Genomic DNA, 72,089 nt, shown 5'->3' on the forward strand with positions numbered 1-72,089 from the left:
TAAGAACATAAGGAGAGCCTTCTGGATGAGGCCAGTGGCCCATCTAGTCCAGCATCCTGTTCTCACAGTGGCCAACCTGATGTCAAAGGAAACCGGCAAGTGAGATCTGAGCACAACAGAACCCTCACCTCTTGCTGTCTCATAGCCTCCATTGTTGCTAATAACCATTGATAGTGTGCTGGGCCTGGGGGTAACCCATGGAACATGATCCAGGACCAGACCAGAATCCAAAGGTTCTGCTAGGAGTCAGTCCGACAGGGCCAAGGCAGGACATGAGGCAGGAAACCAGGCAAGGACAGGTACAGGATCTCAGGCAGGATCTAGCATACAGCAATGTTGCTCCCACAACCTAGGGCAGGGTCCAACAGCCTTTTATCTTTGTCAGGGTAACGGCTGATCCTGATCTCCCGGCGACTCACCTCCCTGTCTTGCCCGAAGGTGAGCACTCCTCCTGCGAGTACTCAGGTATCTCCTCCTCTCAGACCTTAGTCTCTGCAGCTCGGGAGGCGTCGGTGTGTGACTAGACCCAGAAGCTGCCTCAGCCTCCCAACCGGTAGTGGAGCAGCTGTAAGTGATGGCCCAACTGGAGGCAACGAGGTAATCCCCACATCTGGAGACAGGGCAGGCTCAGGCCCCTGAATTGGCCCAACTGGTGTTTGTTGTAGGGGAACCTGTGCAGACTGGAACTCTTCAGGGTCAGGCCCCAGACTTGGTTCAGATGATGCCTGAGGCAAAGGATCCGGTGCAGACTGAGACTCCTCTGGTTCCGAGTCCGAGCCCCAGTCCCAGGCCATCACAGATAGGCAGGAATAACTAGCTGCAGAAATACAACATGGGGGACACCTGGCTTGCTGAATCTGAAAGGGTCTAGGGGTCTTAATAGACCACGAGCTTAACATGACTCAACAGTGTGATGCAGCAGCAAAGAAAGAAAGAAATACTAATGCTATTCTAAATTGCATCAACAGCAGTATAGTGTCCAGGTCAAGGGAAGCAATAGTACTACTCTTGGAGTACTGTGTCCAGTTCTGGGTGTCGCAATTTAAGAAGGATATTGAGAAGCTGGAATGTGGGCAGAGGAGGGCTTTTAACTCCCATCAGCTCCTGCCAGCATATTCAGTCGTTAGAGGTGATGGAAGCTGTAGTCCCAACAACATCTGGAAGACTCCAGAACATCTGTTGCTCCAGAAAATGTTTTGCAACTAAATAACAGGAAGACATGCACAGAAGAGGGGCAACCAAGACAGTCAAGGGTCTGGAAACCAAGCCTTATGAAGAACGTTTGAGGGGGTTGGGTAGGTTTATCCTGGAGAAGAGACTGAAAGGAGATATGATAACCATCTTCAAATATTTTAAGAGCTTTGATTTTAGTAAATAATGGAGAGGAGGGGTACCCTTTTACATCAGAGTAAAAATTAAATTCTGGATGTAATGAATGGTGGTGATGTCAATGAGCATCAAAGACCACCAGAAAGGGTAGTATAAATGCCATTTCATAGAATAATAGAATTGTGGAGTTGAAAGGTACCCTGAACATCATATGTGAAGGGGGAGATGATAGAACTCTGTGGTTGTCATCCCCCTGCCCAAATTTGGGCAGCTGGTCTATAAGGCTACAATCCTATCCACGCTTACCTGGGAGTAAGTACTTCCAAGAAGGCATACCAGGAGTGCACTGTAAATCACACAATAAAAATGCTGCACTTTGCGGCTATATACAAAATAAATGCACATTATTAACACTGTTAATCTATTAAGATGGAGGGGAAGGAAATGGAAGCCTGTAGAGAAAGAGAGAGAGAAAATCGATAAGCTTCTCCGGTGCTCAAATTGCACGGTGCCCCCCATATATCTAGCAGCTTGCCTTTCTCTCCTAGTTAATCATTTGGAAAGAGCCGAGACCCTGAACAAGCTTTCCTGTAAATCAAGGTAAGACTTGCAAACTACGTCACCAGCGTTCTGTGGAACCTCTGTTACAAGAGAGATGACCCAAGCCTCTTCTTTGTCACATGTACCACAGCTTGAAGTTATGTGTTTAAAAGGAGAGCATCTTTTCCAGCTCTCACTGCAGGCCCAGTGCGGACCATGAAGACTTTCACATGAGGAACATGAAGTCATCACAACAGGAAATAACATAGCTTCCCCCCAAAAAACATGGGGATAATAGCTTGCTAAGAGTGCTGGGAGTTGTAACTATGTGAGGGGGGCACTATTTTTACCACACAGTAAAAGGTAAAGGTAAAGGGACCCCTGACCATTAGGTCCAGTCGTGGCCGACTCTGGGTTTGCGGCGCTCATCTCGCTTTATTGGCCGAGGGAGCCAGCGTACAGCTTCCGGGTCATGTGGCCAGCATGACTAAGCCACTTCTGGCGAACCAGAGCAGCTCACGGAAATGCCGTTTACCTTCCCGCCAGAGCGGTACCTATTTATCTACTTGCACTTGACATGCTTTTGAACTGCTAGGTTGGCAGGAGCAGGGACCGGGCAATGGGAGCTCACCCCGTCATAGGGATTCGCACCGCCAACCTTCTGATCGGCAAGTCCTAGGCCCTGTGGTTTAACCCACAGCGCCACCTGCATCCCTTAGGGTTGCCATAAATCTGGGCACAATGTGGTTGAGCTTTATTTTCCATGTTATGTTCCATCACAATAAATGAGGTTTTTGAGCTATTTTGACTTCTGATGTCAGTTGCCATACATCCGGATTTTCCCATTCAAGCAATTTCTGCTTCCAACTGCCGTATTCCGGCTATGTCCAGGAAACTGGCGACCCTACCAGAAAGTCTTAGGTGGACAAAGGGGAAAGGACATTTATCAAGCCCTTGGTGGGTGTTCTCTATATTTATTGATCTACAAATGTAGATCAATAAATATAATAGTAAATAAATAAAATAAAATGCACAGCCTCTTCCCCTGATTCAGATTCACAGATTCAGAGTCAGACCAGGACAGCAAGCAGGACAGCATCAGTATATGCAACAGAACATAATGAAAGCAATGCCCAAGAGACTATTATGCCATTCTCTACAATGGGAGGGTGAATAGCTCAGCAAGTTATACACTTGAACTCGCTGGTGTTGTTACGGTAGCCCAGCGCACCTGGCATGCTTATCTCAGAACATCCAGTGTGGGGGAGGGGGTGGTCCTCAAGACATGAGACTGTGGTGGAACCTAGACACATATAAAAAACCATTGTGAAAAAGCTTTTAAAAAAAAGTTTTGAAAAAATTTATAGAATTTGCCATAGCTCAGTATCGCCACCTGCTGTCGCACTGTATAATGCACTTTACAACACACTTAAAGTGTTTTATTTGCAGCTGTATAGCTAAGTCCCAAGTGCTGTATAATTTAAACCCCCTGTCCACATTACACCAACAGGGACAACAAGCAAAGGTGAGAGAGGCAATGGATGTGACCCAAACCTTTGTAGGCTACATCCCAGCCACACAAGCCAGGCACTCCTACACACATGCACAGCCCTCTCCATCATTGTCACAGTTCGAGGGCACATTACCACCAAGCAAAAGCACTCAAGGGCCTGGAGCAGAGCTGCTGAGAGCCGTGGCCTAGGTGGAGGAGCTGTGACCTGGGGAGAGTTTCTAGGGGACAAATTCAGCCTCCAGTCCTGAGGTTCCTCACCTGTGCTCCTCACCTGGGGAGGCCCAGGTGGTCTCTGTAACTTGAGCTTCATAAAAGACTTTTATCCAGCTTGGAAGGCTCACAGGTTGTTAAACACCCAGTCAGTCGAAGCTGAAAATGCAAGGGAATGCTGCGATAACATGGGCTGTGTTACACGAGATGCAATCTTAACCCCAGCGCTGCAGTTTGGCCGCAGTGGCCCCTTTTACAATGGCTGGATATTTAGAAATACAAGACCCCCTTTTGTCCTGGGACCAGTCATTCTCTGACACCTTATTCCCTGGATTGTTGGAGCATGGAAGGCTCATCCCCCTTTTTTCACTTAATGAGGCCATTTTCTTTTCTCTGGGTCTGAAGGAGCATATACCTCTGTGCAGTTCAGCATGTCTGCATGTCTGGCTGGCTGTTTTAATGAGAAGTTTCGGATTTCCCCGTGATCTAGTGCCACAAAAGAAAGCACTGCAAGTATTAAACTTCTAATTGATTCCACTTAAAGACTGCCGTGCCCTTTGGGGAAATGTACGGCATGTACAAATTAGTGGGAAACACAGCACACTGTCAAATCCTAACTTTCATTTATTTACTCGGTAATTTGTGTTCTGGCCTTCCCTTGCAGGATTTAAGGGACCCGTTCATACATTTTGAATCAGCACTGATTTTCTGCAGAGACGCTCACATGCGTGGTTTGATGGCTTGAGCAGGAAGAGGGTAGAGAAGCATAATGCACTGCGAGAGACTATCCCAGATATAGGTGGCATTTAAAACCAGGTTGCCGTAGCTTAAGGTAAAGGTAGAGACCTCTGACCGTTAGGTCCAGTTGTGGACGACTCTGGGGTTGCGGTGCTCATCTCACTTTATTGGCCGAGGGAGCCGGCGTACAGCTTCCCGGTCATGTGGCCAGCATGACTAAGCCACTTCTGGCAAATCAGAGCAATGCACGGAAACGCCGTTTACCTTCCCACTAGAGCGGTACCTATTTATCTACTTGCACTTTGACGTGCTTTTGGGCTGCTAGGTTGGCAGGAGCAGGGACCGGGCAATGGGAGCTCAACCCATTGTGGGGATTCGAACCGCCGACCTCCTGATCGGCAAGCCCTAGGCTCTGTGGTTTAGACCACAGCACCACCCACGTAGCTTAATTATTACAATAATGCTGTTCTGGGTTTGTGGGTGTTAGACTTCTAATTCCTTTAAACCTAGCAAGTGTTAAAATATAAATCAGGCTAGCTGCCTCATGAGATGATCACCTGGGTGAAAGGCCATTAAGAAAATAAAGGAAAGGTGATGGGCCATTAAGAGAAGAGAAGAGAAGAGAAGAGAAGAGAAGAGAAGAGAAGAGAAGAGAAGAGATGAGATGAGATGAGAAGAGGCTCTGTGCCAGATGACAAATAGGTGGCACTCCTCATCCTACTCTTAGATAGTTAGTAGGACAAAGCAGGAGTTTTAGGGCAGAGTTTGTTGTGATGTAACCTATAGGAAGAAGCTGCAGGCTAGAAAGGCAGAGAAAAAACCATGACTGAATCCAAGACTGTGGCTATGGGGGGAAAACAAGACCATTTTTGAGTGTTGATGCTGTGAACTCCTCCATTGTAGACTCAAGCTGTATATGTGTCTAAATAAACCATATATCATGAACACACCACAGTCTCTGCTGCACCTCTTTTCCGAAAGGAACCCTACGTGAGCATCTGGAACCCCTGGAATCTTGCACCGCTCAGAGATTGGGATGGCGTGCAGCAATACCTACGGTGCACAGGAATAAAGTGTTGGATTTTGGCAAAGGAAATTCATGTTCAAATCCTCCGACACAATGGCGCTCACTGGAGGGTCTTGGATCAATCATAAGATCTTAAGAAGTGCCTTCTAGATGAGGCCCATGGCTTGTCTAGTTCAGTATCCTGCTCTCATAAGGGTCACCTAGATGCCTGTGGGAAACCAACAAGCAGGAGCTGAGCACAATAGCATTTTGTTTTTGCATCATCTGCAGTGTCTCAGACAAAGTGTTGGTCTGAGGCACTGGGGCAGGGAATAGAAGCAACCACACCCAATAAAGTATTCTGCAAAGTGGCCTTTTAGCAGGAGGAATTAGGGGAGGCGGAACAGCTCCAGCTGTCATTGGACACCTTGAATTATTATTATTATTATTATTATTATTATTATTGCTGTTATTACGATTCTCTTAAATGCCACATCCAATGATTTAACTGTGCATTGGCTTCCATGCAAATGCAAAAACTGAACTTCAGGCTCACTTGTGCATGCCACCTTTCAAAACTGCAGACTCGAGCAATATAATGCAGGTGCAAGTCATTGCAAAGCATCACAGTTGCCTTAACTTCAAAAAAAGAAAGAAAATAGTTAACTGTGCAACCTTCCCCATTCTGCAGACATAATGCAATGCAGATCATTGGCTCAACAGCGCAACAGCTTGTGCAACTTAATTTCTGAGCGTCCCTGGTGCCTGTTCAAGTCACCTATGTGAACAAGTGAGATTTTCATAGGGATTGGGAAATTGGGGTTATTCACAGAGCCCCTCCTTTTACAATGATCCAGGGCTCATTACCATCAGGCATGGCTGCCTGTACTGCCAGCTCACGTCAGTGTCAAAGAGTCTCGGTAGATTAAGCCCTTGAATATTCACCTCCACCCGTAACCTGCTCTTCTGATATTGCATTCTACCAGCTGCCATGCTGCCATCTTGGAGCCACACATGTGTCTGAATGGGGTGGGGAGCCTGCTTATCAAAGGCAGTGTTTTGCTGGCGTTTGCAGGATGGATGTAAACATGAATAGCTGTGCTGTGTGCACACCTCCACGCCACAAACAGCTCGACTTGTGATGTGACAGCAATAAAATATTCATATCCCGCTCAGCAATGCCATGATGAGAGCCAGAGTACATCGTTCCTCCACAAAGCCTGTCAGTGTGTCGTATTCAGGCTTTGTACTCTTTGCCCTTCCCTATATAGGAATGTTAAGGAACATATTCTAATGAGGACTCCTTTCATCCGCAAGGTTCTGTCTCATTTACGGCCTGTTTTTTCCAAGGAATAGAGGGAGGAAACAGTGGAGAGAGAAAGGTGTGGCTCTTCCCTCCTGCAAAGAGGCTTCTGGCAATTAAAATGAATAGGTCAGTCACAGCAATGCAGGATACCGATCTTGATTTAGAGCTAAAGGTGGTGTGTTTCTCCTTTGCAGCTGGCATGAGTTGAAAGGTGATGCAAAGTAACTTTTCCTAGGGAGGCATGAACATCTTGACATTAGAAACCTATTAATCAATCCTTCTTCTCTTCGTTCCATCAGCCCTGCTGTGCTCGCAGGGACTCCAGAGCAAACGCAGATCTTCGCATCAGTAGGAGATGCCTCTTCCTCTGTGCTGGTGAGGAAGGGAAGCAGTTGCTCTGACAATGAAATGTGGGGAAGGGCTATAGCTCAGTGGCAGAGCTTCTTTGCATGCAGAGGGGCCCAGTTTCAACTTTCAGACCTCTCGATAGAACCATGCTTTTTTCTGGGGGTACGCGGGGTACGCATACCCCTAAACATTTTGTGAATCTAAGTTTGGCCTCATTGAGTGGCAGTGTTTCAAAATGAGTAGGAAAATGAGAGTACCCCTAAACATTTTTGTTATGTACTGAGTTGAATATGATCCAAAATGCAGCAGTCTGATTGGCCCTAGAACAATAGGATTCAGAATGCAGCAGTCTGATTGGTCCTAGAACAATAGGATCCAGAATGCAGCAGTCTGATTGGTCCACAGGAGCCACCCAACCCAGCTCCAGGTGGAAATGAATCCACAACCTGATTGGCCTACAGGAGAATCCCAGAATTAGCCAATCACATGGGGCCCATTGTGTAAATAATGTATATAAAGCAGACATTGTGGGGAAACTTCAGTCCTCCTCACCACTATGAGCTGAATAAAGAGCATGAAATCCACTCTTGACTCCGAGTATATTTCATTTTTTTTAGAAAAAAAGATTCAATGGAAAGAACTAGGAAGAGACACCTGTCTAAAGCACTGAGGAGTCGCTGCCACCCACTGTTGACAATGCTGAGCTATTATTATTTTACTACATTTATTTACCACCATTCACCGAATGATCTTAGGGTGGTTCACAAGATAAAACACGAGGCAGAAGCACAAATAAATGGTTAAAACAGAAGCAGCAGAGCAATAACCCACCTTCCCACAAACACATTTAAAAGGCTGTAGGATATTAATCAACCAAAGGCCTAGTTGAAGAGGAACATGTTCGCCAGATGCCTAAACATATATGATGAAGGTGCCAGGTGAACCTCCCTGGCGAGAGCATTCCACGAATGGGGAGCTACTGCCAAGAAGGCCCGTTCTTGTGTTGCCACCCACCCTCTGGTCCTCTCGTGAAAGAGGCACACGGAGAAGAGCCTCAGATCATGTATGCAGAGTCTGGGGTCATTCATATGGGGAGAGAGGGTCCTTCAGGTATTGTGGTCCTGAGCAGTTTAATACGTACTTTATAGGTCAAAACCAGCACTTTGAATTGGGCCTGGTGTTAGAATTCCTGCTCCATGATTGCAGTCATGGGATTTTTGTCTATCACATGACGGTATATGTTTTGACTCCACAAAGTGGGAAGTGACGGAGACGGGATGTTTGTGTTACTGTGTTCTGTGAAGTGGGACTATTGTCCTTTGCTTTTTCTCTTTGCTGTCTGATGCTGGAGAGAGAGGGAACCAAGTTGAAGTGCTCTGTGTGTGTGTTTATATGTAAATAAAGCAGATTAGCCAAAATGCTGAGTTGCTGAGGTCTGTTACGCATGATGCGCAAACTCTGTGGATCCCTAAGTGTGCCGGTGTCAGTTGGAATCGGTCGCTGTGATGTTTGGGCTTAAGAATACATTTGAAGCTCCCAAACAAATGACCAGGAGAGAGAGAACATGCCAGTCGGGCATGTGTCTCTGCCAGGGTCCTACTCGAGTGTAGGCCGAGCTCCTGACACCCGGAAACTACCATATTTTTCGCTCTATAAGACACACCAGACCACAAGACGCACCTAGTTTTGGGAGGAGGAAAACAAGAAAAAAAATATTCTGAATCTCAGAAGCCAGAACAGCATGAGGGATCGCTGTGTAGTGAAAGCAGCGATCCCTCTTGCTGTTCTGGCTTCTGGGATAGCTGCGCAGCCTGCATTCGCTCCATAAGATGCACACACATTTCCCCTTACTTTTTAGGAGGGAAAAAGTGAGTCATAGAGCAAAAAATACGGTAATTGGCAGCCAGTGCAGTCAGGCCCGGTTTGGTGTTATATGCTCTGATTGTCTTGTTTTAGTCAGCAACCTGGCCACTGGATTCTGCACCAGCGGGAACTTCCGAACCATCTTCAGAGGCAGCCCTATGTATAACACAAAGCAATATATGTGTTATGAGTTGGAGGCACTCAGTATAAAGCGGTTCCCTTTGCACCTGTGAATATTGCTTGAGAAGAGCTTGATGAATCCGGTTAATGGCCCATCTAGTCCCAACCAGATCTCTCTTGGAAACCTGCAATCAGGACCCGAACAAAAGAGCACTCTGATCTCCTGCCGTTTCCAGCTACCTCTTTCATGGGCATCCTTTCTCTGACAGTACACAGAGTGGGGGGAAAGGCATGAGGATTTATCTTAAGCCAGTGATACGCAACGTGATACTCTCCAGCAGTTGCTGGACTATAGATCCCATTATGGGTGCCATCTTGAATAAAATATGGGGTAGACAGGTAAGCCCCACCCCACACAATCGATCACAAGACTGAATGGCAGTGCCTATCAACTTTGGCAGAGGGCAGCCCTCTCATTTATTTTATTGGGGGCCAAAGGGACCTTGGCCTATAGGAGTTGGATCCTATGGCTCCCATCTTCCCTGACCATTCGTCATGCCAGCTGGGATTGATGGGACTTGTAGTCCAGCAACATCTGCAGGTCATCATATTGACTCACCCTGATCTTAAGACTTAATGGTGAATCAGGGCAGAAAATATGGAGAAGTTGTGTGTGTGTGTGTGTGTGTGTGCTGCATGGATGCACCCAATGAGATGGACTTTAGCGCATGGAAGCTTATGTCATATGTTGTTTATTTCTTTATTAAATGTGTTGGTTGCTTTTTCTTGCCCAGGGCCATCCAAAGCAACTGACAATCAGACGATAAATTTGTTAGAACAAAAGGTGCCATGAGATCAGCATTTCTGCGTCCAACAAAGCGCAGATCGAAATAAAAACAATCTCACCCATGCCTACTTGTGAATGTGTAGAATTAATTTCCCCTTTTATTATCTAGGTAAGAAAAAAGCTCCAAAAGAATCCGTAATGAGTGGTCAAGTGCCCTCTAGCTTATTATGAGCAGAACCCCCATTCTGACACCATCACATATGCTGTGGACTTCATAGGTTATGTCATATTGCGACTTCCTGGTTGCCTCTCAGGCACTGTTTGTAATTCCTGCTTGCACAGGAATCAGACGATGTGATCCTTTTCAAGCCAAAAGCAGAATTTGCAAGACAGAGTTGATGTGCAATCACGGAAAGATAAAAGCAACTCATGTTTAGATAATTTCACATCAGATACTGATCGCCGGCAAGAACAATTACTCTATTAAATTGAAATTCATGAATAATTCACCAGCTTCATCCAAGAACAAAATCCAAAAGTAGCAGGGGTGTTTGATGATCAATGAGAATGGCCAGTTTTAAATAACTGAAGGACAATTTTATGAACTGTGCATTTGATTGTTTAATCAGCTCATGCTGTGGATTATGAATCTTTGTGGTCTTATTATTTTTCTCACTTTTCAATTTATGCACAGCAGTTTTTTTAAAAAAAAAAAAGACCAAAGAACATATTCTTGCTAAAAGCTTTATTAGTAAAACCCATCCTCTTACCATGAAACCCTATACCTGTCTACTCAGAAGTAAGCCTCATTGATTTCAACAGAACTTACTCCCTGATAAGCACATATAATAATTTAAGTATGTTGTATGCATTACTATTTGTGTCTTCAAAATAAAATAACAGGTTATTTTCAAATATCCTTCTGGTCAATTCAGTTCGTAAGTTTATTGTTCTAGCCACAGGCCATGGCAAACTTACAACAACTGTATTGATAAAATAATACAGATAATTCACTTTTGATTGAAACTTTGTTGTTGTTTAGTCGTTTAGTCGTTTAGTCGTGTCCGACGCTTCGTGACCCCATGGACCAGAGCACGCCAGGCACTCCTGTCTTCCACTGCCTCCCGCAGTTTGGTCAGACTCATGTTTGTAACTTCGAGAACACTGTCCAACCATCTCATCCTCTGTCGTCCCCTTCTCCTTGTGCCCTCTATCTTTCCCAACATCAGGGTCTTTTCCAGGGAGTCTTCTCTTCTCATGAGGTGGCCAAAGTATTGGAGCCTCAGCTTCACGATCTGTCCTTCCAGTGAGCACTCAGGGCTGATTTCCTTAAGAATGGATACGTTTGATCTTCTTGCAGTCCATGGGACTCTCAAGGGTCTCCTCCAGCACCATAATTCAAAAGCATCAATTCTTCGGCGATCAGCCTTCTTGATGGTCCAGCTCTCACTTCCATACATCACTACTGGGAAAACCATGGCTTTAACTATACGGACCTTTGTTGGTAAGGTGATGTCTCTGCTTTTTAAGACGCTGTCTAGGTTTGCCATCGCCTTTCTCCCAAGGAGCAGGCGTCTTTTAATTTCGTGACTGCTGTCACCATCTGCAGTGATCATGGAGCCCAAGAAAGTAAAATCTCTCACTGCCTCCATTTCTTCCCCTTCTATTTGCCAGGAGGTGATGGGCCCAGTGGCCATGATCTTCGTTTTTTTGATGTTGAGCTTCAGACCATATTTTGCACTCTCCTCTTTCACCCTCATTAAAAGGTTCTTTAATTCCTCCTCATTTTCTGCCATCAAGGTTGTGTCATCTGCATATCTGAGGTTGTTGATACTTCTTCCAGCAATCTTAATTCCGGCTTGGAATTCATCCAGCCCAACCTTTCGCATGATGAATTCTGCATATAAGTTAAATAAGCAGGGAGACAATATGCAGCTTTGCCGTACTCCTTTCTCAATTTTGAACCAATCAGTTGTTCCATATCCAGTTCTAACTGTAGCTTCTTGTCCCACATGCACTTCTGGGAGTTGATTGAAACTTACTAGCGCTAATAAGGAACATTATTAATCCTAACATGGCAATTCACAGAGCAATATACAGTACATAATGTTACCCTAGCATTGCTGCTAGTTGAAAACCAGTGATGTTTGCTATTCTTTATTGTTCTAATTGCCTGATTATTTTATTGCACATTTCTGTTCACCACTTGCAGGGCTAAAAAGTCGCATAAATTCTTGCATGCCACCCCATTCTCCAAGCAGTGATTCCAGGGTTCAGTTTTCTCAAACAAGGGACAGCAGAGACAATGGTGTCTTTATGACATATTATTAATTTACACATATATACAACCCGAGCCTATAATGACACGGCATTCACACCCCAAGAGGGTCTTGCTTCTCCCATAGCTACAGCCTTGGATGTGAGCAGAAATCAAGCATGGCTCTTCCCCGTAGGTTTCTGCTCTGCCTGCTTACATACAGAACTCTGGCCATTTGTCCTTCTAACTACCAGCCAGTTGAAGAAGTGGGTCCCACCCATTTTTTCTCTGGCATGCAGGCCACTTCCTTTGTTACCTTAATGACCCATACTTAGGCCATTACCAAGAAGCTGGCCTGGGTATTCCAATGATTGGATCTTTTCTGGATCCAGGAATTAGAAGGGACTCAGGCATACTGCCTAACTGGCCCAGTATATCTGAAGGAGTGTCACCACCCCCATCAATCAGCCTGGACACTGACGTCCAGCTCCGAGGGACTTCTGGCAGTTCCCTCACTGCAAGAAGTGAGGTTACAGGGAACCAGGCAGAGGGCCTTCTCGGTAGTGGCGCCTGACCCGTGGAATGCTCTCCCATCAGATGTCAAGGAAACAAACAACTATCTAACTTTTAGAAGACATCTGAAGGCAGCCCTGTTTAGGGAAGCTTTCAATGTTTGAGGTTTTATCACTTTGTTATTATTATTATTAATAATAATAATGTTAATATTCTGTTGAGAGGCACCCAGAGTGGCTGGGGAAACCCAGCCAGATGGGCGGGATATAAATATATTATTAATATTATTATAATTATTACTCTCTCACAACAATATAATATAAAACTAACACAGGTAGATAACAGTCCTAGAAATAATCAGAACAAAGCAGATGGAAAGAGGTAGGTTTTAAAGTTATATTGCTAATAATAATAATAATAATAATAATAATAATAATAATAATAATAATTTATTTATACTCTGCCCATCTAGCTGGGTTTCCTAAGCTTGTAAAGTCTCTCTTTCTCTCTCACACACATACACACAGGTATTCAGATTTATATTCCCTTCCACTGTAATGAAGTATTTATACATAGCAAATGCAGTTCTGGTGACCTGAGCCAGGTAGTAGATGCCTATTTAAACTGTTACAGATAGGTAGCCGTGTTGGTCTGCCATAGTCAAAACAAAACAAATTCCTTCCAGTAGCACCTTAAAGACCAACTAAGTCAGTTCTTGGTATGAGCTTTCGTGTGCATGCACACTTCTTCTGAAGAAGTGTGCATGCACACGAAAGCTCATACCAAGAACTGACTTAGTTGGTCTTTAAGGTGCTACTGGAAGGAATTTGTTTTATTTAAACTGTGTCTGTTAATGCTGTTGCATTCATCTTATTCTGGTAACACATTCATTTACATCCTGATTTATGTTAAGAGCACTGAGACCACGCAAAGGGCAAATGAATAATGAGATTAATTAATGTGATCATCGTTTTTCAGCACTCTTAAATAAACTTCTTGACCTTTTCCCCCCAACAACCCACCACCCACCCTACATCCTGCAGTGTGTGTTTTTGGCAACAAGCTGGCTGCAATCAGTTTCGGAAAGGTTCCGTCAACCTGTGCTGAGGTTTATAACTCTGGAAGCACACTGTGTTTATTGGTGTGAAATCTTGTGACCTAAGGAGAAGCAACCTGCTCTTGTGCCATAAGCTGCAGCTTGATGTGCAAAACTCCTGAGCTCCTTAAACTCAGCAGATCAGTCAGCAAGAGAAGGTTTTCACCTTCTTTTGATACTACTACTACTACTACTACTAATAATAATAATAATAATAATAATTTATTATTTATACCCTGCCCATCTGGCTGGCTTCCCCAGCCACTCTGGGCGGCTTCCAAAAAAATATTAAAATACTGAATACATCAAACATTAAAAGCTTCCCTAAACAGGGCTGCCTTCAGATGTCTTCTAAAGGTCTGGTAGTTGTTGTTCTCTTTGACATCTGGTGGGAGGGCGTTCCACAGGGAGGGTGCCACTATCGAAAAGGCCCTCTGCCTGGTTCCCTGTAACTTGGCTTCTCGCAGTGAGGGAACCGGCAGAAGGCCCTCAGTGCTGGACCTCAGTGTCCGGGCAGAATAATGGGGGTGGAGACGCTCCTTCAGATATACTGGACTGAGGCTGTTTAGGGCTTTAAAGGTCAGCACCAACACCTTGAATTGTACTCGGAAACGTACTGGGAGCCAATGTAGGTCTTTCAAGACAGGTGTTATGTGGTCTCGGCGGCTGCTCCCAGTCACCAGTCTAGCTACCACGTTCTGGATTAGTCTCACCTGCTGTCTCTATATTCTCCTATGCAGGGATTAGGAACCTGTGGCCCTCCACATGTTGTTGGACTACAGCTCCCATCACTCCTGATCACTGGCCACCTTGGCTGATGGGAGTTGCAGTCCAACAACATCAGGAGAGCCATAGTTTCCCAACTGTTGTCTGAGGTTTTTGTTCCTCTAACTCTACCAGCTTCCACCATCCAAAGGCCTCTTGCTTCCTTAAAAGATCTCAACCTTATACTTGGAACAGCCTCCCAGAACACCTCTGTGATTCCACCTCTCAAGCTTCCATCAAAGCCTTCCTCAACACACACCTTTAGAGCAACCCCCTAGTTAGCATGCTCTGTTATTATGTAGCTGCTCCAGCCCAAGCAGTAGTCCCAGTTGTTGGGTGGTGGGAACAGTGTTCTAGCCAAGAAGGATCTTTTACTGCACACAGAGTCCAGAGACACCAGATCCCATCTCACTTGCACCAGTTCAAAACCCAAGGAACAAAGTCAGGTCAAGTATAGGCCAGGTTCTAGCAAGGCAAGGTGAAATGCAGCAAATAGTAAAGTGAGATAAGCCAGGTCAGGCGAAGCAGAAGTCCAAATGGAAAGAAGCAAGGTGGGCTAGCAGCCTGGATCAGTGGCATAGCGCATATTGCCAGTGCCCGGGGCCGTGCAGAGAGTATGGGTGGGAAGGAAAGAAACAGACAGTGACCTTTGGTGGACATGCCCAAGGATTAAGGCTTCCTGGGAGATGATTTATAATGAAATGAAAAAGGTATTTAGATATACCTTCCTGAAGAAACCAGAGGCCTTTCTCCTGGGCATGGTTGGCCAATTGGTGTTAAAGAAGGATAGAACTTTTTTATGTATGCCACAACAGCAGCAAGAATACTCATCACGAAGTATTGGAAGACACAAGATTTACCCACCCGGGAAGAATGGCAGATGAAGGTGACGGAATACATCAAACTGGCGGAAATGACTGGCAGAATCCGAGACCTGGGAGAAGAGTTGGTAGAAGAAGATTGGAAGAAATTTAAAGACTATTTACAGAAATATTGTAAAATTAAGGAATGTTAGAAGGATGCTGGAATGAAGTTATGTGGCTTTAGCAGTAATGTTATAAAGGAGTATTTAAAGATGGATTGTTAACAGGTGAGAATGCAAAGTTATAATATATTAAGATAAGCCATTAGGATAAAAGCAAAAATGGAAAGGATTTGCTGAAATAATTAATTGAACTAGAATACAAAAAAGGAAGGTGCGAGGAGGTCAGGAAAACAAGTAAATGAAAGTTAAGATATGGAAAGGTTGATTTGTTTTTAATTTTTTTTATCTTTTTGTGTTTTGTATTTTTCTCTTCTTTTTCTTTTCTTTTTTATTATTGTAACTTTTTTGAAATCTTAATAAATATTATTTTTTTAAAAAAAGAGAGAGAGAGAGAAACAGACAGTGTATGCATGTGCATTCAACTGCCTAATGGCATCTGCTTCACCCAGGACAACACAGCAGCAGAAAAGAAGAGTCATTCCATTGTCTGGAGAGGTAACTGTTGGGATACTGCCAGGGAGACAAAGGCCATCATGACTCCACGTCGTCTCCGTTGCGATCCATCGATCTCCCGTAGATACGCAGTATCAGTCAATTAGCGACACAAGCCTCAAGAAACAGCTTGCCACATTCCAGAGCTCGTGCACGCTCTATCAGCAGAGTTCGCACAGCGAAAGATGCACTCAGGAGAGCATTATTTACAACTTTATTCAGCGTTGGTCAGAACAAAGAAAAAACATGACTGCCTGCTTGCGTGTTCAGGCACAGAGAGAGAGAAAACGAAAGCATATACAAAACATAAACTTCCTGTGAACAGGAAATACGCATGCTGTGACACAACAACCTGCTCCCTTTTTAAGGTGGAACGGAAATATCCTAACAGTAACTTCCTGGTTTGCATGGAGAAACCGTATTCAATAGAGCCCAGCAACAGAAGCACCCAGCTATATTGAGGCAGCACTGGGTGTTGAAATTTTGCGCCCGTAACAATTTTGTGCCTGGGGCAACCACCAATGTGGAACCTCCCCATGCTATGCCACTGCCCTGGATTGCTTCAAGTAGCACCTAGGTTGGTAGGCAGGCTTGAACATTGCTCCAACAATCAGCAAACTCAAGCTGACTCTTAAATAGACATGCAACTTATTTTGAGCAGCTAGTTCCATCCCTGATTAATAGAATATCGACCCTTAAAGACATCTAGCCTGTTTTAGGGGCTGTAGCAGGCTATGATTCTACTGTAGCCTCCATGCTGAGGTCCTTTGACTCTGCAGATTACACTTGTGACATCTTCAGGTCAGAAAGGTCCTGGCATTGCAGGTACTTCTGGTGCTGCAATTTCTAAGGAGGCAGGGACATCAAATCTGGTTTAGAGGGCACATTTTCTGAGATGCCTCTGAACCCATGATCTTTTCCCCCAAGGTTGGGGAATCTGAGCTCTGGGGTTGGCATGGGGGAGAAATTTGATTCAGTTCACGTCTAAAGATGAACCTACCAACTTCAAAACAATATATGAACCAAAACACAGCTTCAAAATTCACATTGTTGTGAATTTCACAGTGCATTGATCCATTCAAGGAACGTGTACAAACATGACAGTTTTCTCTCAGCTTGTAAAGTTGTTACAGTGGTACCTCAGGTTACAGATGCTTCAGGTTACATACGCTTCAGGTTACAGACTCCGCTAACCCAGAAATAGTGCTTCAAGTTAAGAACTTTGCTTCAGGATGAGAACAGAAATCGTGCTCCAGCGGTGCGGCGGCAGCAGGAGGCCCCATTAGCTAAAGTGGTGCTTCAGGTTAAGAACAGTTTCAGGTTAAGTACGGACCTCCGGAACGAATTAAGTACTTAACCCGAGGTACCACTGTACATGCATGCTGATTGTGCCATGTGAATGCTTCCATTGTGCCTTGGGAACTGCAGTTTGCTTTCAGCTGCCCTTCATCACTAGCTGTGGCAGAGAGGCACATGGAAATTCAACCCTGCCAACACTCAACACTAAAACAAACACCTGGAAAACAAGGCTGCATACATCATACCTTTAAAACATATTCAAAGCACATCCATTGCCTTCTGGCGAAAGAAATGCCCTCCTCTAAACCCACTCCAATTAGTTTATGTCCTCCTTAAAGAGTGAGGGCCTAACATTAAAGAGCATTTGTTCACGCACTCACAAAGGAGCCTGATCAGCCTGAACATTAACTTTGCAATTGGAACATCTTATTTTACATTCCAAGCTAGATTTGAAAATAATGCTCTGTTCACAGCAATAGCCAAGCACTGCAAGCTGTACAAATTTGCATTCTACGTTGACTAATTAATTGCAACCTTTGGTGACATCTCTAGTAACGTCTAGTTCTGCCATGATTCACGCCATAAGCAGAACCCACAATTCTCTTTGCCACTCAAAGCTCAGGTTACATCTCACAGAGAGATTCTAGGGAGGCTTTACTCAGAAATAAATCCTGGTGTGCCTGGTGGGTCTTCCTCCCAAGTAATTGTGCATAGGATTGTAACCTTAGAAGGTTTCTCGTTACATGCAGAGCTTCCGATTCTACATGAGGTGAACTAATTAGATGACAAATTAGATGATTAGTGAAGGGATCATGAGTTCAACAAACAAAAGAACATCTTGGCACCATTATCAGGGCAGCCACATGCACCAGCTCATCATCCTTTCATTGGGGATGATTAATGGTTTATTTTATGTGTGAATTTCACATTCCTGGCTTGTTTTGGGGAGTATGAGAGGTAGTTTGTGTTAATCTCTCAGAACAATTTGCTACATGCATTTTTTAAAATGAACTCTCTCACCAATTGTTAGGCAAGCAATAAACTTGCAAAAATTGAATAATTCTAATTACCAGAGTTGACAAATTAGCATTTAAGACATTCTTGCCCCGCCATGCTCCCGCAAGTCCAGTGAAAATCAATGCAAATTATGTTTAGCACTTTCTACCAAGTGCACCGTACGGTACTTTGCAGCACTGTGAGCGAGAAATATAGCTGTCAAGATGTCATTCCCAAGGAACCTCTGGGCACACAGCTCTTTTTGCAAAGTATCCAAGCAAGTCGAAAGAGGATTCAAGTTGCGGTGTATTTTTGCAAATAATTCCTATGCAGCTCTCTGCAAATCCCAGTTTATGAATCCCTTCTGTGCATCAATCCGGGGATTCCTTGCAAGAACTGAGGCTCCACAGTCCTCCCTCAACTTCAGCAGATGAGGCACCTCTAGGTACTCAAAATTATATATACAGTCATATCGCAGAAGTTGAACGGAATCCGTTCCAGAAGTCCATTGAACTTCCAAAGTGTTCGGAAACCAAAGCATCTTCTGGTTGGCTGCAGGAAGCTCCTGCACCCAGTTGGAAGCCATGGAACCTGTGTCAGACATTCGGGTTCCAAAGAACGATCGCAAACCGGAACACTCACTTCCGGGTATGTGGCATTCAGGAGCCAAAACATTCGACTCGCAAGGCATTCAGGATCCAAGGTACGACTGTACATATTTCATTTGGCTTCCATTGAAGTGAATGGGAAGCCCCACTTTGGCTGGAGGTCAGCATGTATATCAGTGCAAAACAGCTTTTTGGTACCAGAAATAGTAGTAGTAGTAGCAGCAGCAGCAGTAGTGGTAATAATTTTATCACCTGCCCTTTCCCAACAAAAACCAGGGCAGGTTACAGCAATTTAAAATAAAAACAGCTGAAGCAGATTACAATAGCAGGAACAGAGTCTTCATGTGCCATTGGTTGGTTTTATCCTGAGCCTGAAGCATCAATGATCTTCACATTCCAGCACCATTTTGCTCATCGCTTTTATCTAACAGATTAAAAATAAATATATACTTCAAGCTACCTAGATTGTGTTGAAGGATAGTCATTAACGTGTTTTTTTAAAAAAGGAAAGAAAGGAACTGGGAGTGTACAAAGAGCCTAGTTAACAGTACAGTTCTCACAGTGAAAAATAGGAAAGCTGGTTTTATTCCCATGCTGTCAAGCTGTGCGCCACCCATTCTCCTAACAGAAGGGATGTTAAAACATCTCACTCACACTTATTATGTAACAACATATGGCTAAAGGCAGGGCTGATGAATGGCCCTGTATTGCTTTGCCGTCCGTTCACAGTACTGCATATCTGCCCTTCACAGCAAAGCAAGTAATTACAAAACAGACAGCATTTCCTGATATATTTCAGTTTTTGCCTCACTAATTTGCTGTTCATCTTGTCTGCAGACAATTGCGATGGTTTTCCTGCAGAAAGTTGGTACCTATCTCTTATGCGCAGAAGCCCAATGTTTACACAGTTGTTTAGAACTCTCAGGGACACCTAATTAAAGGCAGCCATTTTGTGATGAAGTCAGGGAAACTTTTGCTGCCATCGATAGCACCCGTTTCCACAAGCTAATGATAAAGAGGAAAACTAATTAAGACACCAATTGCCCCAATATACTTGTCATAAACAGCTTAAAAATGTCACTCAGCAACTTGACTCCTTACAGTGCTTTTCTTTCACACATTTTAGATCCATTGCTGAATAGTATTCACAAGTTGAGATTGTCAGGGAATTCTGGTGAAAATAGATACAGGAGTAGAAATTGCCAATGTTCACTTATTCATCTCGTGTCTACGATGCAAATCAATCCAGTAAATAACAATCATTATTCTCTATTGTTGTTGCTTTCAGTCTGCAAACAATACGTAATTGATTACATTTCCCCCTATTTGCATTGTGTTTCCTGTGTACTGAAACCAGTAGAGTAGGGGGAAATTTCAGGCAGCATAATTTATGTAATTAAATGCTTACATTATGTAATTTTTTCCACAGTGGAAAGTGAGAGAAAACACAAGGTTTTTGGTAGCAGATGAACTGCAGTGAAATGGAAACAGTTTGGCATGTGACATGTCCTCCTAGTGGTGCAGCAATAAAAATGCTAGCACATTTGCAAAGTTAAGCAGGGGCTGGTTGTCAGGGGATGGGCAGAGGAGGAGGAATGGTGGAGACCACCTCCCCATCCTGACCCTCCCAGGGAGGAGGAAGAGGAAGACAGTCTAGCTTTACAGCAGAGGTTTGAGGGAGGTCACAGCTCAGAGGCAGATGAGGGGGAAAGTTGGGAAGCCATGGGAGAGCCAGAGCAACATTTGGCTGACACGTTGTCATTAGAAGGCATTCCAGACCCTCCATCTCCCAGAACCCAGCGAGCCTTAAAAGTACAGGGTGAGCCCTTTAAAAGAGGCCCCATGGATACAGAGTACACATGTTCCACGGGGCCTCTTTTAAAAGATTCACTCTGCAGGAGAGCAAAGAGCTAAAAGACTTAGTGGCACTTAGTGGCACCCGTAGAAGTAACCACACTCAATGGACCAGAATGTGGTCTAAACCCCCCTTTAAATCCATATCAACGAAAAGAAAAGAACTCACTCTGAAACTCACCTACAGGTGGTACCTAACACCAAGAAAACTAGTGCTAATACGCCCAGGAACCTCACCAAAATGCTGGAGAGGGTGCACCTCCACAGGCACATACCTCCACATGTAGTGGGAGTGCCCCAAAATCCAACTATTCTGGACAACAGCCATACGAGAAATATGTAAAATAACTAAGCAAGTATTAGACATCACCCCAGAATTGGCCCTACTAAACATCTTCCAAGACAACAATGCCCATTTACACCACGAAGAACTGAAAAACCACCTACTTTCAGCAACCAGAAACACCATAACCAGACACTGGAGAGACCTGTCAGGAGTAAGCATGGACCAATGGTACCAAATAGTATGGGAAACAGCCCTACTAGAAAAATTAACCAATAAACTGAAACTGGCATGGGGACAAACAGAAGAAGATGCCTTTACCCCGGTATGGCTCCCCTTTATCACATACACAACCCAACAAGACAATGACAATAATCCACCAACAGCATACAAATCAATATGGCTAGCCTGATCCAAAACACCCACCCACCCCACTCACACACAAAAACAAAGATCACCACAGCCAGTCACAAACAAACAACCACACCCTAGGCCAACCCCAACCTCTCTCACCACCAAAGGAACACAAGTGAACAGCACGAGCAATGCTGACACCAAACCCTACATACATTAACCAAAATAGAAACATCGCCACCCGACCCCACCACCACCCATCTTCCCCCCTCCACCCCTCCACCCCCAATGTCTCAACAAATGAAACTGATTTGTAAAAATGTTACATGGAAAAAATATGAGAGACATTACACATACTTCTGTAAAACAAGAAAATATTTAATAATAATATAAAAGAACTGACAAATGATGACGTGGGATAGACGGGCGGGGGGGTTGGAGATTCAGTCAGGACAACGCCATTATCCAAGAGGCTGGGTTCTATAGCCTCTCTGTAAAGTTTGAAATAAAAAAGGACTGTAAGAAACATTTTCTTGTCTTTATACTTTTCCGGGCAACCAGCCAGGAGCCACTGACAGCAGCCTGACTGTTTCAAATTGGATGGGGGGCTATTCATTGAGATTTCTGCATTGCAGGGGCTTGGACTAGATGACCCATGGGGTCCCATCCAACTCTACAATTCTATGATTCTATGACTAACATAGGAAGAAATGGGAAACAATGCCTTGCTATGTCCCAATTCAGAACTGGGGCCTGCAGAGAAGATAGACCTTGCAGTATTCATTGTTCTGGACCACAGTTTTCCAAACTGTGTTGTCGCTGCTTTGTGTAGGTGTGCCATGTGAATGCTCCCCACACTTCTCCTGGGGCTGGAAAGGGGTCAGTTTAACCTCCGGTTTGCTAGTAAAACTGAATCACAAAATGATGCATATCTAAAAGGTGTGTCACCAACATGAAAGGTTTGGAAAGCTCTGTTCTAGATGGCCATATTCTCCTCCACAGTACTGGGGAGAAGGAAGTTAGAGGAAGGGAGGTGGTGGTGAGTCCAACTTCAGCCCGCCCCCCAAGTTAGCCTGCTGCCCTCATGGGTGGTGGAGGACTCTCTTGTATCATCAGAGTTGAAGCAATAAATGTCTGCTAGTGGCTCTGTGGTCTAAACCACTGAGCCTCTTGGGCTTGCCAATCAGAAGGTCAGTGGTTTGAATCCCCACGATAGGCTGAGCTCCCGTTGCTCTGTCCCAGCTCCTGCCAACCCAACAGTTCAAAAGCACACCAGTGCAAGTAGATAAATAGGTACTGTTGCAGCGGGAAAGTAAACAGTGTTTCCGTGTGCTCTGGTTTTCATCACGTTGTCTTGTTGTGCCAGAAGCTGTTTAGTCATGCTGGCCACATGACCCAGAAAGCCGTCTGTGGACAAATGCCAGCTCCCTCGACCTGAAAGCGAGATGAGCGCTGCATCGCCAGAGTCGCCTTTGACAGGACTTAACCGTCCAGGGGTCCTTTACCTTTACCTTTTTTTTTTTTAACCTATATATGGAATAGGGGACACCATTTTGTCATTTGCTTTGGGTAGGAAGATGTTTTGGTCCAACTCTGCCAGAACTAACAAACCTTTCACCGCTTATGATATCCTCTCACAGATTAATTAACTACAGCTTTAAATGATGGATTTGTTGATTAAACTTGCTTCCTTACCAATTACTAACCGAAAGTAAGTCCCATAAAGATTACATGAATTTCCCTGTGAAGGAGTCGACAGACAGTGTGTCTAGAGCTAGCAGGTTTTTTTCAGACAATCAACTGCAGATATTTCTGCAGAGAAACAGTCATCTTCTGCATAGAATTTCCTGCCTGTCACTCTGATGATGTCATCAGGTTAGAGATGACCTTCTTTGCATTCACCTAGCATACTTCCCTTGCACTTGAAGATGGCTGGATTTGCCCATCCATAGATGTCAGGCAGGCAGGTGCTCAACTGACGCATAAGAGAAAATAATAGTAAAAAATAGAGAGAGGAATTCAACACCAGGCAATATTGAACGTTCCGTCAGCGCATGGCATGAATGAAATTTAGCACAACATGGTGGTATAGCAATCAAAAAGCTACAGTTCCATAATGCAACATAATGCAGTATAAAAGAAATGTGTGACAGTGACAGAAGCAAGAAAAGTAAGGCAATAATCACCACATCTGAATTGGTGGGGCAGTGCCCTATTTGCCCTAACAAAGCAATCTCCACTGTGTGAATTTGGTTGTTGGCATCTGGGGGTGAAGGCAAACTGTTGGAGAGTTACAGCGCCTGCTGTGGCTGTAGAGGAGAGACATGTTTTGTTGCAGCTGGGGCAGATGAAGGCATCCAGCTGCACTACTGCAGATGGCGTTTCTTCTCTCTGGGTTCCTCCCAGTGGTCATTCCTCCTCTGGTCACTGCTATGGTTACATGACCTGACTGTCTGTATCCAGGCACTGCGGTCATCTGCAAGGGGTTCCCACATGGTGGGCTTGATGTTGCCTTCATGTCACATTTGCAGATATCTTTGTAGTGCAGATATGGTCTGCCAAAGGGCCGGCTGCTTGAAGCCAGCTCCCCATGGAGCATGTGTCTGAGGATCCTGCCATTTTCCATTCTGTGGATATGACCAAGCCAGTGTTGACGTTGCTGAGATGAGAGTGTGAATATGCTGAGAATGTGGGCTTAGGAGAGCACATCTTTGAGACTGTCCTGCTATGTGACAGATCCTGCCATGCCTGTTTTCTGCACAAGCCGGAGAGTGAAATGACAGGTGGGGTTCATCAACCTGGAAAGGTAGCCCATCTCGGAGAAGGAAAACTGATCCTGGACCTCTGCTGTGAATTTGGTAGGCTCACCTTTAAGCGAGAATTGGATTGAATTTCTCCTCCATCCCTGGTCTCAGGTAACAAAATGTTTTGGACAAGCCCTTAGCATCTCTCTCTCTCTCTCTCTCTCTCTCTCTCTCTCTCACACACACACACACACACACACACACACACACACACACTTTCAGGTTTTCTGCTGCTTCAGATTACAGGTATAGGTGGATATAGGTATATGTGTTACCCTTTTCTTTATTTAACTACCACCATAAATGAGGCTGATGGTTTCAGGGAGTTTTCTACAATATCCCTCCATTTCCTCCTCCCTCAGTCTGCCAACATTTTCCCCAGCTGGCTTAGCATGACAGTTTCTTCTAATACACACTCCCTAATTCGGTCCATTACTTCAATAAACCACATCCTTTCCTCTAGACCTTAAAAAAAAAAAAGACAATAAAAACTGGGCAGGAGGCATGAAATTACTAGCAAAATATACTTCGACATAACCAGACTTTTATGTTCCACAAATAAAAGATATAGCAACTACCTAATATATACATTAAATTTAAAGGGCTTGGGGTAGGCAAGAATTAAAAACTTCCCAGTGAACCGGGTGGATGGTTAATAATTATATATATATATAACAGTGCAGTGGCTGGGAGCAGAGATCGTCTCTAAAGGGCAGCCAGAGGGATCTTTTATCTCCTGATCAGGAGTTGAAGCAGCAGCCCTTGTAACTCCTTAGAGATCACTCTCTAAAGAACAGGCAAAGCAGGGCCATCTTTACACGGGGGTGCAAGGGGTACGGGGCACCTGGGCGCTGAATTCTGGGGGGCGCCAAATATATACCTCTCAATCGGAGGCAGTGAAAAGCAATGGTGCAAAAGTCCCTGCCCCCCCTAGTCCGTCGCTCTGTTACTTCGTTGCGTCAAATATTCCTGATGAGTGAGGAAACAAAAGCAGTTTTTTCAGCTGCGTTGTTGCTACAGGTGAACGATTCTCTCCCCACCCCACCCACCCCCAAAAAAAGCTTAACAACTTTGAGTTTGCCCTCACCCCTAAAAAAAGGTCAACAACAACTTTGGCTTCCCTCCTCCCCAAAAAAGCTCAATAAAAGTTAAATTGGGGGCGGCTAAACTAAATTTGGGGGCGCTGGGCGGATTTTTGCACCCCAGCAGCACATATGCTAAAGACGGCCCTGAGGCAAGGGCTTCATTTATTTTATTTCCAATCAGGAGAGAAAGCTGAAGGAACTGACGGATCACTTCCTGTGGCTTCAAGGACTTGGAACCACCCCACTAGCTGGCATTCAGTGCCCGCCCCCCTCAACTAAATGTACTGCCCTGGGGCAGCCTTTCACAACCTAGTGCCACCCCCCCCCCCCCGCAGATGGTTTGCACTACAATTCCCATCATCTCTAATGTTTAGCCAAGCTGGCCAGGGGTAAGGGAACTTATACCTGAAAACCACTGCATTCTGGACCAGTTGAAGTTTCCAGGTCGTCCTTGCAGTAAACTAACGTGGAGGTTATCCGAGCACAGAGTACAGTTCACTATTTATACATGAGTTCCTAAGTTGAGGAAATGTCTTCAGTTTCAGCTCATTTAAAGCAAAAACCATTCTTTATTTGTTATCTCCCGCATGGACTGTCAGCATCGCCCTTGAGCCAGTGTGTCACCAACTGGACTCATCCACTTCAGCCCTGACTGGGCTAGGCAAGCTGGGTAGCACTTCCAGAGACCACCTTCTGCACAGGAACAGGTCAAAGTGCTGTGGACTCACAGCTTAGAGTTGTGAGCACCGGATTCACTCCAACAAGAAGACAGTGGTCGCACAGCAGAGTGTAGCAGAGTATAGCAGAGCATAAACGACTCAGAGAGCAGCTCTGTAGAATATCTTCTTTTATTCTATCTACAACTATTATACAACTATATACAGAGCTAAATGAGGTCTAAACATAAATGAATGCTGGACTGCACTGAGTGTCTGCAGCTGCTCTTAGCAGCAACCTTATCTCTACACACGATCTCTAACACTCAGTCTCTCTCTCTCCCCGACACACTGACTGACTAACTCTTTGATGTGGTGCTGGAGCTGAATAAGTAGAGAGTAGAAAACCGCCCCTCCTCTCTGGAGAATCAGCAGACTCATCAGGAGATTCTTGGATATGGGAGGGGTGAAATCTCCTCATGGATAATGCAATGCGGTCTATGTGGGGCTACCTTTGAAAGTGACTTAGAAACTACAAGTAGTCCAGAACGTAGCTGCTGGACTGGTGATTGACAGCGGCCTTCGGGACTATATAACATCAGAGTTAAAAGATCTACATTGGCTCCCAGTATGTTTCCAAGCACAATTCAAAGTGTTGGTGGTGACCTTTAAAACCCTGAATGGCTTTGGCCCTCCAGCCCCATCGTTCAGCTTGGACACTGAGATCCAGCTCTGAGAGCCTTGTTGCAAGAAGTGAGGCTACAGGGAACCAGGTAAAGGACCTTCTTGAGGTTAAGCATGAATTATGGATGAGTAGTTTTTATTTTTTGAAAATCTAGTTAGATTTGCATCAGAGTATTCTGTTTATATAGGCTGCACACATACTATACATTTAGAACAAAATACTATTGTGAACGGTCCTCTTTGCAGTCCGTGGCATATATGCTAATAAAACAGTGGCAATTAAATCGCCTTTAATATCTCCATTTCAATTTCCCACAGCCTGAAAAGTAACAGGTAATTCTTTGGCCATTTCCTTCCATGGATCTATTCTCTGCCCTTGTCCAGACTTGCCTCTCTCCTCACACCACAGATTCACATTCACATTTTCTTACCGGAGAGCTTCAATCTCACCCACTTCAGAGAACAACAGCGCAAAACAGTTCTCTGTTGAAATTATTTCCCCGCATTTCTGCTATCAATCTCTCAGGAAACCTCTTAGCCCCAGACTGAAATGTGGTATCCGTTCCTATCAGTCCTGGGTTTTATCTTCTGCTACTCTGGCATATTTAGACGGGCAACTGTTCGTCTGCTTCAAAGTCATGCATTGGCTGTGACGTAGAGGTGGGCAAATATTTCAATTTCACTTTCTCATTTTTCCAGTCTTCAGGTCTCCACTTCTCCAAATCAGCAGTTTGTGGTTAAAAAAAGAAAATTCAGATTCATCAGCATTTTAGCAGAAATCTCTCCTAGTTTGGTGTGCAATTTTGCCTAGCATGCACATTTTCGCAAAGCAGTCTTGCCTAATACAAAGCATCTTTGTATGCTATTTTCACTAATAATATATAGTGTTTATATGCACATTTTAGCCCCACCACATGCACTTTTGAAGACATTACTTGGCTGGAGAAATGCATTCCAAAATTCGGAAAAGCACAAATTTCGAAAGGTGGCTGTATTTTGGTTCACATCTTGTTTCAGAAATGGCAAATTGGGTAAGATTGCATTTAAACACAAACTTAATCACAATTTCTCCCTCACCCCAGCTGTGACCTAACTGGCCATATTCTTCTCAAGGAAACTAACAACTATATGATTTTTAGAAGACATCTGAAGGCAGCTCTGTACAGGGAAGTTTTTAATGTTTGATGTTTTACTGTGCTTAACATTTTTAATTTGTGGGAAGCTGCCCAGAGTGGCAGCTTCCAGTCAGATGGGTGGCAAATAAAATATTATTATTATTATTATTATTATTATTATTATTATTATTATTATTATTATCCACCGGCAATAAAGCTTCTGATGCTAGTCTTCCAAGGAACCATACAGTTCAAATGGGAGGAGTGTTCTCACCAGGCTAGAAGACATTTAGCTGGCTCCCATATATCTACTTCAGAGGAGGCTGGCAGCAGCAAAGGGCAAATGTTGGTATATGGCAATGAGGGTCAGTCTCTCTCCCAGCCTCCAAGTGCAGTTCTGTACCCTTCCTGGCCAGGTGAAAATGGACCAGACCAATGCAGAGAGCAGCTCTTGAAGGTCTCACAGCAAGACTGACAAACCCAATTTCTCTGCAGGCTTTAATGCACCATCTCTGATGAAAATGACTGCTAAATTTTAATTTCTGAGGAATTGCACAGTTCTTATCTTGGCAATTCTGGTACTGCTTCCTCTCACTTTCTAATTAGACACTAGCGCCAGGAGGATGAGTCCAGGCTATTCAAGAGTCCCATTCCTAACCTTCTTCATTGTGCTTGCCATTGATTCACTTCTCGGGATGAGGGCCAACATAAAAGGGCCTCAGGTGACACTGACCACTTTGCAAATTGCATTTATAAAAGAAAACCAAAAGAAAACCTTCAATCCAGTCTCTCAGTTCCTCATTTGCCTTTCATATGCAGCTATTTTCCCAGTCAATAAGGGTATAATTTAAATCCACAGTGATCAATGACTGTTTAATATTTCTCTAAAGTGTATTTTCTCTGACAACATTGGAGATGTATAATAATGGCTTCCACCCTTTTTCTTGTCCTCTACACAAAATATCCTTCCTATATAAGCCACAGGAGAACTCAAGAGAGCTGCTATTTTTATCCTTCAGGGCTTATCTTCCTGCCATCACAGCCAAATGCATAGTCATTTTCTTGGTTGGTTAGCTACATAAAGTCTTCCTAGCAGCCTTTTACACATTCTCAAATCAGTCATATTCCATGGTGGGAAAGTGTCTGTTTTCACTGATTTCTTGTGAAATTCTCTTTGCAAACCAGATTAAACAAGATGTTGAAACCAGAACGGGGCCTTATAGGTTCCAGCAAAACATAAGAACTAAGGGAGCTTCTGGCTGAGAAGATGCAGCCCTCTCTTAGTCAATTCTTTAAGGGGGGCATTAAACAAATTTTTTCATTGGGTTTTATAAGTTCACGAAGCTAAAAATGAAAACCATAAGTAAGGGTTGTTAACAAATTAGAAACATCCCATATTCCTTACCTTCCTACCTCCCTAGCCCTCAGTGGTACAGTTGGATTCTCATGCTTGTGTCAGTCTTGTTTCATTGTGCAACTTGGAGAAATCAGGAGGAATCTGGGTAAATCAGCCCATCATAGTTGAGATGAAAAAGAAGACCATATGTTACTTGACTGTGCCCAGGCAACGTGGGACTTCAGTCAATGGTTAATACTTGCCTGTGTGGTGTATTTCTATTGACAGATCCCTTGGCAAGGTTCAGAATTATTTTCTGGCATTCTCGGTATTAAGAGAGTTGACCAAACTCTACCTGGGCTCTGTAACATTGTGATTCTGAACAAAGGGACCTGAATCTTGACCCTGATGATATACATCTGTTAGACAGACCCTTTGTAGGCTCAGGAAATGGAATGACAGCCAGCAAAACATAATAATAAAGTGGAGTCATTGACAATTCCACACTTTTTAATGGAGTCTAAAATCTGCCTTCTGAGGCTGTCTCCTCACTATCCCTCATGGAAAGTCTAGACCTGGGACCCATTTTTAAAATGGAAACTAAAATTGGATGCCTTTCACCGTGAGAAATGGATGAGGATGAGAATTGTGCCTCAGAGGGCTGTTTGTCATGTTACTTATTTCTGGGTTATGCAGATGGAGTCAATCACATCTCCACCTATCCCAGGAAGGAACGAAGGGTGCACAGATCATACTTGCTGTCAACCTGTGTACAGAATGCACAGATCTGACTGAATCGTTCTCAACCTCAGAATAAATGAACAAGGTGACAATCAACCCTAAGTAACACATAGTCATTGTCAAACAAGGAAACAGAAAAAAGGAATGTGCAGGTTCCATATTTACATACACAATACAAGTGAAGAGCTGTGATTTGTTTCAGTAGCAGGCTTCAAGTTTTAAAAAAAGTTTGTTCTCCACAGATTCGTTCATTCCATTTCTCCCCATTTCTCATTTTTCAAGTCTTAAGTTCAGTTCAAATGTTTACAGGTTGTTGGTTACTGTTGTTTTTTTTAAAGCATGAATTTTTTTGCCAATTTTCAGGCACATTTCTCCTAAGATACCATTATTATTATTATTTTGTATGCACTTTGCCTAGTATATACACTATTTGAAGCTATTTCACCATGAACAGGGTGGGGTTTTTGAATGTTGTTTTCACTGATAGGCACATTTTTTATTTCACCCTTTTGTGGGAGAATTGCATTGCAAAATACAAATAAGTGCAAATTTCAAATGAGAGTTGTGTGCTGGTTCTTGTACTGGTTTGGGAAGTGCAGAATCTGATCCCATTAAGATACAAATTAAACATATCCCCCCCCCCCAATTCCTTATGTTCCACAAAGCAGTGAGAAATCACACTTCTCTGGAAGGGAATAGGAGCCCTTGCTGCAGTTCAATCCTCCTGGCAATCAGTATTTTTTTTTTCCTTTTAATCATCTGGCTTTCAGAAGTTCTGACATCAAAATAAAAACCCCTGATAAAAAGGCCACTCCTCTGTCACAACTGCCTCTTGGCCAGACATGAGATTAGTATACAGGCCACCTTCCAATCCAAAAGCATGGCAGAAATGCTTTAGAATCACAAGCTCCTTTGTTGCTTGACACAAAAGATGCACCAATCTCTGTCCATTTCAAATTGTAGTATTTTCCTCGCCATCCATTTAGAGCTCGAACAGGGTTTGTTGGTTTGTTTCTATTCCCCCTCCCTGCTTTCCTTCTAAACTGGGGTTCGTGGCAGTCTCTGCAAATGAACCATTCAAAGAGTGTGAAAGGGGTTAAGCCAGTTAAAACCCAATGAAATTTCTTTTCGACAGTCCCAACAGCATGACAAATTGAGAGGAGAAGCCGGGGCACGTGAAAGGAGGACGAATTTCAGGCGAGCCACCCCGCAATTGTGAATGCCAGAGCGACTGGATCACTCAGAAGTCATCATATCCTGAGCATCGCTTCATTGTTAACGTCTACATTAGCATTGTCATCCCTATTGGGGGCGGAAATCATGCCTAAAATTGTGGTGGGTGGTTGTTTTTTTTAAAAAAATCCTCCCTTCATAAAAAAAAGCAGAAACAATTTTCTTTCTTGAAAGAAGACGGAGCAATTTGAGCTGGTGAGAAACTAGCAGATGAAACTAGTTGGAAACAATAGAGACCTTTCTGTGCTTCTCCAAAGGGAGCCCTCATCACTATTCTATATTTTCCCACTGAATTATTTCAGCTTTTTCAGAGAACGATAGAGAGAGATTGTGGTGACACGTTCCTCTTTGCTGCATTGCACTTTGTTTCCCCCCATTGTTATCTTGATGACTGTATGTGCTGGGCCAGCCCAATACATTCTGCTGCCTGAGGCAAGGGACAAGATCACTCACACCTATCCCATTCCAACTAGCCAACTAGGCCAGCTGTTGAATCTTGCTTCAACGCTGATGACAGAGTAGCATCCTCCACCGCATCGGAGTGCATCAGGCTGGCCTAGATGCCACCTGGGGCCAGGGGGCTCAGAAGGAATGACTGTAGAGCTACTGCTCCCAACATCACAGCATATGCCACCTGCCTAATGGTAGGGCCGGCCAGCCTACATTGAGTTCTCCTTTCTCAACCATGGATCCTTGTGTAGCCCTAACAACAGCCTCCACACACACGAGGGAAAAATCTTTATGCTCTTTTAGATTGTTCTAAAGGAAGCCTATTCAGACATATGATCAGACACCTGGCCTGGCAAGGCAGGGCCCTGTTACAGAGCATAGGCTGCTGAACAGACTCTTGAGCTACGGTATTGGTTAGGGGTTTTTGTTGGGGAGGTACTAATTTATATTATTGATATTTTTTGTAATTTTGTTTTCAGAGCTTGTTGTGATTTACGTGGAAATTGTTCAATTTTCTTGTGTACTTTTCAATGTGTTTTATTTATTGTATTTGACTACTTTTGTAATCATGTACCGTATTTTTCGCTCTATAACACGCACCCGACCATAACACGCACGTAGTTTTTAGAGGAGGAAAATCCGTAGGCATGCCACCCGTAGGCATTTCCTCCATAACACGCACAGACATTTCCCCTTACTTTCTAGGAGGAAAAAGTGAGTGTTATGGTGCAAAAAATACGGTAACTCTTTTCCTGTTGTAAGCAACCTTGAGCATGGTTCTAACTGTGGGAAGGCAGCATACATACAAGATGGCTATCATTGTTAGGATGGTGTTACATGTTCCATGAGCTCCGGTTTCTGTCACGGTGTTCCTTTGCGCCAGAAGTATCTTAGTCCTGCTGGCCACATGATCTGGAAAGCTGTCTGTGGACAAACGCCATCTCCCTTGGCCTGAAAGCAAGATGAGCGCCGCAACCCATAGTCGCCTTTGACTGGACTTCACCGCCCAGGGGTCCTTTACCTTTACCCTTTTTAACTTTCATGTTTGCAGTGCTTACATACTGATTGTATTTTTATTACAGATGTATTTGCCACAATGGGCTCCCTTGGGAGGAGGATGGGATATAAATTTGGGAAAGAAACGATATTTAAATGTGAATATTTGTTCAGATTAATGAGGAAATGAGGTGGATTTTGGGAGCGCACGAGAAAGTGACACAGAGAGGGGAGAGACTGATCTATCCAACTCTCCCTCTTGTGGGCTTCCCACAGGCACTTGGTTCATCACTGTAGGGAACAAACAAGATGCTGAACTAGATGGACCTGCCATTTATAGCACTGGCTTCTGCTGTTAAATATACAGGTCATTAAAATAACCTATGAGACGTTCCTCCCGATTCCCAGCGTCCTAGGCCAAAGGTAGCCAACATGGTGCTATCCAAATATCATTGGACTACAACTCCCATCATCCCTGACTATTGGGTGTCCTGGCAGGGGCTGATGGGAGTCCCAACAACATGTGGAGGCGGCCACATGGCTGCCATTTCCCTAGATGGCCTCCAAGCTTACCTGTTGATAAGCAGGACTTTCTGATGCTGAACATGTGTCATGAGCCTCGCAGCAGCAGGAGGGACAACTGAATGGTGGCAACCAGAGTTGGAGGGGAGAGCTCTTCCCTTTCTACCCTGACCTCCCTTGGGGAGAAGGAGCCAGGATGCTGGCTCTCCGAACTGACTTTCCTCCAGAGCTGAGAGCCTTAGCAGAAACTCTGTAGGGCTTGGGGCAGCCGAAGGAGGAGGAAGAATTGGGGGTGGTGTTGGAGTGGTAATAATAATAATAATTATTATTATTATTATTATTATTTATTATTTATACCCCGCCCATCTGGCTGGGCTTCCCCAGCCACTCTGGGCGGCTTCCATAGAAACCAAAAATACAGTAAAATATCACACGTTAAAAACTTCCCTGAACAGGGATGCCTTAAGATGTCTTCTGAATGTCAGGTAGTTGTTTATCGCTTTGACATCTGATGAGAGGGCGTTCCACAGGGGGGAGCGCCACTACCGAGAAGGCCCTCTGCCTGGTTCCCTGTAGCTTTGCTTCTCACAATGAGGGAACCTCCATGGACAGCTGTGAGTCCAAAATGACTCCCAGGCTGCGCACCTGGTCCTTCAGGGGCAGAGTTACCCCATGCAGGACCAGGGAATCCTCCACACCTGCCCGCCTCCTGTCCCCCCAAAACAGTACTTCTGTCTTGTCAGGATTCAACCTCAATCTGTTAGCCGCCATCCATCCTCCAACCACCTCCAGACACTCACACAGGACCTTCACCGCCTTCACTGGTTCTGATTTAAAAGAGACGTAGAGCTGGGTATCATCCGCATACTGATGAACACTCAGCCCAAACCTCCTCATGATCTCTTCCAGCAGCTGCATGTAAATGTTGAAAAGCATGGGGGAGAGGACAGAACCCTGAGGCACCCCACAAGTGAGAACCCAGGGGTCTGAACACTCATCCCCCACCACCACTTTCTGAACACAGCCCAGGAGGAAGGAGCGGAACCACAGTGCCCCCAGCTCCCAGCCCCTCTAGACGGTCCAGAAGGATGTTATGGTCGATGGTATCAAACGCCGCTGAGAGATCCAGCAGAACTAGGAAACAGCTCTCACCTTTGTCCCTAGCCCGCCGGAGATCATCAACCAGTGCGACCAAAGCAGTTTCAGTCCCATGATGAGGCCTGAATCCCGACTGGAAGGGATCCAAATGGTCCGCTTCTTCCAGGCGTGCCTGGAGTTGTTCAGCAACTGCTCGCTCAATCACCTTGCCCAAGAATGGAAGATTTGAGACTGGGCGATAGTTGGCCATCGTGGCCGCATCTAAAGATGGTTTTTTAAGAAGTGGTTTAATAACCGCCTCTTTCAGCGGGTCTGGGAAGGCTCCCTCACGGAGGGAAGCATTCACCACCCCACGAAGCCCATCGCCCAGTTCTTCCCGGCTAGCTTTTATAAGCCAGGATGGGCAAGGATCCAGGAGACAGGTGGTTGGCTTCACTCGTCCAAGCAGCCTGTCCACATCCTCGGAGGTAACAGATTGGAATTGATCCCACTCAACTTGACTAGACAAAACTCTAGCACTCTCCCGCCCCGGCCCTGCTCCCACGGTGGAGTCTACTTCTTCCCGAATCTGAGCGATTTTATCTGCAAAAAACTTTGGGCCCCGATGTTGCAGGTGGTTCCGCTAAATTGTGAACCACCTGAAAAAGTCTCCTGCTGCCCAGCCTTCATCCTACCCAGGGTTCCATAAGGGAACACCAATAGACACAGGCCTTTATTAATACAAATGTACACAGGGTCCATCTCCTAAAAAAAATCAGAGAGAGGCTGCACTTTGATGCTCACAGGAATCATATTTTATGCACATCCAACTACATAGGTGATTGCCACTTAACCAATCAGACAATTGCAGCCATTATAGCCATCCTTCCCATCACAGTTACAACACAGTGTCACCATTCTGAAACAACTCAGATATTTTGGCTCTTCTGATTAGCCCACCCCATCTTTCTCATGTGCATACACATAACCATCTTCCAGGGTCTTTGTTGTCTTCTGACAAATTGCTCTGCACATTAATGGTCTGCCAATGTGTGCTTTCAGTTATCTATGTTGATATTTTTGTTCTCTTCTTGACCTAAGATCTGATGTAATTACTATGCTTGGCCGATCTCCCAGTGTTTCATTCTCCGGGTCATATCTTGTATGTTTACATTTCATTCCTTTCAGTTGTGCTCGGAACGGTAAGAGAACACAAGCTTAAAAACAGACTTAAAAACAGTCTGTTTGTTGAATTCGAAGTGCTGATTTCGACCTATGAAGCCATAAAAAACTCAGGACCCTGCATAATCATCACCATGTGTGCCTCATCCATGAGTGGTCCAGAAGGTGACAACACGAGAATGAGCCTTCTCTGGGGTGGCTCCCCATTTGTGGAATGCTCTCCCCAGGAGGTTTGCATGGTGCCTTCATTATACAGCATTAGGGGCCAGGAGAAAACATCCCTCTTCAAATGATGTTGCCTGATTAACATCCTACACCCTTTTAAATGTGCCCCCTGTTTTTATTAGGTATTTTATGTTTTTATCTTGTATTTCTGTGTTGTGAATCATCCTGAAATCTACAGATGAAGGGCAGTATACAAATTTAATAAATAAAATAAATATTAGGAAATCAAGAAGAAGAAGAAGAAGAAGAAGAAGAAGAAGAAGAAGAAGAAGAAGAAGAAGAAGAAGTTGTTGTTGTTGTTGTTGTTGTTGTTTGGATTTGATATCTGCTTTATCACTACCCTAAGGAGTCTCAAAGCAGCGAACAACCTCCTTTCCCTTCTGTGAGGTGAGTGAGGCTGACAGACTTCAGAGAAGTGTGACTAGCCCAAGGTCACCCAGCAGCTGCATGTGGAGGAGTGGGGAAGCGAACCCGGTTCACCAGATTACGAGTCCACCACTCTACACCACCCTGGCTCTCATAGAATCATATAGTTGGAAGGGACCCCAAGGGTAATCTAGTCCAACCCCCTACAATGCAGGAATCTCAGCTAAAGCATCCATGACAGAAGTGGTGTGCAAAGCGCTAACTGGACAAATTGAATTCAGAAATGAACTAGAATTCTAGGGATTCTCCTACAGTGGCAAGGACTGAGCAGGAGCCTGAACAGAGGGTGTGACCCTGCTGCCTAGAACCAGGTGGCACCTTAACAGATGGGAACGGATCCACCTACATGTTTGCATGTTTCACCTTTCCAAAAGACAAGTTACTCTCGCAAGTGAGCATGCCATGCCTCGTCTTTCAAAGCTTGGCATGCTGGATACGAAAACTTGTTGGGGCATCTTTGCAGCTTCTGTCCAGGTCTTAACTTCTTGCCTGCTCTTGACCTCCTGAACGATGACTCTTGAGCCTGGCATCTGCTGCTGCTGAGCATGTACTGTTATTTGCATGGATAAAGATTACTTACTTACTTACTTACTTACTTACAAGAGCCTTTGCTTGTGTGTTTTGGGGCAGAAGCCCAGACAACACAGTTCTTCCTAGGTTCCCGCGTTAAGTTATTTCTTCGTTATTTACATTTACATGTATGTTCCGCCCTTAAGACCTGCAAAGCAGCTTAGCACAAGGAATTAAAACATAATGGCAGCATAATAAAAAACAGTCAATAAAAATATAATTCAATCCATTATCAGTCGTAAAAGATTACTAATAGGACAAGGAGAAATCCTAGAAGCAAAAGCACCATATGAGAAAAATATGTTTTTATCAGTACCCAGAAACATAAACAAAAAACTTCAGCAAGGGGTGGGGACCGACAAACCTCCCTAAGGAGCAAGTTCCAATCTCCATTGTACCATTTATGTTTCAAGCAGACACTGAAGCGTTCAATCAGATGCTTAAAAGACCAAATCCTTGCAGACTTCCATCAGACAAAAAACAGATGTTGCAGTCAATTTGGTTAAAACAGGGAGCCACTGAAGAGACATCTGGATTGTTAAATTTGCTCATTTTTGGTGGAGCCAGAGATGCTTCTTAGCACTGCATTCTAAAGCCGGAGGTTCTGTGTAATAATGAAGCCTGGCAGAGCTACAAACGAGGAATTAGACTAATCCAATCGGGATGTTACCAAAGCATGTAAAACTGTTTTCAGACTTCCAAGGGTCAAGCAGGATTTAATCCTTCCAACATTTACAAAAAGGACAGCAAGGCTGGCTGAAGCAGATTTGCATTTGGATTTTAACACGGGTCTATGGAGAATATGAGATTCTGAGACGATTCAGAAAAATCCATCACAGTCATAGGCTGGACTATTTCGATCTGTGCACAGCAGAGGAACGGGAAGGCAAATGACTACCAGAGACGGGGCCTTCTCTGTGATGGTGCCAAGTTATGATTCACTCCCCCCTCCCTCCTGCAGACATGTTCACCCAGTCCTGGGCAAGGGAACCTCTGGCTCAGGGGCCAAATGTGGACCTCAAAGCCTCTCTACCTGGACCTTGAGATTCTCCTCACACCACACCTATCTCACCCAAGCAGCACCTCTCACTAGCCCTGCTTTGCACCCTCCACATGAAATGAAATGAAATTTATTATGGTCCCAGACCAGCTTCACATACCGTACTAAGCGAACATAAAACACAACAGAATTAAGTTTGAATTAACAATTGAATATAACAATAAACAATGTGAATATAGAAGTGTGCATGCACACGAAAGCTCATACCAAGAACTAACTTAGTTGGTCTTTAAGGTGCTACTGGAAGGAATTTTTTTATTTTGTTTTGACTATGGCAGACCAACACGGCTACCTATCTGTAACTGGAACAATGTAAATATGACAGCCATTAGAAATGTACCCTCCTCATGTGTTGTTGCATGCTAACAATATGACATTGTACTCTGAGAACGCCTCTCCTTTGCCTGGGTGGAGGAGAAAGAGAAGCACATTAGTGTGTATGAAAACTAGCCTACCATATAAAATTTGCATGTGTCGCTCCTCCCACTTTTGCCTCTGGCCCCGCCCACCTCTGCATGGAAGGTTGCCCAGAAGACGGTGTGGCCCTCTGGTTGAAAAAGGCTTCTCACCCCTGACCAGGAACCCCCGCTTTGTCATCCTACAGGCCAGTCCCCAACAACTTGGTGACCTCCAGGCATTTTGGACTAGAACTCCCAAGACCATTGACTATGCTGGATGGGACAACCTCCAGAGCGTTGTGGAAGTCTAGGCACTAGACAATGCCCATACTAGTCTTTTAATATGAGCAGTTTTAATGGCTTTTTATCTACCGGTTTTATCTCCTGATTTTATATGTTATCTGCTGTTTTATCTCATTACTTAGAATTGTACTTAATGTGTTTTATTACTGCAAGCTGCCTTAAGGCGATTTGATAGACAGAGAGAGAAATGTTGCATGTTAATAAGCACACAAAAGAAGTAAATAAATGTGGACTTTGGACTTAACCTCTCTCTGTGTGTGTCTTTTCATTTTCTTGTTTTTACATCAAGGAACCAATCCTTTTAACCAAATGAGGCTCACAGGAGTTGTGAGCTATTCCCCAAGTTGCAGAGCTGAAACGGGAAAGCAACATGGGATCAGATGAAGGACTAAGGCGGCCACATTTCCTAAAAGCCCTTGTTGGGCTCTGTTTGCAGAAGAGTGGACAAATGAGGCTGGATCTTCGACGGTGAAAGCAGCAGCGAGTTGGGTATTTCTGGGTTGCTTAGAGAGCAAAGGATCATAGAATCATAGAATTGTAGAGTTGGAAGGGCAAAGAATCATAGAACTGTATAGAAGGGACCCCGAGGGTTATCTAGTCCAACACCCTGCAATGCAAGAATCTCAACTAAAGAATCCAGGACAGATGATCACCCAACCTCTGCTAAAAACCTCCAAGAAAGGAGAGTCTACACCTTCCTGAGGGTGTTTGTTCCAGTGTCAAACAGCTCTTATCACTGGGAAGTTCTTCCTGGCGTTTAGTTAGAATCTCCTTTCTTGTAACATGAATCCATTGGTTCGGGTCCTAGCCCCTCCAGAGCAGGAGTAAACAGCCCTTGGGATATTTGAAGACGGCTATCATATCTCCTCTCAGTCTCCTCTTTTCCAGACTAAACATATCCAGCTCCTTCTGGCTGACTGACCGAACCCAAAGGGTGCTCATCAATGGTTCCTCTTCAACCTGGAGAAGAGTGACTAGTGGGGTGCCACAGGGTTCTGTCTTGGGCCCGGTCTTATTCAACATCTTTATCAACGACTTGGATGATGGACTCAAGGGCATCCTGATCAAATTTGCAGATGACACCAAACTGGGAGGGGTGGCTAACACCCCAGAGGACAGGATCACACTTCAAAACAACCTTGACAGATTAGAGAACTGGGCCAAAACAAACAAGATGAATTTTAACAGGGAGAAATGTAAAGTATTGCACTTGGGCAAAAAAAATGAGAGGCACAAATACAAGATGGGTGACACCTGGCTTGAGAGCAGTACATGTGAAAAGGATCTAGGAGTCTTGGTTGCCGCAAACTTGACATGAGCCAACAGTGTGACGCGGCAGCTAAAAAAGCCAATGCAATTCTGGGCTGCATCAATAGGAGTATTGCATCTAGATCAAGGGAAGTAATAGTGCCACTGTATTCTGCTCTGGTCAGACCTCACCTGGAGTCCTGTGTCCAGTTCTGGGTACCACAGTTCAAGAAGGACACTGACAAACTGGAACGTGTCCAGAGGAGGGCAACCAAAATGGTCAAAGGCCTGGAAACGATGCCTTATGAGGAACGGCTAAGGGAGCTGGGCATGTTTAGCCTGGAGAAGAGGAGGTTAAGGGGTGATATGATAGCCATGTTCAAATATATAAAAGGATGTCACATAGAGGAGGGAGAAAGGTTGTTTTCTGCTGCTCCAGAGAAGCGGACACGGAGCAATGGTTCCAAACTACAAGAAAGAAGATTCCACCTAAACATTAGGAAGAACTTCCTGACAGTAAGAGCTGTTCGACAGTGGAATTTGCTGCCAAGGAGTGTGGTAGAGTCTCCTTCTTTGGAGGTCTTTAAGCAGAGGCTTGACAACCATATGTCAGGAGTGCTCTGATGGTGTTTCCTGCTTGGCAGGGGGTTGGACTCGATGGCCCTTGTGGTCTCTTCCAACTCTATGATTCTATGATTCAATTGTTCCTCGTAAGGCTTGGTTTCCAGACCGCTGGTCATCTTGGTTGCCCTCTTCAGCACACATGCCATCTAAGCAGAAAGTACTAGCTATGACTTTATATATATATATATATATATATATATATATATATATATATATATATGCGCAGGTTTTGGTGTCCTCGGGTGTCTTCCCGTGTAAAAGTTGGGGTGTCTAGGCGACGTTTCGACGAGGTCTCACTCGTCATCTTCAGGCTGGTGCTTTCGGCTTCTTGTTACTGGAACAGAGCAGGATCTCAGTGTTTGAGTTCCTATAAATACTGTAGAGGGGGTGTGGTGTATAGCCTCCAATGTTCTGGGCAGAGAGGAAGTTCCCAGGCTAGTGTGCCTTTTCTTCTTTTGTTCCTTAATTACTTGAGAGATATCTTGAGTGATTTCTTGAGTGATATCCTGAGTACCACTTAGGTGGGTCATTAGGTGTGGATTAGTTGTTAAAGTCTTTGTGTCTTGACCTCTTGAACTTTGTGAAGAGTTTTCCTGAGAAGATGGCTGTACTGTACTTAGTTGTGCTCTGGCTTGGCTTCGTGTATAGGGGCGAGCTGTGGTTTTGTGGCTTGTGTCAGCCAGATCTGTGTAGGGATTGCAGGGGGGTGCAGCATCCGGAGGTGCCACCATGGATTGGCTACTGGATGGTGTCTGTAATTCATCTGTGGAGAGGGTCTGGGTTTGGGTCTGGTGTGGTTGATTGGTGTTGGCGTTCTGTGTGCCTCTGGATCTGGTGTCAGTTTTTGTGGGGAGGGCTAATTTCCAGATGTCTGGCAAGCGGGATGTGTCGTCACGCTTGTTCATGTTGTGAGGGTGTTTCTCTATCTCGATGGCTTCCATGATTATTCTCTTGTGGTGATGTTCCGTGTTAAAGAGCAATTTGGAATCTGCAAAATTAATTTCGTGTCCTGTTTCTTTCATGTGTTGGAAAAGAGAGGAAGTTTTTTCTTCTTTTTTGACGGCATTCTTGTGTTCTGCGATACGTGCATTTATTCGTCTGTTTGTTTGTCCAATGTACGTGGCTGGGCAGACTTTGCAGGGTATTTCATAGATCCCTTGGTTTTCCAACTGGATTTTATCCTTGGGGTTTCTGAGGATATTGGCTATTTTTTGGTTGGTGCAAAAGGCTGTTTTGATATTGTGTTTATGGAGGATTTTGCTAATTTTATCTGTAGTGCCCTTGATATAAGGGAGGAGGGCCATGCCATTGTTTTCTTCTGTGTCTTGGTTTTTGGGGGGTGTTTCCTTTTGGATTAGCTTCGTAATCCTGTTTTGCTGGTATCCATTGGCAATTAACACGTTTGAGAGATTCTGTAACTCAGTTGTCAAGTGGTCTTTGTCAGCCAGGCGTTTGGTTCTGGAGATGAGAGTCTTGGCTACGGAGTTTATTTGTGCAGGGTGGTGGTGTGATTGTGCATGTAAGTAGCGGTTGGTGTGTGTTTTTTTCCGGTAGATAGCATATATATATATGTATATATATATATATTAACAATTTCAGCATAACAAAATTTCAGAATATATCATATTCAATATTTTCCCCTTTTTGTCCCCACTCCCCTCAAACCCTCCCTCCCTCAAACCCCTCCCCCAGAGACTTCCCTCAGCTCTTCTCTCTGATTTCTCAGCACATACTGTTATAAACTTGTACATATCCTTCCATTATCTATCTATCATGTTATCAACCAATAAACTTGTGTATGTTTATTCAAACCCTGCCAAGGAGTCCAGTTCATTTTTTCATCTTTTTAAATAATTTGTGAAAAGCTCCCATTCTTCCTTAAAGTCACAGTTGTCCTTGTCCCTCAGTTTGTATGTCAATTTAGCCAATTCTGCATAAGTCATCAGTTTTTCTTGCCACTGTTCTTTCATTGGGATTTCCTCATTCTTCCATCCTATGACTTTTAACATTGTAGTTTGGGTTGCCCAGCTTTGTTTCTGTTTAACAAAGAGCCAGAGATGGATCAAGAAAGAGACTTGTGAGAGTGGGGGCTTTAACCAGTGTTCAAAACTCCCATTGCTCTAGACGCATTTTGCAACACGGAATTTAATCAGCGCAAGCAGTTTCTGAGCTCTGGGTGCAGTACTGCACCTAAGATTTCAAATTCAAACTGCAGAGTGGAAGGAAAGGAGGACATTTTTCTGCCTCCCTACTGAGGCATCTAATCATAAGCCTGCATTTTTATCAAAGCTTCTATATATTTCAATCAAGGCTTGTATTTAAAAATGAGCTTAAAAAAAAGGATTTTCAAATGTTTCATGCCAGGCAAAAGACCAGCTGCCTAAAAGAACCTTGGCAAGATGTTTTTCCTCCTAAGACAAGAAGGGCCCCATTGATTTATAGTAGAAAAACAATTCTCAAAGTCATAAAAAGGGAGAATTACATATGCTGCCCCAAGGCTGAGAAAACACCATTAGGAATGGGGAAGATAATACTAATGTGCCTCCCAGTAAAATGAGCCAGATCTTCTTTCTAAGGTTGAAAGGCCAGGAGCAAATGGAAGGAAAAACATTTAGCTAGAAAGAAAGAGAGCATTTTTTGGGGAAGTCTCTTCTAAAGCTGTTTCTTAAACTGAGAGAGTTAAAAAAGGTTAAAATGTGTTAAATGTTGGAAAGGCAACTGGCTTGGCAGAAGAAGCAGCTTCTTCCTATTTTATTTTGAGGCTGGAGAGGAGGGGGAAAGGGGAAGGTGCAAACTGAAGAGGCTTCTTTTAAAAGCTGTGTTTTATTGAGTTCCTTCCTTTTCACTTTGAGAAGCTTTATTCTTTTAAGAGGCTACCTATGATAAATGTATGAAATATATTAGCTTAAATATATTGGCTTAAATGTAATTATGCAAAGGATTTAAGGAATGCTAGATTCTTATTTCATATGGTTGTAAGAGTTGTATTTATCCTGAAATTAAGTCAGCCACCAGCCCCCCCCCCTGCCAGACAGAAGACGCCATCCGGGCAGTCTTGATATATAGTTGTCAGGCATTTTGTTTAGAAACATTAAATGAAGGAAATCTTTCAATGTTGATGTGAAACTCAAGATCCTTGACATCTGTTGAACATAAAATGTAAGATTAAACCATTTGTTTTAGAAGGCAATAGGGCAAGAAGGGCAAGAGGTGAGCTGGTAATTAAGATTCCATGTAAGATATATTATTACTTATTTGTCATTTATATATAGCTCTTTGTCTCCCATATAAGGGCAAGGAAGTGGGTGTATCTTTTGTGGGTGTATCTTTTGTGATTGGCTCTAGCAAACAGCCAATAGGAATTTCAACCAGGCTGATTGGACAGAGGCAGCCACAGGAGGAGCAAAGGGGGCTGGATTAAGGGAATATAAGTGCTGGCCAGAATGGCAGGAGGCCAGGCCAGAGCTTGGTAACCACGTACCACTGAGCCTCTTATTTATTTGTCTGACAAATAAATTACTATTTTAATTTCTCTATTGCTGCGTTGAATATTTCATTCCAGCTAAGCGTTAACCACAAGCAGGGTGCTACATTTTATGGTGCCGTGACTCGGATAAGTGGTCTGCTGGAACGCAGCCCCTTCGCCCTACTGGGCAGGGTACAAGAGAGAGGACAACTGCTTACCCAAAGCGCGCACTGGTAATTTTTTCCAGGGGGAACGCAGAAGACTCGTCTGTCTGATACCCTGCTCACTGGCGGCGACGGACCGGGGGAAACAGGGAACCAACCAAGGGTAAGTGCACAAAGGGATTTTTGGCCCTCCAATTAATTGGGAGGAAGAGAAGTCTTGATCAAACTTCTGCGTCTCAGTAAGGGGAAACTGAGTACGCTAGGTGGTTGGGTACATCAGATGGTGATCTGGTGTAGGGAAAGGGAAGGATTGGGAGGTAGAGTGTGGTGAAGTATCCAGCGCATTGTATGTGTGAGAAAGTACAGAGCAATCTGTAGCTGACCTGAGTGTGGAGTGGGCAGTACTTCGATTCCTAGTGAGGCGACTCCATCTAGGCAAGGAAACCCACGAAGCGCGTCTGTGAGTGACTGAGTGGATACTTCACAGGGCCATACAATGGGAGTTGGGGGTTCAAAGGGGGAAAATACACCTCTTGAGTGTATGTTAAATAATTTTAAGAAAGCCTTCTCAGGGGCATATGGAGTCAAAATGACGCCAGAGCGCTTGAGAACGTTATGTGAACTAGAATGGCCAAAACAAATTACTGGATGGCCATCCCAGGGAACCTTTGATATAAATTTAGTAAGCAAACTTTGGACTGATATCGCCAAAGAAACTGGAGGGTGCCCAGAACAATTTCCATATATAGATTCCTGGCTGAGCACATTAAATAAAAATCCTCCATGGATAAGGGAATGCAAAGTCAAACGATGCAAATTATTGGCTGTAAAAGCCGAAGCTAGGAAAGGAATCTTGCCAAATAAACTCAAACCCATTTTTGAGGGGCCAGAGGAAGAGGTGCTTCCACCTCCACCCTATGCTCCACATCGAAGGGAGCTTAATCCAAACACTCCACCAGTTGTAACCCCAAGGCAAGAAACTGGAATGAATAATGGGAGTGGAGTCACAGAGTTTGATTCCTTGATAGATTATGATAAATATCTTCAGGAGGCATTGGAGTTCTATAATAAAGCCCAAGCAGAAGTGGTTATTCCACCTGTGACTCCTAATAGACCTCCATCTACAGTCTCCTTTAGTGGAACAACTGATTGCCCACCCCAAACCCCTGTGCATCCAAGTCCCAGAGAAATATTACAGAAGTTACAGGGAGACCTTGCTCGGTCAGCAAGCAATACAGCCAGGCGTATAAAGCTGCTAAAAGAACGCCTTGCGACAGATACCATCCCCTATGATTTGAGGCCCCTAGAGCAAAGTGAAGAGAAAGATCACGTAGTAGCCCCTCTTAGAAGAGTATTTGATGCACTTGAGGAGCCTGCACTGGTTAATGGGCAACCCGGACCACGGCCACCTCGAACTTCAACCCTGCAATATATTCCATTCACAACTACAGATCTGATGAATTGGAAAACACACACCCCATCTTTTGCAGAAAAACCTCAGGCTATGATGGACTTGGTGACTTCAATAGTAAATACTCATAGCCCTACTTGGACAGATTGTCGCCAGCTCCTAAATACTCTGTTCACCACTGAGGAAAGGAGAGACATAATTGAAAAGGCACAGATATATTTGCGTGAGCAGGCCAGAGCGGGAAATATTTATAATATTGACCGTCATCTCCAAGATAACTTTCCCTTGGAAGATCCTAATTGGGATCCAAACAATGCAATTCACCTGGCCAGACTTACCACCTACCGCCAGACACTTGTGCAAGGTATCCGCAGGGCATGCCAGAAGCCCACTAATATGTCTAAAGTCTCAGAAGGGTAGATGTGTTACCCATAACACTGTTTCGTGTTCGGTGTGCACCCACAAAAAGACTTAAGTTGTCACCTTTTGAGCTCCTGTATGGGAGACCGCCCTCCTTTGTTCAGGATATTCCAGCTGACCTTAAACAAATAGGAGATCATGTGACACAGGAACAAGTGCAATCTCTCTCCCGTGTTTTTGTTTCTCTTAACAGGTGGGCCCTCGAGCGCACGCCGTGCAGCATTGCCGAGCCGATTCATCAGTTCCAGGCTGGCGATAGCGTATGGGTGAAAGAGTGGAAACGCGATCCACTTGCACCTAAGTGGCGTGGACCTTACACCGTCTTGCTCTCTACTCCAACAGCGGTGAAGGTAGCTGAGGTGACCCCCTGGATTCATCACTCTCGTTTGAAGAAGTCTGAAGGCAGTTGGACGTGCAAAGGTGACCCCTCTAATCCTTTAAAACTAACTCTCTCCAAAAACCCCTGTATCTAGCCCTACCGGGAACGGGCTAGGTCACGGGCAACATTTGACGACCGGCCTGCTGCAGCCACAACCTGGAAGCTGGCTGACCTGCGCACGCCTGAAGCTTGAGGAGCGTCTGAACCAGCGACTGTGAACGGAAAGATTCTCTAATACAATTGATTGACTGCCCCCCCCTTGTGGAACAATTATCAGAGATATTACTCATTGGGGATCCTCGGGATATATGTTTTGGTCTTGGTGGTTCCCCATTTCTGTCACTGGGGGAATTATATTGGGGCTAATAATTATTTGCTATCACAATAAGGTAATCTTTTGTGGAAGGAATGCATATACTAGACATCAACATGATTTTATTAATCCTGATCCCTTGGGAAGGGGAAGGGTCCTTGAATCTGACCAAATTGGCTAAATATGGATTCAGCCATGACCACAATATGTGGGTAGGTTTAGCTGAAATGGTAGCTAATGTTGCAAATAGGACCAATTGCCTTGTTTGCTCTCTTGGGCCAGATGATTCAGAGGGAGGTATGCCCTTATTACCGATACCATTAGATGCTATTGGTATGGTAAGCGAAATGCCACACCAAACTGAAATACAGAATTTCCCCGGATGGAACTCAACTAAACCATTACGAGTTATACCTGTACAAGGGGAATTCTGTGTACATAAATCATCAGATGCAGCTGATTCTCCCATGATAGGCTCTTCTCATTGTCACTATACTTGGGATTATAAGAAGAATAGTCATACCTGGGCACACGGTACTACCTATCGAACTCGGAATGCCTTGCCCTGTGCACCTCCTTTTATTCATGCATGGAAAGTGGTGTGGAACATAACTGTGACAGAAGAAGGCAATCTAACATACTGCACTGTGAACTCTCTACCCCTTTTGGTATTTCGCCTTCTGTATTCCCCGTACCAAAAACCTCAGACCCGATGGTTGTGGTGGATATGTGGAGAATGGGCATACAAGAAACTCCCTTCCAAATGGAGTGGGACTTGTTTCTTGGGTTGGGTATTACCACCAATGTGGATTATGCCCACTAGTTCGGCCAGGCGAACACGAAGGAATGCTGATATTTCTCATATAGCAGGAGGAAGTACCCAAAGTTGGAGCGGTACTGATGATTGGCCGCCAGAGCGCATTATAGCCTATTATGATCCTGCCTCCTGGAATCCTGGTGAGCTCATACAAGGGGCACGGGATCCTATTTATAATCTAAACAGAATAATTCGATTGCAAGCAGTAGTGGAACTTGTAACCAATGCAACGGCCCAGAGTTTGAGACTTATTGCACAACAGTTGGATGAAAGTAGAGCCGCCATTTTGCAGCTGAAAATGGGAATGGATTATGTACTTGCCAGGCAGGGAGGCCTATGTGGAGTCTTGAACTTGACAGGGAATGCCTGTTGCTTTAACATTTCTGATAATGGTGAGGCAATCCGTGTGTTGGCCACAAAGATGGAGAATATAGCACATGTCCCAGTACAAACATGGGAAGGATGGGATATGGGATGGCTCACCAATTGGTTACCTAATGTCACAGGACTCAAAGGGATACTATTGTCTTGCTTGTTTTTCTTGACAGTAGTAGTATTGGTTTTATGTATGATGCCATGTATCATTTCATGTTTTAGAAGTACAATTAGCAAGATGGTTTCAAATGAAACTCTACCTCATATCATGGCCCTATACAGAGCTTTACCTCAGGAATATGATGAAGGTCAAGCTATCAAGGACACTTGGGATGAAGGTCCTTGAGCTTGAAAGGGGGGAATGAGGCATCTAATCATAAGCCTGCATTTTTATCAAAGCTTCTATATATTTCAATCAAGGCTTGTATTTAAAAATGAGCTTAAAAAAAAGGATTTTCAAATGTTTCATGCCAGGCAAAAGACCAGCTGCCTAAAAGAACCTTGGCAAGATGTTTTTCCTCCTAAGACAAGAAGGGCCCCATTGATTTATAGTAGAAAAACAATTCTCAAAGTCATAAAAAGGGAGAATTACATATGCTGCCCCAAGGCTGAGAAAACACCATTAGGAATGGGGAAGATAATACTAATGTGCCTCCCAGTAAAATGAGCCAGATCTTCTTTCTAAGGTTGAAAGGCCAGGAGCAAATGGAAGGAAAAACATTTAGCTAGAAAGAAAGAGAGCATTTTTTGGGGAAGTCTCTTCTAAAGCTGTTTCTTAAACTGAGAGAGTTAAAAAAGGTTAAAATGTGTTAAATGTTGGAAAGGCAACTGGCTTGGCAGAAGAAGCAGCTTCTTCCTATTTTATTTTGAGGCTGGAGAGGAGGGGGAAAGGGGAAGGTGCAAACTGAAGAGGCTTCTTTTAAAAGCTGTGTTTTATTGAGTTCCTTCCTTTTCACTTTGAGAAGCTTTATTCTTTTAAGAGGCTACCTATGATAAATGTATGAAATATATTAGCTTAAATATATTGGCTTAAATGTAATTATGCAAAGGATTTAAGGAATGCTAGATTCTTATTTCATATGGTTGTAAGAGTTGTATTTATCCTGAAATTAAGTCAGCCACCAGCCCCCCCCCTGCCAGACAGAAGACGCCATCCGGGCAGTCTTGATATATAGTTGTCAGGCATTTTGTTTAGAAACATTAAATGAAGGAAATCTTTCAATGTTGATGTGAAACTCAAGATCCTTGACATCTGTTGAACATAAAATGTAAGATTAAACCATTTGTTTTAGAAGGCAATAGGGCAAGAAGGGCAAGAGGTGAGCTGGTAATTAAGATTCCATGTAAGATATATTATTACTTATTTGTCATTTATATATAGCTCTTTGTCTCCCATATAAGGGCAAGGAAGTGGGTGTATCTTTTGTGGGTGTATCTTTTGTGATTGGCTCTAGCAAACAGCCAATAGGAATTTCAACCAGGCTGATTGGACAGAGGCAGCCACAGGAGGAGCAAAGGGGGCTGGATTAAGGGAATATAAGTGCTGGCCAGAATGGCAGGAGGCCAGGCCAGAGCTTGGTAACCACGTACCACTGAGCCTCTTATTTATTTGTCTGACAAATAAATTACTATTTTAATTTCTCTATTGCTGCGTTGAATATTTCATTCCAGCTAAGCGTTAACCACAAGCAGGGTGCTACACTACTTCCAGCTACTCTCTGAAAAGAGACCCTTTTAGGAATATTATGGGGATAGGCAGAAGGAGGACTAGACCAGGCATCCCCCAACTTGGTCCTCCAGATGTTTTGGGACTACAACTCTCATCATCCCTAGCTAACAGGACCAGTGGTCAGGGATGATGGGAACTGTAGTCCCAAAACATCTGGAGGGCTGAGTTTGGGGTTGCCTGAACTACACCATGTGAAAAATGAACTTATTTTAGCTGCAATTCATTCATTTTCAGCTTTGTATTCTTGTTATTAAAAAGTGCACCTGGATCAGTGGTCAGCAATCTTTTTCAGCCATGGGCCGGTCCACCGTCCCTCAGACCATGTGGTGGGCCAGACTATATTTTTTTGGGGGGGGGGAATGAACGAATTCCTATACCCCACAAATAACCCAGAGATGCATTTTAAAGAAAAGCACACATTCTACTCATGTAAAAACACCAGGCAGGCCCCACAAATAACCTAGAGATGCATTTTAAATAAAAGGACACATTCTACTCATGTAAAAACATGTTGATTCCTGGACTGTCCAAGGGCCAGATTTAGAAGGCGATTGGGCTGGATCCAGCCCCCGGGCCTTAGGTTGCCTACCCCTGACCTAGACATTCTGTTGTTGCTCCCATAACCTAGGTTGAAGGTGCCATTTAGCTCCTAGCTTTCATATTTCAGTTTCGAACACTGGCTTTAACCCTCTGCCCCCATCATGCTACTGATCAGAACAGCGGGGTGGGGAGCCACACACCTGCTGTTGGTGATTGGGTGAAAGTTCCCATTGGCGTTAACAGGAGTTTTCCTTCCATTGTGAATAGTATCAATGCTCGCCTCCCCCCTGCCCCAATTCTGCTCAGAAACTTGATGGGGGCAGGCTGAAGGCTTAAAGCCACCTCTCTCCATGGCCACGATCTCGCCCTTGCCTCACCTCACACTTGCTCCTTGCTAGAACGAGCCCAGTGACACCAGAAAAGTGAAAAGTACATGAAAAGTGTCACATCAACTTTGGGCCTAAGCCAAGCTAAGTAGGTGCATAAATCACACCTTATATTTCTACCCTGAGACAACGGCACTTCACTATATTAAGAATGATCTGTTCAGAACAGCCCTGGCTGGAGAGGCTCCACCAAGGCTCTGGGCAGCCAGCCAAGGAGTTTTATACCAGCCTGCTTCCCAGAAGTCAAGGCTGCCATGACAAAGGGTTGCAAACCACTTATTTTGACACGGCCGCCATTATAAGCAAAGGGGGCGTCTGTTTTTATTACCATGTTTGTGGTCTGAGGTACAGAGATAGAGTCAACAGCACCAGACAAAGGTGAACTATACAGATCATCGGCTGTTTCCTTAATTCACTCTGCCTTCAAAGCTGCGTGTGCTCAGCTTATGAGCACATAAAACCCAGCAGAGTCCAGAGCCTAGGAATTCCCATTTAAAGATACTAAACCTTAATCATAGGGAAGGGACATGGGTATTATTTAAAAAAAAAAAACATTGCAAAGGAAAGTAGGAGCACACCGATCACAGACAAGGAAGGTGGTTGCAAGCATACTGATAAACACACTGGGTCCCAGAGACCTGATTTGTCATGCCATTCTACTATAAATTACATTTCCTCCAAGAGCCCTTTCAAATTTAAAGTCCTAATTCGTACATTACTGGCTCATGGAATTTTCAGGCAGCAAAAGCTGTGCCAGCGCAGGACTGGTTTCAGGGGTGCCAACTTGAATAAAATATTGGGGGGGCGGTAAGCTCCGCCCTGCATAATCGATCACAAGGTGTGGCACACACACACACACACACACACACACACCATTTGAATGACAATGTCCTTCAACTTTGAGGGCCCACAGCCCCTTCAAATATTTTATGGGGGGCGGGACAAAGACCTCAGGCCCTAGAAGTTGGCTCCTATGGTGGCTGGTGCCCGTTGGAGCTGGTGGAGCTTAAAGCAGTAGGGCAATGGTAGGAGGAGCCAGAAGCAATGACAGGTGAGACCACAGCCAATGAGAGGTAGAGCTGGAAGAATTTTAGTTTTGGACCCACCCTCCTCCCTGCTGAGTTCTGCAAAGGCAGTGTTGAGACTGAGGAGGAGAAAGAGGACAGGAAATGAAATGAATGTACAAGTAAGAAGGCAGGTCAATGGGGGCTGGCTGAGGGCAGACTGGCATTGTGCCCCCCATTTCCCCAAATTAGACAAATTCATGTGGGAGAAGACTATCAACAGCTATTTGCCATGATGGCTATGCTTCTGAGTACTTCTGAGTGCCGGTTGTTGGACTACAACTCCCATAATCCCATAGCTAGCAGGACCAGCGGTCAGGGATGATGCGAGTTGTATAGTCCAACAACAACTGGAGGCGCAAGTTTGAGAAACAGTGAAATCCAACAAGGTTCTTATGCTAATTGAATCAGCCCAGATAGCATGGGAAGTGATCAGCAAAGATGCAAGTTGTACAAGGTTTCCTATCTCTGCTTTCGACTAAGTAAAGCTGGAATCCCTCTCTTTAAAAGAAAAAAATGTTCAGGTTAAGAAGCCAGTAGCAGAGGCAACAGTAAGAGCAATAGCAAATATGTCAAAAGATGTACTTTATTATTATTATTTAAAACAGCATCTAGAAATAAATCAGCTTTGAGAAACTATTGTTTGAGATGGCAGGATAGACTGGTTCTGGAAGGAGGGGTTTTAACAGCTTTCAGACTGCTGCCGGCAGCCCCTTGGAGGCCTCCTCCCACCCAGCCCACCCAGCTCCCCCTCCAAGTTCTGCAGCAACACCCTTTAAAACCTATTTCCAGCTCAGTGAAGGGGGAAATGCGGCTGGTTTCCCCTTCGCCACTTTCTGCCACTAAGCAGATGGCAACTGCTGGATGCCAGCGACACAGAGCCCAGCCACCGAAACTTTATTGGAATCTCCCACCAATGTGAGCGAGCATCTTCAAACAAGCTAATTAAAAGGGCTCTTTTCATTAGTTGGGACCATCTGTTAGGCCACAGACCTGGTGGAATTGCAAGCCCGGTGGAGGTGGCTGGAGGTGGGGACACATAGCGCGAGGCCTCTAAAAGCAATGGCAATGACAAGCTAATGAGGTTTTTCGGCAGGCCTCAGATCGGAAGTCTGTGCATAAGAAAAGAAGTCATTCCTGCCTCCCTCTCAAACGAGACATTAATTATTAGCTAGGCGGGAAGACCTTCCGAAGGTTGGTTTGTTTTGCCAACGGGGTCTCCAAATGCTTTCTGAGCTGGGGCTGGCTCACACTAGTGATGTCATCAAAATTCATCCTTACCTGCATTGGAATATAAATAGGTTGCGCTAGGAATGCTTGACTGTATAACAAAACCAGTGCAAAACTTCTCAAAAGTTCTTCTCCTGTCTATGCTATTGGGTGCCTCCCAACACCACGCCTCTCTCTGATACCTGAAACGCTTTCACAGCAGCCCCTCAGGTGCCTAGGAGCTCTTCTTCTTCTTCTTTGGCAATCACTCATAGCCGAGTAAGATTATTTTCCATAAACACAGTTATCCATCATCCAAGTGCCGGTTCATTACTAGGGGCTTCCAGATTTCACACTCCTTCCCCTGTTACCATTTGCCGATCGCCATGGGACTTTTGGGGTTTGGGTTTGGGATGGGTTTTGGAAGACGCCTGTGTGTGGATTTGTTTTATATGTGTGGATCAGTGCACGCTGACCGTGCACGTCTTCACAGTATGGCTCTCTTCCAATGGCATGAGTAGTCACGACGACCGGTACATTCTTATCTGCTGCAGCCTTCATCCGCCTTTACAGCCGTTGTAACACATCGCTTGTTATCATCCGCCTGTTCTGCCATTGAGGACTTCTTGGATCATTCTTTGTCTAGCTCCTTCCCTTTGACCTTACCGCCTTGAGTGACCCTGCTGGGACTACGAGATTCCCGACAGCTTCCCTCACAAGGGTCATAGGAATGTGCAAGCACACTCACCATGACAAGGTGATGATCCAGCGAGTGAGGCCTAGGAGCTAGGTCAGGGGTGACTACCATTTTCAGTTTGAGGAAAACATTCCCCTCTAGGTGAGCTTTTGTGAGGTGGGGGATAGAGGCAAAGTGAACCATGCGTAACATCTACCTTTGTACAGTAGGTTATTGTCTACATGCACACTTCTCTGTACAGTGGTACCTCGGGTTAAGAACTTAATTCGTTCTGGAGGTCCATTCTTAACCTGAAACTGTTCTTTACTTGAGGTACTACTTTAGCTAATGGGGCCTCCCGCTGCTGCCGCGCGATTTCTGTTCTCATCCTGATGCAAAGTTCTTAACCCGAGGTACTATTTCTGGGTTAGCAGAGTCTGTAACCTGAAGCATCTGTAACCTGAGGTACCACTGTACTCTCTTCAGAGATTATCAGAGTTAAGGGGTGTATTCCAACAGAGGTGGATTCACTGGCAGAGGAAGAGGTGCGCGGGGAGAGCTCACCACCCCCGGCAGCAGGATCCTGGCAGGGTGCCATCGCGGCTGCCCCCTGCTTGTGCTGGGTGCCATGGCCCTACAGGCGGCACACCACGCGCCCAGGACATGCACCACGCCCCTACAGGCGGCACGCCATGCCCCCGGGATGCTTGCCAGCCCTGCCCGCGTCTGCTCTCTGCCACCTTGTGCCGGAGCATGAAGCTCCGCCACTGGGTGGATTTAGGGAAACGTAGCCTATTTCCCTGCACTGTGTGCCGAGCCAAGACGATGCCATGGGAGGTACTGTATTCAATGATGTAGAATAGAAGGTACCAAATTTTAACGTCACACAGAGCACTGTTGGAATTTGAAAGCCCCAAGTCTGCCACTGATTCCAACCAGGCAAAAACACTCAGAGGGTGCAAAGCAGGGCTGAACGAAGGGTGGGTCCTGGGAAGAGTGGGTAGGGGGTGGCAAGAGATGAGTTGTGGTCTCAGGAGAGTTGGGAGCCAAAGAGAAAGGGTGGGAATTTTCAGCTATCACAAAAGAAGATCCCCACCCTCAAGCTTGGGAAATTTCATTTCCCTGAACAACAGACTCCAGCTAATGAAGTCCAGTGCCCTTGGAAGTCTATGTCCCAGGATTCCTTTGACATGGGGTGCTACTTAGCAGTACATCCTTTTTACAGCATAATGGGTGCCCAAATCTGGAGCTGAGCTTGGGAAAGCAGCAGCAGCTATTTTCTGATTTAATGATGGCCGGGGGGGGGGCGGGTTGGCTGTCACACATGTTGTTCTTCACCTGACAAATGGCAACTTCCAGTGTTGACTTGCACATGTGAATGGGTCATCCCAGTCATCTGCAAGCTATCAAACACAGGATGACAATGATGTTTATTCTCCATGGAGCAAAGTGCTAGAGGTTCCCAATGAGATCTCTCATCCAGTCATTGGCCAGGAGAAGACCTGCTTAGCTTCACTGTGGTCTCTGCATCATATATATTACTTTTCTACAGAATTTGGGAAAGTTCCCAGTTCTTCCGGGGGGGGGGAGAGAAAAAACAATCTGGAGAACTTGGATTAATTTTCCCCAGTGATATGATATAGTTCAGGGAAATGACTCTCCCTGGTGCAAGACAGCCCAAGCTGTTTATCAACTTGAATTGAGCCCAGAAGCCAATGTAGATGAGCAAAAATTGGAGTCCTACAACAATTTGGTCCAATACACTTTTCCTTGTTCAGTTTCCCTTGGCAACCCTATTCGACACAATCACAAAGGTGGCCCCATGAGCCAACAACCCAAAGAGTGAACTTGGGCGACACTAAGACAATATGCCATTATTTGCACTATTTTGCGACCCTTAGACGGTTACCTTTAAAAAAAATTCTTTGCTCATTTTATAGCTCCACTCCTACCAGCCATGTGACCGCTAACATTATGCCTGCGAACCAGGATAGCCGCCAAATAGCCGCCTTCTCAGCCAATATCACTTACTGAGGCATGAAGAGCCAACCTTCAGCTGTGAATGCATGGCAGAGCAGCAGCTGACACCCGTCTCTTGGAAAATTAGGTTCGGGTGCAAGAGGATTCTTGCTGCTGGCTTTCATTCATTGCCTTGGAAGAAGGGAGGCCAGGCTGCTCTTGTCAATGAAGCAGCGATCGCTAGCAGCTGAGGAGCTGGCTCAAATTTCCCATTAACAAGATCATCTCCTTTTGTGTGCCAGGGGTTAAAGAGGGGAAGATTTAGAGCCCAGCCAAAGAAAATATATGCTTGCCAGTTGCCACCTCCCAGCTAACATTACCCAGGTTAGGAACAAGATAGGAACATAGGACATCTGTCCTACACTAAGTCAGAACATTGATGTATCTAGCTTGTTAGGCGCTACCCGTGCTATTTTTCTAGAAAAAGAGGTGCCAGAGCTCAGCATGAACTTGTTCTCTCAGAATGGCAATTGTGTCCACTTAAGAGGCACCAGAACTGAGCTCTAGCTGAAGAAAAGCCCTAGGCTCTATACTGACAGGATTTCAGGCAGCATTCACTTCAAGTCCTACCTGGAGATGTTGGGGATTGAACTTGATACCTTCTGCCTGATAAGCAGGTGCCATACGATGACACCACAGCCTTTCTCTGATTAGTCCTACCCATAACACCACTACTGGTGTCAGCAGGCCTCTGAACACCAGTTTCTGGAAATCGCAGGTGGTGGGGGAGAGTCCTGTTGCACTCATGTCTTGCTTACCTGAAGGAGCTATACCTGACTATACCAAGGAGCCCAGACACTGAAGTTCAGCTCCGAGGGCCTTCTGCTGGTTGCCTCACTGTGAGAAGTGAGGTTACAGGGAACCAGGCAGAGGGCCTTCTTGGTAGTGGCACCCACCCTGTGGAACACCCTCCCATCAGATGTCAAGGAAATAAGCAACTATCTGACTTTTAGAGGACATCTGAAGGAAGCTCTGTTTAGGGAATGAATGAATGAGTCCTGTTGCACTCATGTCTTGCTTACAGGCTTTCCACAGTATTATGGTTGACTACTTGTGAGAACAGGATGTTGGAGCTGATGGGCGACTGCCCTGATCCAGCAGGCTCTTGGTTTGGTTTGGTTTGGTTTGGTTTGGTTTGGTTTGGTTTGGTTTGGTTAGGTTAATATACCACCCCTTCATCACAAGATCTCAGAGAAAACCCTTTTTAGAAGATGCAACTCAGGTGTTAATAAATCTGACCAGATTACAGTTGCAGAAATGGAGAAAGAAAACTTTTTTAAAAAACAAAAACAAAAAACTTACCTTGGAACAGGGGTGCCAACTTGAACAAAATTTTGTGGGGGCCCAGGTAAGCCCTGCCCCACATAATCAAACACAAGATGTGGTGAATGACAATGCCCATTGACTTTGGGGGGGGTGTCTGGCCAGTGGAGCCCCTCAAATATTTTACTGTGGGGGTGAAGGGACCTTGGCCCCTTGGAGTTGGTTCCTATGCTATTGCCAGTAAATAACCTATAAAGCAAAAGATGTCATGTGACAAAGACACATGAGAGCGGAAGCAGGCTGGGAAGTGTTGTGACTGCACAATCATTTGGGCCTACTAAAGTTATTCAGGCCTAACTGCTAACTGTTGAGTCACTCTGACATGTGACGTAGTAGCCAGTTTCACTTTGTGCTCTCTGTAAGATTTCAGCAGAGTCTGTCTGTTTCAGCTTTGAACAGAGTCAGTATGTAATCTCAGTCAAACTGTTTGGAACCATGTTGTTTATGAAGAAGCTTATTTTAACTCAGTAAAGCTTTTATTCTTTAAAACTCTGCATTATTAATTTACGCTTCACGTCAGGTTATGGGCCCAGTGTTTTATGGATGTCGAATTGCTAAAGCTGGAGAATCAGGGTGCTGTTGGTGAGGACCTCGAAGGGACTGAAGGTCCAGTGGTGAGGCCGTGTACCGAAGAAGCGGACCCGGTGCAGCAAGGAGCAGAAGCCATGTCAGTTCAGCAACCTGCGCAGTTTATTAAACCTGACTTGGGCTCTCAAGACTGAACTGGTTCTAAAACATGATAGACTTTGGCACTGTGTGGAAACTGGTTTGAATCCACAACCCTCTGAGCAGGAACGTGAAGAGCCAGAGCGCATCAAAAGAAAACCAATGAATGCAGGCCTTTCACTTCTGCTCAGTCCTACCATCTGCCATTCAGATGGTATCATGGGGGCAAAGTGTGATTCCTGTAGAAGCTGATGCATGTTAGATAGAGGTGGAGGGGAGGGGAGCTCAAAAATGAGCAGAAATGAAAGAAAATGATCTGGAACATGCTATTAGAGTGCCGGTTTATTATACAGAAGCCTGCATAGGCTTGGTGCTCATCGGCTGGCAAATCGGTGATTAGCCATACTTCAGACATGCTTATGGTCAGGAGGTCCAGCAATTCACAGGAAACCAGGGACACAAGGGAAAGCTCAGCTGCCTACAAAAACCCACACAGGGCTGTGTTTGCCCTCTCTTCAGGTGATCTTCCTGGGTGAACAGGCAATCTTTTCCTCCTCCACTTGTTGGGAGATTAAAAAAAAAAAAAAGAGGTTGTAAAATCTTCCATTTCTTGATTGTGTGTGGTTGTAAATGCCAACTTGTTTTTAATTAAAAGGACAGAGCGTCAGCAGTTTAACAAGGCACAGGTTTTTCGTTTTGCTGGAAGGGTTGCTCCGGCGAGGTTGACTCTGCAGAGCGTTTGATCATCAGACGTGCATCTGAGCACATGCTGTGTATGAAATGGGCTTTATTCTAAAGTTCTGAGTCCCATCCGGACTGTGCATTTAAAGTAGTATAATACCACTTTAAACAGCCATGGCTTTTCCGAGCACTGTAGTTTAAGGGTGCTGAGAGTTGTTAGGCAACCTCAATTCGCAGCACAGACCGATAGTTCTCAGAGTAGCTTTTCCCAGGGGACTCTGGGAATTGTTGACAGGATTCTTTGAGGGAAAGTCACCTGGCTGTGAACTGAAAGGCGATGGTTGGTTTTAGCAGTGCCTGAGCAAGAGGCCTTAAGAGATGTGTGCCCAGAAAAATTAAAGAGGGAATATTTTATTGGTAAACTGAACACTAATAAATATCATTTATGCTAGGGTTGCGATATTTCCAGAGGTAAAAATCCAGACCCAAAAAAAAGGTGTTGCACTTTTTTTGCATGATAGTCCAAAAAGTTTTGGAGTTCACCCCCTGGCTGGCCACCGCAACACATATTGTTAAACGTAAGAGTGTCAACAGTTGAACTCTTTTGTTGATATAAAGGTGATTTGGGTACCTATGAATACTCCAGTCCAAATAACATATAATATGCTTTTGCTTGATAACTACGGCCACATCAGATGTTAACCAGTGGTTTGCAGGGTTGGGGTTTATAAATGTTTTGTTGGGTTGGGGGATACATTGTTTGACTGTTTGCAATGCTATTTGGCACCATTTGCTTTTCCTACCATCTGCTTTTTTCGTTCATTTTTAGGAAATCTTGCCAATCAAGAAGCATTATGAACAGCTCCAGGCTTTATGCTTGCTGCATAGAACACTGGTGTTTTCCCTAACAAATACATAATGTATGTCACATGAATAGTTATACACATTTTATTCATAGGGCCTTCTCGGTGGTGGCGCCTCCCCTGTGGAACACCCTCCCATCAGATGTCAAGGAAATAAACAACTATCTGACTTTTAGAAGACATCTGAAGACAGCCCTGTTTTTAATGACAGTTTTTAATGTCTAATGTTTTATCCTGTTTTTAATATTCTGTTGGGAGCCACCCAGAGTGGCTGGGGAAACCCAGCCAGATGGGCGGGGTATAAATAATAAATTATTATTATTTATTAAAGATCTGGTAACCTGATTATGCCAGGGTTCCTAATCAGGTGTTCATAAACCTTATCATACCTACCTGTTCTGTGTTTGCTACAGAAAACTGGTTTAATGTCAGGTGTTTCTCATCGCAATCAGCTGCCCAGAGTGAGTAGGATGTCACAATGTGATGATGTCATTAAATATCAATCAAATATAAAAAAATACCTTGTGGATTGATACAACCAATCAGATTTGGTTATGTTATGATGTCATTGAAGGCAACCGACAGTGAGGACAAATAAAGGCATTTTAAATGAATGGTGTCTTTGCAAGGAGTTCCAAAAACATTTGTGATGAAATGGTACATAGCTTTCCTTCAGCTCTGTTGGTAATCAAGTCTTCCTGTTTTGAACAACTACAGTGTTGTTGTTGTTGCTGCTACTGCTGCTGCTTTTCAAAAAGACTTACACTAAAAACTACATCAAGCTTTTAAAAAGAAAGATGATTAATGAACTCTCACTGTAGTGCACATTGCTGCAGGGGGGGGTGTCACTTCCTGTCCTTCCCCTCTGTTCAGGTCAGGTGTTTGGTTATTATTTAAATGCAGCTACTTAATCTAATTGTAAAATATTTTTTCCCAAGAGAAGCAAAGAGAAGGAGGGCAAATAACAGTGGGCAAATTTGCTGATCTTTCAAAGTCTTTGATCACCAGCTAAAGGATGTTGTGTCCATTCCGCTCACTTTTCAGAATAAATTGTGAAGGTTTATAGAGAGAGGCAAATGGGTCCGCAGCGCTTGGTTTGCTACTGACCCTTTAATTAGAGCAGCAGGGTGGAAGTAAATAAACCCTGGCTTCTCTCTTTTATGACCTTCGATTTCTGACAGGGACAAGCTATACTCAAGAAACCTTTTAATAACCACGTTCCTTGCCGGTAGAGGGGGAAAGTGTTTGATCTTTCCTCTACAGGACGGTAGTTTCAGGCCAGGTGTTGCTGACATCGCAAAATGATTCACCTAAAAGCAACAGAAGAAAATAAAAATCCAGCGGTATTGGGGAAGGACATTTCTTTCTGTCGATGATCCCTGGGCTTAGTGGGAAAGCACTTGGGGAGAACTGGGATCCTTTAATGAGCATAGGCCATTGTTATGTAACTGCTGCGCTTCAACAAGCACAGTGTTTTATGGAAGAGACTGGCCTCTTCACTCTCAGCAGTCCAAAAGAAAAGCAGACCCGGAGGGACAACAAATGGAAAGCAGAGAAGAAACCTTGCCTGTGACCTTTGCTTCTGCAACTCAGCTGCTCCCAGCTGCTCTAAAATCTTCTACTCTCTTAAACATGTTTTCCCTTTCTCCCTTCCTGCTCCAGAGGTCCTCACAGGGCACCTATGTGGTGCCACCCTTCCTTCTCACTTCAAAACCCACCCTTTCCATGAAGGTTTTGACTTTAATCATAACACAAGAACAGCCCTGCTGGATCAAACCAAATACAGTGGTACCTCGGGTTAAGAACTTAATTCGTTCTGGAGGTCCGTTCTTAACCTGGAACTGTTCTTAACCTGAAGCACCACTTTAGCTAATGGGGCCTCCCACTGCCACTGTGCAATTTCTGTTCTCATCCTGAAGAAAAGTTCTTAACCTGAGGTGCTATTTCTGGGTTAGCGGAGTCTGTAACCTGAAGCGTCTGTAACCCGAGGTACCATTGTAGAGTCCGCCAATCCACAGTGGCCAGCCAGAAGCCCGTGGGAAACCCACAAGGAAGACCTGAACCATACAGCACTCTCCCCTCCCGCAGTTTCAAGAGACTGGTACACAACATTATCCTACGTGATATGGAAGGCATTTCCTGAAATAGTGACTCATCCAAAGATACCCTGCAAGTTTCGGATTTACACAATCAATTCAACACTGGCCTTTCCAAGTCCCAGTTCCAGCATGCTCTCCGCTACACCAGGGATGGTAAATGTATGGACCTCCATATGTTGTTGGATTCCAATTCCAGTCAGTCCCAGCAGCCAAGGTTGATGGTCAGGGACAGTGAGAACTAAAGTCCCAGTATATGAAGGCCACAGGTTCCTCGTCCCTGCACTACACCATACTGGGGCTTAGCTCGCTAGGTGCTCACTTCCAATAGCCACGTGGTCAAACATCTATCTATCATAACAGATCATCAACTGAGAATATATTGCTGAGGTCTACAAGCCCCACTCAGGGACACCGGTGGCGCTGTGGGTTAAACCATAGAGCCTAGGACTTGCCGATCAGAAGGTCGGCGGTTCGAATCCCCGCAACGGGGTGAGCTCCTGTTCCTCGGTCCCTGCTCCTGCCCACCTAGCAGTTCGAAAGCATGTCAAGTGCAAGTAGATAAATAGGTACCGCTCCAGCAGGAAGGTAAACGGCGTTTCCGTGTGCTGCTCTGGTTCTCCAGAAGCGGCTTAGTCATGCTGGCCACATGACCCGGAAGCTGTACGCCGGCTCCCTCGGCCAATAAAGCAAGATGAGCGCCGCAACCCCAGAGTCGGTCACGACTGGACCTAATGGTCAGGGGTCCCTTTACCTTTACCTTTACAAGCCCCACTCAGACACTGACTTTGGGCTATGAAATGTCCATAATTCCAGGCAACGTGTAAGAGCTCAGTACTTCTTTCTCTTTCAGCCCTCCATAGTTGGAAGATGCTGTCCATTAGCAACCTGGACTGTTCTACTGGAAGACATTCCCTCCTCCTTTTGTTGGTCCTGATTATTGGAAGGCTGCCTCAGACAGTCTTTCCAAACGTTCTTTGCATTGCAAGCACCGATTAATGTCTTTGAATATCTTTGCACCTCTCCGAGAACCGATTTGACGCCCTTTGGCAAATTCTTCGGGAAAGAATGTTTCTTTTGTTTTCGTCTGATTACGTTTGATTAAAACCAACACAGTTGTGTTTAGATTCAGCATGTACTTGGTAAAAATTTGGGAGTCCTTCTTTGATTTATAGCTCCGGGAGGTTTCGCTGCCTTGCCAATTAAGATTCAGTAATACTTTTGCTAGTAAAAATGGGACCTCATCAGGAAAGGACTGCTTCAGTTTAATATGCATATAGTAATTACCTATTTTGGGGGGTGACATTTAATAGACTGAAGTTCATTGCTGATCGTTTCATCCTTTTGTAAGGGAGTTGCTGGGAAAGGACGCGCACTTAACATTTGGGGATCTGACAGAAGAGGAGAAAATTATACCTCCTGGCTATACCCTTTTGATCTTGTCTGCTCTGCCAAGGTGAAAAATAAGGTGTGTTTCATACCAGGGATTTGTAGCGTATTTGGGATTGTTGCCTCCTTGCTTTGACTGATTCTTGATGTTCAAGAAGATCCTAAACTTCCCATCAATGCAGCTTTTGTTTTCGTGCTCCCCCTTCTTTTATTCTTACCAAGCAATAATAATAGCAAATCATTGCTTTTTTTAAATGGAGAGTTTTGGCGTGTTTAAAGATTTCACGTATGTTATGCCTGGCCTACGCCCCTGAAGTAGCCAAAATGACAAAGGCGTGATTGCCAAAGGAGAAATAAAATCAGGCTTCCTCAAACTCAGTCCTCCAGATGTTTTTGGCCTACAACTCCCATGTTCCCTAGCTAGCAGGAGCAGTGGTCAGGGATGATGGGAATTGTCGTCTCAAAACATCTGGAGGGCCGAGTTTCAGGAAGCCTGAATAAAAGCATGAAATGGAGTATTAAGAGTAGCATATAGGAAGCTGCCTTTTACTGAGTCAGTCCATTGATCCATCCTGCTCAGCATTGTCTATATTGATTGACAGCAGCTCTCCAGGGTGTCAGGCAGGCTGTCTCTCCCAACCTTTACCTGGAGATGCCAGAGATTAAAACTGGGACCTTCTGTATGCAAAGCAGATTTTGATTATGTATTTTGTATTGTGACTTTATCCTGTGAACCACCATGAGACTTACGGGTATACAAATTTAATAAATAACAACAACAATAATAATAATGTCAGATGGCTGTTGCAGTTGCTTGAGAGTAACAAGGCAGGACTCCAACCCGTGTTTTATAGGCTTTAAGTAGAGACATCACCTTGCCAACAAAGGTCCGTAAAGTAAAAGCTATGGTTTTCCCATTAGTGATGTATGGAAGTGAGAGCTGGACCATAAAGAAGGCAGATCACCGAAGAATTGATGCTTTTGAATTATGGTGCTGGAGGAGACTCTTGAGAGTCCCGTGGACTGCAAGAAGATCAAACCTCTCCATTCTTAAGGAAATCAGCCCTGAGTGCTCACTGGAAGGACAGGTCGTGAAGCTGAGGCTCCAATACTTTGGCCACCTCATGAGAAGAGAAGACTCCCTGGAAAAGACCCTGATGTTGGGAAAGATGGAGGGCACAAGGAGAAGGGGACGACAGAGGACGAGATGGTTGGAAAGCTACCAGCATGAGTTTGACCAAACTGCGGGAGGCAGTGGAAGACAGGAGTGCCTGGCATGCTCTGGTCCATGGGGTCACGAAGAGTTGTACACGACTAAATGACTAAACAACAACAACAACAAATTTACAGTGAAGAGCCCCAAAGCTCATGTCTGGCTCAATCGCTAGCAGAATCCGGGAGTGGTCTTTTTTTGGACCTCCCCCAGCTTAAGGGTTTCGTTACCCCCAACCTTCTCCTTCTCTCTTTGCGCCTTAGGCTACTGCGCAGGATGGGCCATGGCAAGGGCGTGTTTCCCTCCTGTCCGGCTTGCCCAGGAGCGGTGTTAAGGCTCCCACCAGCATCCTCTGGTCCTTGCACCTCTTCCCCACTGGAGGTGGGGCTTTCCTCCTCCCCGGAAAAGGAACTGCTTCGCAAGTTTTTCGGAGGCTCCCTGTAACACAGCTGCCCTTCTATTCCTCGCCTCTAAGCCGATGGCAGTTCCCTGACAAATAATAATAATATTCCAACACTCAGCTGCAACCCTTCTCCTAACGTGGGGTGCTGCTGTAGGTTAAGTGCACCAGTGTCAAAAAAACAGGGTAATGTGCTTTTAGGAAACTTCCCAAGGGGTAGAAGTAATTCCAGAACTACTTTGCTACATGTGGCTGCCACCCTAGCGCTCCCTATTTCTCTTTGGAACTGCAGAGAGTTTGTGCAGATGGTTATAAAGGTCTGCACAAACTCACAGACATGTTCCTCATGAGGAGGTGCATATGAGATGGAACCAGCATTGCATTTTTGGAGTGAGCATCACAGGATTTGAAGCACCGTATTTTGCACGACTTCATTTTGGATTTGTGGGTCGGTTGGCCCGAGTTTGAATTCCCCACAATCCCTGCAAATTCTGGGCACAGTAACTGAAGAGCGGGCACCACTGAACACTGCATGACTTTCTTCTGAGTAATCCTGCACAGAATTTGGTGCTCGGATCATAAATTAAGAAAGAACCTTTGAAGAGATCACTGGAGGGGTCGGCAGTTTTAAGAGCACATCTTCACTCTACAGGTCAAGACATGTAAATTAACACTTGAACCATCAGGGAGTTTCTGAATCAAAAATGGGTAAACAGTACAGGGGACCTCTTGCAAAACTTCTAATAAATCCCATCTGGCCCTGCCATGAAGCCTGCAATTTCCTTGGTGCTCAGTACCCAAAGCTTGCCACTTGTAAAAATCATTCTCCAAAGCCTTCATTTTTCTGCTTAGCTACAAAAAAAAATTCCTTTTAACAAGTGCATCTCTGAGCTTCCTCAGTTTCAGCGAGAAACTTCCCTTCTTAAGTATCTCTTCATTGCAGAGATATTTTTTTCTCTGTGTGTAAAAGAACTGCGGGGGTACTCCAGGCTTGACGATTTGTGCAGTGACTGCATTTCACTTTTTGAAAACTCCCTGTGGCCTTAAGTGGCAAATGGCACAACAGCCCAAGAAAAAAATGCTATTGATTGATTTTTTTCCCCCAGCCTCAAGATGCATACTCCAGTTCTTCTGCAGAAGCTGATGTGGACGGGGGTTGATTGACAAACACGGGTCATCGTCTCTAGGGTCTAACTAACGGCCACCTTCGGTGGGGATACTCTGTGGGCGCATGGTTCTAGTCCACATGAGCTCAGTCCTCGCCCTCAGCTGAACTAATGCCTAAGTATGTGTAGCTTAAAATAACTCAGATCTGTCCTGTGTTACCTTTCGCATTCATGCAGAAAGAAATTAAAGGAAGCTGATGTGGAAATAGGAAGACCTGAACTTAAGGCTTAAAAGAATGGCAAACAGAGAGAAACACAGATTCATCCATCTCTCTCATTGGTGGAGCTGGTACATTCCAGAACTCTTTGCCTTTCTCCATGACTATGAGAATTGGATGGAGGATATGCAGAATAGTAAATTTTGTGGGATACATTTTGCAATATAAGAAGAGCCATGCAAATCTGCTAAAGTCTAATGTATGCAGCTTGCAGAATTCTGCTTTTTCTTGTTGCAGAACTGAGATTGTGGAACACAGACATTTGATTGAAAAATGCAGCAGAAGTGTTGTCTTGTATTCAGGGAAAGGCAGTGAATTACTTGTGCAAGGTTCCTTTGAGGACTTCCCCATCCTCCACATTTAACCCCCTCCCTCTCTTCCTTCAGTTGTAGGGCACTTCCATGCTGTTGCTGCTTTCAGGTGGGACTCCCAAATCCAAGTTGTGGAATTACAGCTGTTTGGGAGCTCTGGCACACACAAAAACCCTGCTTCCCCAAAATATAAGCCTGCTTGTGTTAAGGAAAGTGATGAGAAAATGCCCCAGAGAGTGTTGGGTAACACTTGCTTTGACACAACATCACCTAACCTCCCTGCAGAATGAATGCTCATTAAATAGCCAGGTTTGTCTAATCTGCCTGCAAACAAATCAGGATGCCATTGGAAGCACCTGCTGCAAGCATGTGTTAAGAGCCTTGCCAGGGAACTGCCGATATAACTTTGTAAATGTATCAGTCTAGGTTCCAACACCTGCATAGAGCCTGAATTCAATAGTCAAGGTTCAGTAGGCAACATATATATATATGGCCTTGTTTTCAGGGGTGGAGGAAGAGGAGGACAGGGCTGGTGTTAATCATGGTGTGACAGAATGATAACGTACTAGATGATATTCCAGTCATGAAAAACTTCACACTGCCCTCCCAAAATAAAATGTTTATGTGCTTGGGTATAGTGCACATCCATCATCCAAACTGCCACATGAAAACATAAAAATCTGCATGTTCTGATTTATTCCTATCGCCAACCCATTCCCCTGCTGTATTTGGAACTTTATGAAACAGCACATTTTCTGCACATGTCGAATGTGCTTTGCACCCTGAGCTGAGTGGTGTTGCCTCCCTCTCCAGCTGCCATTGGCCTCCCTGGTCCAAAGTAGGTGTGGGGTCCACAGTCCACCCTCCCTACCATCTGCTCCAGATCTCAAGGTGTTTGGAAACCAGCCACGAACCAGCAATGGACTCTGACCCAGAGCCTTGTGTTGCTTCAGTGAAGCTTCTGTGTGTTCATCATACACAACAGCATTTGCCCAGACAAATGCTCCTTACAGAAACGGAAACCTGGGTCTTGTCTGGAAACATTTGGGATGTGGCTGAGATATGTTGCCCAGCATAGCTTGCAAGAGATAAGTCAAAACAGAAGGTGTCTCTTTGCACCAGTGGTCTGGAAGGGGGGCGGAGTGGTATTCCCAGTCTGTTGGCAAGGAATGCGCCACACCCTGGATTATTCCAATCAAATGCTGCCCAGGAACCAGCATGTTGATAAAACAAGACCTGTGTTTCCAAGCTTTGAAGATTTGGTGGCGGAGTAATGATACTTGACACTTTTCGCTCCAGAACTGAATCAACCTGCACCTTTTACTGGAGGCAGGTTCTCCCCCCACATCTCAGAGTCATCCCTTCGTGTGCGTCGTGTGATGTACGAGGCATCAGCTCACAGATCTCAGCGCTTTCCATTTCTGCGAGCTCACACGCTCTGAAATCATTAGCCGTTTTAGGAAGCAGTCTGCCATGTAGCTACACCCTGAAATGCAGCCCACTCTGCTGTCTTGAAAATTGAGGAGGAAGGAGGAAATATTTGGTAGTGAAATTTGTACACACGTACCCCAGCTACCATTGGATCCTTCTGGGTAGGAAAGGTATAAAGGACTTCCTTCTTCCAGGTGATTCCCCCACTGAGCAACACAGTCTTCCTTGTCTCCAGTGTAGGACAAGATGTGAACCTACAGCTACCCTTAAAAGTTCACACTTGTCTGGATTTTATGATGCTGTTCTCCAATTATTGGACCCATCTAGTCCAACACCCTGTTCGCACAGTGGCCAGTCAGCTATCTGTAGGCAGTGGCATAGCATGGGTTGCCAGCACCCGGGGCCATGCAAGAGGGAAATGGACATGTACATTCAACTGCCTAACAGCATCTGCATACCCCAGGAGATCATGGATGCAGAGCTAAGAAGAGTCATTTCATTGTCTGGAGAGGTCATTTCCTGGTTCTCATGGGGAAGCTATTTTCGATGGAGCCCAGCGATGGAAGTGCACAGCTGTATTGAGGCAGCACTGAGTGTTCAACTGTTCCACCCCTAATTATTTTCAACCCAGGGCAACTGCTCCTGTAGGAAGCCCTCATACAGCACCTGAGTGCAGCAGTGCTCTCTCCCAGCGACTGGCATTCAGAGGCAGAATATAGGCATTACAGCTAGCAGCCAAGAGTAACCTTATGAATTTATCTAATCCCCTTTAAAGACATCTTAAATTTGAGCCCATCAGGATGCAGGTGGCGCTGTGGTCTAAACCCCATAGCTTCTTAGGCTTGCTGATCAGAAGGTCAGCGGTTTGAATCCGAGCAATGGGGTGAGCTCCCGTTGCTCTGTCCCAGCTCCTGCCAACCTAGCACTTTGGAAGCATGCCAGTGCAAGTAGATAAATAGGTACTGCTGCGGCGGGAAGGTAAACGGTGTTTCCATGCACTCTGGTTTCCATCATGGTGTTCCGTTCTGCCAGAAGCGGTTTAGCCATGCTGGCCACATGACCTGGAAAGCTGTCTGTGGACAAACGTCAGCTCCCTCAGCCTGAAAAGCAAGATGGGCACCGCAACCTCTAGTCACCTTTGACTGGGCTTAACCATCCAGGGGTCCTTTACCTTTACATCCACTGTTTAACTACGCACTGTCAAAAGAAGTGCTTTCTTCTGCCTGTGGAGGTTTGGATTAAAATAGACATATGAGCGAGAATAGCAAAGCAAAGTACATTGCAAAGTGCTTGCAGACATTAGACAAAACTGCATCTAAAAATGTGTGCAAGGAGAACTGTGCAGAAAAATGTTGATCAACTTTCACTAGAACCTTCTTGATGCATCAGAACTTAAGGCTGGAAAAATGAGGATCCGAGAGAGCCCCGAGAGTGTTGTGACCATCACTTGCTCACCCAACTTTGGTAATGGCAATCAAAACCCTGTCCCACCGTGCACAACCCTAACAATGTTGTTATTCTGAACCTTTTGGCCTACGAAACCTTGCCCTCTTTCTCAGTCTCACTTTCTTCAGGTCAACTTTCTGTGTCCTTTGAAACGGCTGTTTTGTTTAAATAAACTGATTAGCAGATGGCTGTTCATTTGTTTCTCCTCTGTCGACTTTAATGCAGCACAAATGGAAATCTTATTTAAATGGATAGTCCCTAAGCTCCTGGGAGAGCAAACCTCCTGGACACTAAGTGCCTAGTTTCCCCCCACCCCACCCCATCATTTATTTTTGCAAACAAAGCAAATTGGTCCTATAACAGGGAACTGTTTATCTTTTATGTTTTGAACATTTGGTGGCATTCAGCATCGTTAAAATATATTGACCCACGAGTTCAAACCAAATAGGATTGAGAATTAACTCAGATGTTAGCTCTGCACACTTCATCTGGAGGGATGTGAAGATGCAGGAATTTATCCTTCAGGTGGCCTTTCCTTGCCCTGTGTGAAAAAGGTTCCAGATTCATGGTCCAGCATCTCCAGGTAGAGCCAAAAAGGACGCCTATCCAAAACCCTGGAGAACTCCTGCCCATTGGTGCACGACAACCCCATAGTCACCTTTGACTGGACTTAACCATCCAGGGGTCCTTTACCATACCTTTTTACCTTTACCTAGCCCAGCATACCATAAAGAAGGCTGATCGCTGAAGAATTGATGCTTTTGAATTATGGTGCTGGAGGAGACTCTTGAGAGTCCCATGGACTGCAAGAAGATCAAACCGATCCATTCTTAAGGAAATCAGCCCTGAGTGCTCACTGGAAGGACAGATTGTGAAGCTGAGGCTCCAATACTTTGGCCACCTCATGAGAAGAGAAGACTCCCTGGAAAAGACCCTGATGTTAGGAAAGATGGAGGGCACAAGGAGAAGGGGATGACAGAGGATGAGATGGTTGGACAGTGTTCTCAAAGCTACCAGCATGAATTTGACCAAATTGCGGGAGGCAGTGGAAGACAGGAGTGCCTGGCGTGCTCTGGTCCATGGGGTCACGAAGAGTCAGACACGACTAAATGACTAAACAACAAAGCCCAGCCTTTTGCTCTCACAATGGCCAAACAGATGCCCTTGGGAAGCCGAGAAGCAGGACTTGAATGCAGCATAGCTCTCCCCTCCTGTGGTTCCTAGCATCTGGAATTCAGGAATTCACTGCTTCTGACAGTGGAGGTAGAACACAGCCGTCAGGGTTAGTAGCCATACACAGATGCACTGCTTTCGAAAGCGTAGCTTCATCTGGAAAGGTCGGTGGGTGTCTCTGCTTGATTTGCCAGGACAATTCTATTAAGCAGCCGTCAGTGAGAATGTTTCAGCATTCTGAACCATGGGAGAGCAAATGGAACTATGAATTAGGCCCATCTCCAGCTTAATGTCTGTGTTCTGCAGCCCATTCCTTATCTGTCCCTTTGTGGATGTCTGCAGCAGATATATCTCTGACACGCAATGGTGATGAATGCACTTAATCACTGATGCAAGCCAGGAGTCTTTAAATGAAGCCTTTTTTTTCTCTCCCCCTTCTAGCTGACTGTTCGAGGAAGCCTAATTTGGAAAATCTGTCATCTTCCATAGTCTGAAGTTGGAGGCAATAGTTTAAAGCCCAGACTTGGTTAGCACGGCTGAAAGCTGAAAGCACGGCAAAGGCAGCATAAACAAGAGTCAGCTCAGTGGTGTTGATCACCAGCCACGCAAAGACCCTAGCAATTCTGCCTGTTACAATGAGCCAGTGAAATTCGCCCCTGATGCCCCATCTGGGCCATCCAGTGAAGGCACCAATCAACATGCAGTGGTGTGTGGCGAGCCATGATGATGTCACAGAATCCACCCAATTATAAACATGCACAAGATAGAAGCAATGTTGTCTCCCCTACAACAGATAGCTCAGTTGGGAGAGCATGACACTCTTAAACTTAGATTTGCAGGTTCAAGCCCCATGTTGGGCAAAACATCCCTGCATTGCCAGGGGTTGGGCTAGATGACCCTCGTGGTCCTTCCAACTTGACAATTATACTATTCTGCTCCTCCCTGAACAGGGATTCGAATTCCCTGGAGCCCAGTATAGCTTGCAAACAACCCTTTTGTCAGGGAAGGAAGGATCGCACCTCCCTATCGCCATCATTATTAACTTTCAGAAAGAACTTGGAAAAATTCCTGTTTACCCAAGCATTTGGTGGCTGGAGAATACTGCTCCTGCTCAACTTGAAATCACTGGTTGAGAGAACATTTTTAACTGTAGTTGCTTTCAGATTTTTATTTTTTTTTAGTCTAACTGCTTTAAGATGTTTTTAATCCAATGTTTTTAGAACGTTTTGACCATTTTAGAATGTTTTTGCTTTTAAATTACGTAACTCTTTCCCAGCCAGGGCTCCCTGGAGAGGAAGGGTGGGATATAAATTCAATAAATAAAATACATTTCAAAGTAGAATGTGGCAGCAACTCATTCTCACGCGCTGGGTCATCCAAGCCATGCAGAGAGCTTCTGGGGATTTGGTTTCCTGCCCAGGGACTCTATAGTCACTGCCTTGCACTCACCCCAGCAGCGAGCATGACTGCACCGTCGGCCAGCCATCACGTGGGTGTGCAATTGGGCTCGCCTGCGAATTCCATCCGGCTTACGTTCTCCAAGCAGCATTTCAAGTGGTTTTTGTTTTCCCCTCTGCTTTGTTCCCGCCGCGTGCCGTTTTCGTTGTGCGCACTCACAAAATGTGCTAAGGCGCACCAAACAGATAGCAACTTGTTGGGCTTCGGTAGTAATCCAACTTATCACCATCAATTCGATTGCCGGTTGCTTATGGGCATTCCCTCCCCGCTCCCCACTCCCCTTACACTTTAATTTCAGGACTCAGTAGGCAAGATCATAGCAGTTAGTTAACGAAAGTATGCTCGTTTAATATATTTTTTTATATAAAAAAACCCTCCCCTCTCATCGGCTCTCAGAGGCGGCCTGCTCACCTCTTTTATTGCAGCCTCTGATCTGAGAGCTGAGCGTTTGAAAGGGGAGTTTTGCAGAGATTTGCTCTTTCTTCTGATGTGGCTGGAGGAGGAATTAAGTGAGGCCTCTTGCTGAGCCCAAGAAGAGCTGGTGTTCAGAACGTTGGAAGGCTTCCCCGACCATCGGCAGCCAGAGAATTTGGGGTGGAGCAAAGAAAAAATGTGCTCCAGATTTGGGAGAGGGGGAACTCTTAGCGAATTAGCATCCAACCCCCTTTCCCCTGCCCCTCGGCTTAGTTTCAGCTCACAGTCGTGACAAGGAGGGACAACTAATCCCATCCAACCATTGTCTGTCTATGGATGGCCCTGCTGCAGCTGCCTCTGCCCGCAGGGCTCTTATGCCCACTCCCAGGGTGTGTTCCTTGTTACCTTGCTTCTGTCTACAACTCTGGAGCTACAAAAGGAGGGAAGGGAAAGGGGGAGGGAAGTGACCCAAGCCGCTCCCCATCATGTTTGGCTCCCGTAAACGGCAGCCACTGTGAGATTTTGTAGCTGCGGGTGCTTGTGTTGCATCAGAAGCAACTACATATAAAATCACTTGTGGAGTCACCTCCTTCATGCCTGTTGCTGTCAGGGCTACAGTCAAGCGTAGGTCATCAACAAAGCAGTAAATCACCCAAGGCCAGTCAAGTTAACTCTTCATTCAAAGAAACAACCATAGCTCAAGCCTAGCTGTCTCAGCAACTCTTTCCAGGAGGTCTTGCCCTGCTGGAGCAGTTGTGAGGGCTGAAGATCCCCACCTTCCCAGTACCCACTAGGACTCCTCCTTCCCAGGGTCTTTCGCACACAGCCTCAGGATGCTTCTGTGTTCTGGCCGTTTCATTTCTCTGTGAGTTCTAG

The sequence above is a fragment of the Podarcis erhardii genome, assembly GCF_964252035.2.
Source record: "Podarcis erhardii genome assembly, chromosome: 1".
NCBI lineage: Eukaryota > Metazoa > Chordata > Lepidosauria > Squamata > Lacertidae > Podarcis > Podarcis erhardii.